The following is a 72,089-nucleotide window of genomic DNA, read 5'->3' on the forward strand; positions in this document are numbered from 1 at the left end:
ATGCATCCTGACAATCATTTATAAAGCCTGGTTTCTTTTAGGTAGTTATCCAAATATTTTTAGGACAAATGTTCAAAATGGGCATACTGTCTTACTACACAGGCACAGATATGCAGAAAGGCCCATGAGTTGAAATAGATCTTCCTTTCTGTCTTTCCAAGCCAAATAAGGAAATACCACTCACTGGGCCAGATGCAAAGGGCCACAGGCTGGTTGGGAAGCTCTCATGCCAGTGTGTCTGATCTGAGAGCCAGCATGACAGAGGAACTTTCCTGGGCCAGGCACTCTTTTGAGCATCTTACATGTATCAACTCCTCTACTCTTCACAAGCCTATGCCACCGGCAGGATTATTGTCCCATTTTAAAGATGAATAGACTGACGCACAGAGACATTATCATGCCCAGGGTCATACAGCAAAAAGTGGCAGAGCTGGGACTGGACACAGACAGTGCATATTCCTCCTTGCTGCATCATTCATGCATTCATGGTGTCACCAGATGTTCCTCTGTGCAGGCTTCAGTGACCCAACAGATCAGTACCCTCTCTTCTCCCCTGGGAAGAGGTGGCTTATGGAACTGCCATTCTTGATTTGACATCGAAAAGCTTAATCACTGAGTACTCACCCCAGTCTCCAAATACTCCACCCAGAGAATCAAGGGAGCCACATTCCAAGGTGGGAATCTATATGTCATTAGTAACAAGCCCCATCAGGCACTGGATCTGTGCAGGCTCTCCTCATCCCTTTGGGCCTTGCCCAGAAAGTAAAACTGGCTTCCATATTATGTGGAGGGCTGGATATCTCCAGGTGAGAGCAGGGTTCTCTTCCTTCAGAGGGCCCAGGGTCTGGAAACCAAGGCTGTCATTGGGAGCTGGTGGGATAATCCTACCGTAAGAAGCTTCTAAATTTCCTAATAGTGCTGGGATGCAATGTCACTGAACATGTGTGCTCAGTCATTTCAGTCATGTCCGACTCTTTGCAACCCCATGGACTATAGCCCGCCAGTCTCTTCTGTCTATGGGATTCTTTAGGCAAGAACACTGGAACGGGTAGCCATGCCCTCCTCCAGGAGATCTTCCTGACCCAGGGATTGAACCCAAGTCTTTTAAGTTTCCTGCATTGGCAGCCGGGTTCTTTACCCCTAGCACCACCTGGAAAGCCCCAACTGAACTTGAGATGATACAAAAGAAGGTTCTGGGTGTGTTAATGAGGACGGTAGGCACGGGCAACTGTTTCATGCAGGGACTTTCTCAGTGATTCTACAGACTGGGGCATTCTTCCAGCTTGGCTCTGGGCTTACACTAGATGGTCAATTAATACCTGTCGACCTACTTGTCCTAACAAGGCTTGGCTTAATGGAGGTATGTGGCCAAACCACTCACTGTTTCAAGGGCCCTGCTAGTGTTGAGTGGGAGGAGCCCAGGAGCCCGGAGCTCACCACCACAAGCCACATCAGTGATGGTTCTGCAGCAGCTCTGCCACCTGAGTGGCCTGCCCTGCTACCGGGGGTCATGCTGGCTAAATGTAGCTAGAAAAACAACCCTTCAATTTGTCACCCACAGGCCATCCCCCAGAAGAACTCCACCAGTCAATGCAACTTCAAAACACAAGAAAAAAATAAAGGAACATCGGATTCTAGTAGAAATGCTGTATTCATTTTAAAGACTGCTATGTTTTAAGGCAAGTGTCACATATTGAAAACAGAGATGAACAGCATTACGACATGTTAGAGCGGGGGACACATCATCAGACAATGAGAGGGTGGCATTTTCCCCCAGCTGGGTTACCCCCAGTCTGATTCCTCTTTCGGACAGAAAAACAGGGAGAAATCAGGGAGAGGGGAGCGATCATCAGAGGGGTTTTACATGGAAGCACCCTTCCCTAGGCCACGTGCTCCCCACACTGCACTGCCAGGTCCTGGAGAGAGTGTGTGCAGCCCCTGGGTCAGACTGTCCATGTTTTGTGAAATTCACCTTTAGAAACAGGAAAATCAGGATGCCAAAGCCACACAACTTGCAGTTAATTCACCTCTGTCCAAAAATTCTAACTTGTTTGGACTGGAGCTAAAATGCACAAACACACATGTAGATATAGATGCTAAACACACATATACCCCCCACATGCTACACATATGTGTGTACACACATAGTTACATAGATGTGGAAGAGGGAAAAATAAGATCTAGCAAAGCCTGAAAAATAATGAATGTTCACTTGCAGTCTGGAATCCAGCCATATGATTATTTCTCCTTTAAAAACAGAAGGCATCAACAATAAGCCAGAGGGTAAAGGCTTCCATGTACTGCACTCCTGGTTCACAGGAGTGACTTAGCTTGTTTTAAAGAGGGCTAGAGGGAGCAGGGCCTGCCCACTGGCTGGGTCTTCCCTGTGCCCCTTGGCTCTTCCCCACCACTTCTGCTCAGGCCCATGCCCCATAATCTTAAAATAGGGGAGCTTCACTGTCTCTGTCCCTCCCCCTATTCTAGCTGTGATGGGACATGCATCATAATGGTGTGCTCCCCTTCTGCAGGGCCTGGGTGATAGCAACAGAGAAAACAGGGGAATGAGCAAGGCTGAAAGTTTGGGAGCTTGAATAATGGCCAGCGTGTGGTGGCAGAAACGTGCCTGGGTCTGGGAGTCACTGGGAGGCCAGGGACCCACAAGTGGCCTGGGAGGTTAATTTACAAAAAGATGAAGGACAACAGGAAGAGGCTGCATTTGATGCTCACAAGAAATTGCCAAGAGGACAAGTGACGTGACAACAGTTGCTCCTCCACAAAAAACAAAGCCCTGCTCATAAAAGCTGTCCTCCCCAGGAGAAGGAGCCTTCTGGAGAACTTAGGTATCACTTAGGTAACAGTGAGGAAGGTACGGGGTTAAGTGTTAGCACTTAATAGCCACGATGCGAAATGGTCATTTTCCACAGATTCACTCAGTTTGCCTCACCAGATTCCTCTGAGGTAGGTAAAAGGCAGGTGACATCAGCCCCATTTTACTGATGGGGTAAAGTGAGGCCCCAGGACTTGCTGTAGGTCACCCCACACATACACACCAACTACAGCAAAACAGCAGTCTTGTGCCTTTTAGGTCTTCCTTCCCTGCCCCTGGCAACACTGGTTCTCTCTATAAAGCCCCCTCTCCAAGGTTCAACCTGAGTCAGTAGGTATCAGGCAGACCATTTGGCTGATAATTTTAAACTCTGATGTGCTGGAGGAAAGGGAAACCAAGTCTATCCAAATCAGCCAAAGCCAGGACATCTGGCTTCACCCCAGTGAAGGGTGGGTTTGTAGTATTTTTTAAAAAAATTTGTTTTGCTTTAAGGGAGGGTCTAGTAGGATTGAAATCTATTGCTAAACCAGTCAGGGCCCTGAATGTAATGACCATATCACACCTCCCCAGAGGCGGAGGCCCCTCTGTGGCCTGTTGCCAAATCAGAGTGGAGGTGGTTAATGCCACAGTGTTGGCAGAGGTCCAGGTCACGAAAGCAGAAAACTTCCCAGGGCTGGGGCCAGATTGGGGACATTAATATATGTGTGTGTGTGTGTGTGTGTGAGTGTGTGTCCTTACCCGTTGGGCTGCTTCCCTTTCCCCTGCAGGCTGCACTCCCCCTCCTTTCTTTGACCTCAGAATGTACTTGTTTACTTAATGCCGTTAAGCAGAGACACCAGCAGTGCTAACACCATGGAGTATTTCTAACTTGATGGGCACACAGCGCCTCCAGCCCAGTGACCCAGAAGCCAGCCATGCCTAGTCAGAGACTCTTAACACCCGAGTCCCAGCTCAGAGAATTCCAGCCAAGGATACGAATTTGGGAATTTTTCCAATTATTCTGGCTCACAAGGTGACAGATGACTGCCACCCACCCAGGTCTGTCCAGGAAGTATCCAAATGCTGAACTTTCCTGGGTGTAATGCAATAACATGTGCATCTTCCAAGCTTTAACTGCCAGGTCTCTGTGAGCCTGTAACTCCCAACCCTGGCAGTTCAAGGGTCTGTTTCCAGACAGAGCCGGGGTGCGCACACTTGACCTGGACATGGTCGAGTGTCAGATGTCCGAGTGTCTTGGTCCAGAACCCCAATGTCTGAGAAGTAACCGTCAAACCGGTGGCTGGGCCAATACATTGCTCGGGAGGCGAAAAGTCAGTGAGGGCGGTGCCAGGGCCAGGTGGCCAGACTGATGGGGTGGGCACCCCCAGTGGGTGAGCTGGAAGCCCAGCCCCATCACAGAACCGACTCCTTGGACTCTGGGGTGCTGGCTGCTGGGCCGGCGGGGTTTGGGTGTGTCACCAGGGGCGACGTCTCCTCCTCCGACTTGCAGTTAGGGATGGCCTCCACTTTGACCTCGCTCAGCTCCTGCTCCCCTCTCTTCATCGCCTTCTGATTCAGGTGGTGGAGGATGCCCGCACCCAGGGCGTCGCCCTCCACGTTCACCACGGTGGTGGTGCGGTCCCTGCAGGGGGAGAACAGGCAGGCGTTACAGTCGATGCCGCGTGGAGCCAGCAGGGGGCGGACGTCACTGCGGGCTGAGGTACCAGGAGGCTGTGACGTGACCCTGAGGGAGAGCAAGCCAAGGGCGTGCGGTGCCGCTTGACGCTAAACTGATTTTCTCCAAATATTTTTCATTCTTATGAAACTAACAGACCCACTCATTGTAGAAAAGTTGGGAAGAAGAGAAGTATAAAGGAAAAAACAAAAGTCACTCCCCCTCGTCCTCTGCACCCCTGAGTGAACCAGTAGTGACATCTGGATCTGTTTCCTTCCAGAAATCTCCCTATGTGTGCGCTTCATGTGTGAGACACCGTCGTGTAAAAGTTATAAGTAACTGCGATGACGAGGGCTTCCCTGGTGGCTCAGATGGTAAGGAATCTGCCTGCAATGCAGAAGACCTGGATTTGATCCCTGGGTTGGGAAGATCCCCTGGAGAAGGGAATGACAATCCACTCCAGTATTCTTGCCTGGAGAATCCCCATGGACAGAGGAGCCTGGCAAGCTACAGCCCATGGGGTTGCAGAGTCAGACATGACTGAGCGACTAAGTACCCACACAAAACTGGGGTGATGGTGCAGATTCGGCCCTGGGTTCAGCTTCCCTCCCACTCACCTTTATCCTGTGGGAACCTCCCTCCCGGTTTCATGTCTACACTGCATCTCTACTGAACTGCAACCTTCATGTGCTTCCCATGGCTGTTGGCAAATACTATCTCACAGAGAACAGCACTGCCCTTTCCAGAAGCTTTGTCTTCCCAGAGCCCAACAACCAGCACCCCTCCCTGGGGCTCAGAGGAAGTATCATGCTCATTCTGAAGAAGGAGGGAAAATAGGAACTTGCCTGAGGTGCTGGAGAAGCTGAGGGTTGTAGAGTCAGAGGTTGTGCGTGGTGGGGGTCTCATTTGGACAGCCCGCTTGGTGCCAGACCTCCCTCGTCCTGACCAAGCACACCCCTTAAACGCCTGACTTCCCCATGGAGGGGAGCTGGTGAGGAAGGAGGCGGGGCCTCTGACACTCTGCCCTGGTCCCTCTTACTCACCATCACAGGGACTGAGTCCCTCCGATGTGCTGTCTGAACACTGTGCATCTCCAAAAGCACTTTTCACCCCCAAGGAGCTCAAGGAATTCTGAGAAGTCCCTTCAAGTTTCCGGGGCTTAAAAATAAGGTTGGAACCCAGCACTCCTAACCATGATGGGCAGATCCACCAGCCCAGGGCCAGGCTCTAGTGGTCAGCATATCCATACCCGGCTCTGACCAGCCTGGCCGGGAGTGTCTTCCCCAGTGCTGCCTGAACATGCTTCCGTGTGATGTGCATGTGCTAACTCGCTTAGTCTCCACTACAGCTCTGCTATAGGGCTCTGTTCTTATCCCCTTTTGACAGACTGGCAGACTAAATCACAGACAGTTCATATCACACAACTAGTAAATGATATGAACCCAGGCTCCAGGGCTCGTTTCTTTTTTTTTTTTTTTCAGGGCTCATTTCTTATTCACATGCTCCACCTACTGTCCAACATCAGTTCCTCACTGACCTTCCCTATGATACAGGTATTGTTTGTATCTGAGAAAAGTGTCATGGGACTCAAGGAAGCAACAATTAGAAACTGTTCTGTGTCTTTACAGGAGCCCTGGTGATGGTTACCCAGATCACAGCTCCTTTCTAACTCCGCCCCTGAGCACAAGCCCAGGCACTTGCATTAGCAGCGCTCATCTTTTCTCCCCTCACAGAAATCACTCCTTGGACATTCCAGGCCAAGGACAATCATTCCCGAAGATTCACTGCTCCAATGGTTATGACCCCTATGCAGCCAACAATCTCCATAGACACTTGGGCCTCTGACTTTCCTGAATGTTCTAAGCAAGTTCTCAGTAATGGCATGTTTTAAGTTTCTCTGCATGCCCTGGGCCAGTGCCAAGCTCCTAGGGAGCTCAAAACAGACTTTCTTTTATTCAGTGCCCTTAGGACTTGCTACTTACACAATCCAGTCCACAGCCAGGATCAGAGAGAGGTCATGAGTGGGAAGCCCGATGGCCTCCAGGATAATGGCAATGGTGAGGACCCCTCCAGCGGGCACGCCTGCTGCTCCAACACTGGATGCCGTGGCAGTCACTCTAGGGGATGGGACAGCAGGATCAGCCATGAGCCCGGAGCACCAAGGGGACACAGAGACATGCAGAACATGGCAGCCATGGCTTGGAACTGAAAACCACACAACCCTAGTCTGTCGGCTGCACCCTTGAGAGAGGGTCCACTTTCTTCAAGTAATGAATTCATGCTGTCCTCATTTACAAATGAGACACCCAAGTCATGGTAAGATTGGATTCATGAAGTTTTTCAAAGGAAATCGCAACAAAAAAAATCTCAAACTTTAAACCAGGCCTAAACATGAAGGAAAGAATATAGAACTTACAGAATGGTGAAAATCTGTCCAGCTCTCAGCTCCACGTTGTTGAGCTGGGCAATGAACACTGCAGCCACGCACTGGAAGATGGCTGCGCCATCCATGTTCACAGTGGCCCCGATGGGGAGAATGAACCGGCTGATCCTCTTGTCTACACCATTGTTTTCTTCAATGCACTTCATCATAGAGGGAAGGGTTGCCGAGCTGGGAAATGCAAACAACCAAATAAGAGAATAGCCCTTCGTGACCAGGCTAACCTATTACTCAGCTCAGACCCAGGAACAGAACCATTAGCACCATCCTAGGTTATGGCACTCTCTCCTTGAAATAAAAGAAAAATCAGAATTGTTGCAGAGTCATACATGGGGTTTTGTCAATTGCTTTCCCAAAGTGTTAAAAACTGGGCTTTCTAGACTTATGGTATTTTTCACCTGGATACACCTGTTCCAGATTTCCCAAGAACCACACATTGTCTCACAGTGCAAAATATTCTCAAGAAAACAAAGAACTATTTACTCTCCTCTCTTGAACATGTTCCCCTCCAAAAAGTAAAAGGCAAACTATGTTTTTTCTTCTAGGCCAAGAAGCAGAAATGGCTCTGACAGGACTTCCCTGGTGGTCCAATGGTTAAGGCTCTGTGCTTCCACTGCAGGGGATGTGAGTTCAATCCCTGGTCAGGGAAGTTCCGCATGCCGTGGGAGTGTGGCCAAAAAAAGAGAAAAAAAAATGGCTCTGAAAGTTTGGAAAGAGGAACTGCATCCCAAGATAATGAAGAATAGGACCCGCTCCCTCCAGTGGATTCTGCAGACGCTGCAGCGTGTGGCTGGCATAGCTGAAATAGGCTGGTTTCTGCCAAAGCCGGAGAAACTTACCTCCTTCATTCCTCCCACACCACAACCCTGTCATAGACACTACAGGGCAGGATGGTGGGATACATGCAGTAGAGGGGCAAAAACTAAATGTGTGAATCAAACGATGTGCCACCATCCTTTGAAAGTTTTCTTTGTATTTGGAAAGCCCAGTGTTTTTCTGGAAGAATATCAGCCATGACAAGGTCCATCTTTTGTGCTAAATTAGATCCCACAATATTGTGGACTGCTAGAGAGCTGAGCACACACGCCTCACCAGGATGCCTTATGCCTTGCTCTTATTTCCTAATTCACCCATCCAAAGGGAGAACTGAGCAGGTATCATTCTAGAAACTTTCCTGCAATGCGTTTTGAGTCAAGTGGTTGTCTCCTTTCACTCAGGCTGAGGTCTAGTTAGGGTGAGGACCCCCGGGTGGGTAAAATTATGATCTAACTGACCTCTAAGAAGCAAGAAGGAGAAGGGAATGAGGCAATCTCTCATTCTGGCAATCCTAAAAATCTACTTCCCTAAGAGCTATGGGGCTGGCAGTGCAAAAAAATCAGATGAAACCAATTTAGAGTTTTCAAGAAATTAAAATTTGTCAAAATGCTAGTTGTGCATCCACCACGGGCTCCTCTGGTTCCAAGCTCAAGGGCAGCCAAGGGCACCTGAAAACCACTCACCTGGAGCAGGTGGCAAACGCTGTTGCAAACGGTGTGAGGAGGCCCAGGAGGAACCTAAATGGGTTTTTTCTCGTGAAGACAAAATAAATAAGTGGCAGAACAATTCCTCCGTGAATAAAATGGCCCAATATAGACGTGAAGATGTATTTCCCCAGGCTGGTCACCAGCATGATGATGTCCTTCATTTCGACAATCTTGCTTCCAACCAGGAACATGATGCCCACAGGTACGTACCTAGGATGTGAGCACAGGGCACAGGTAAGCAAGGGTGAGGATGTTGGGGCTGAGAGATGCAGGCCCTTCCTGACATGGGATTTGTGGACTCTCAACTAGGTGGTCTTCATCTCTCCTGGGATGACCCTGAGAAATAGAAAAGGATGGGGGTATGCTGTGCCTATTTTACAGGCCATGAAACTGAGTAAAATTAACATGATCACTCATCGTGGGTGTGCAGTTAGGACGAGGACCCAGACTTCTTTCCCCTTGGATATTGTATGTTCTTAACAGCTGGATGCTACCAACCACGTGGGCTCCCAAGTGGGAGGAATTCTTTGAGATTAAAGCCTCTGCAACTGTGGGCTTGACTTTCAGCTTTGCTCAGGCTTGCTCTGAGAACTCAGAAACACGAAAGACTAACACCTATTAAATTTTGTAGAATTATTGTGATACAGAATTGAGCCAAAGCTGGGACTTTTGTGAAGTTTCAAAATCTCTGTGGATTGGAAAACATGATTCCGTGGGAAAAAGTCACTAACAATGACCTTCTGGGAACACTCTTGGAGCGTGAAGATTTTTTTTGATGGCTGGGTGGGAGGAAGGAAGGGAGGAAATGAACTATGGGAGCTACAAAGGACAAAAGTCTGTTGTTTTGAGCTTAACTGAGGATGAATTTTAAAAGTATTAAAAAGCAGAAACATTGCTGACAAAGGTCCATCTAGTCAAAGCTATGGTTTTTCCAGTAGTCATGTATGGATGTGAGAGCTGGACCATAAAGAAGGCTGATCACCAAAGAATTGGTGCTTTTGAACTGTGGTATTGGAGAAGACTCTTGAGAGCTCCTTGGACTACAAGGAGATCCAACCAGTCAATCCTGAAGGAAATCAGTCCTGAACATTCATTGGAGGGACTGATGCTGAAGCTCCAATACTCTGACCACCTGATGTGAAGAACTGACTCATTGGACTGACTGGTTTGAACTGGCTCATTGAACTGACTCCCTGATGCTGGGAAAGACTGAAGGCAGGAGGAGAAGGGGACAACAGAGGATGAGATGGTTGGATGGCATCACTGACTTGTTGGACATGAGTTTGAGTAAGCTCTGGGAGTTAATGATGGACAGCGAATCCTGGCATGCTGCAGTCCATGGGGTCGCAGAGTTGGACATGACTGAGCGACTGGACTGAGCTGAAGATGAATTTTATAACTATTGACTTCATTTATAAATTTTAATTATATAGATAATAATGTCACACAGTTAAAATTTCAAAGGGTACAACAGGATGTGATCTACCTGCCACCTCTGTCCTCCCAAGTACCAGGTTTCCTTTCAAGGAGAGAGAGCCACTGTCACTGGTTTCTTGAGACTTCTTCCCAGAGGTATTATAAGAAGTATTATTATTTTTAAATGCTATAGTAATACACAAATACATTCTCCTTTCAAAAAATTAAAACATGATAGCTAAGACCAAAATCTTTAGGCCCTGTCCTCAAGCCAGCCCCCTCCTCCGGTAACCAGTCCCACTTCCTATTCTTTTAGATACATGTGTTTAAATCTGCATGTTTTTTTTTAAACTCCCTGTTATGTCTTTGAGAACTTTTCATATCAATACATAGACATCTACCTCATTCTGGTCTTTTTTTTTTTTATCATGGTAAAGTATGCATAACATAAAACTGACCATATTAACCATTTTAAGTGTACAGTTTGGTGACATTAAGTATATTCAAAGTATTGTGCAACTACCACCACTGTCCATCTCCAGAACTTTCTCATCATTGCAAACAGAAACTCTGTATTTAATAAACAATAACCCCATGTTCCCCTCACTGCTGCTTTCAGAGACCACTGTTCTACTTTCAGTCTCTATGATCTTGACTATTCAAGGTACCCTCATAAATGGAATAATACAATTTTAGCTTCTCTGTGTCTGGCTTATTTCACTTGCGGTTTCCCTGGTGGCTCAGACAGTAAAGAATCAGCCTGCAATGCAGGAGCCCCGGGTTTGATCCCTGGGTCAGAAAGATCCCCTGAAGGAGAGCATGGCAACCCATTCATGATTTTAAGGTTCCTCTATATTGCAGCACTTTGCAGAATGTCATTCCTTCTTAAGGCTGAATAATATTCCATTGTATGCATATCCCACATTTTCCTTATCCATTCAATTTGTCAATGGACACTTGGGTTGATTCCACCTTTATCTCATTCTTTAAAAATAGCATCCTCAGAACTACACTATAGATTATTTGCATTGCCCTGCTGATGAGCATTTGCATTATTCCCAGGTTTTCATCACCACACAGAACACTGCCAACAGGCCTCTTTGTGCCCACATGCCTATATTCTCCAGGTAGAGACACCATGAAGTGGGGCTACTGAGTCATGGGGTGTGTTTTAAAGTTTAGTAGATCCTGACAAATCGTTCTCCAATGTGGCTGTTCTAATTCATGTTCCCAATGGCTTCTAGGAGAATAATCCTTTCCCTGCACCACTGGTTCTCATCCAATGATGATTTTGTCCCCAGGGGACATTAAGTAATATTTGGAGACAGTTTTGGTTGTCACAGCTTTGGCAGGGGTGCTCCTGGAACCTAAGGGCTAGAGGCGATATGGCAAAATATACTACGGTGCACAGGACAACCGCCAGCAACAAAGAATGTCAACAGTGCTGCTAATAAAGGGTACATTGTACAGCACAATAGCCAAAACACTGGAAAGATAGCCAGTACTTTATAGTAACCATAAATGGAATATAATCTATAAAGACTTTGAATCACCATGCTGTATACCCGAAACTAATATAACATCATAAATCAACTATTAGTGATTAAGTGAAAGTCACTCAGTCGTGCCCAACTCTTTGCAACCCCATGGACTATTCTTCAGACCAGAATACTGGAGTGGGTAAGCTGTTTCCTTCTCCAGGGGATCTTCCCAACCCAGGGATCAAACCCAGGTCTCTTGCATTGCAGGCGGATTCTTTACCAGTTGAGCCACCCCGGAAGCCCTAAATCAACTAAATCAACTATATCTCAATAAAAAAGAAACAGGTTTTTATTGTTGAAAGTGGGAAATGCAGAAAAATGAAAATAAAAATTCCTGAAATTCCAAAGGAAAAAAAAATAGTGCTGCTGTTGAGAAATCTTAACTTCACTCTTATCAGTGCCTGATAGAACCAAGCTTTTCATTTCCCTGATTTCTAATAAGTTGGCCATCCCTTAAAACGTTTATTGGTCATTCAGGTTTCCTCTTCTATGCATTGCCTGCTCATTTCCTTTGTTCATTTTCTAAGAGTTTATTCAGTCTTTTTTTTCTTTTTCAGTAGTCAGGGCTCTTTATATTAGTTCTTCTCAAACTATCTTTGGTGAAAGACTGGTTCATTTCTACCTAGTTGGTCATGGACCAGTATTCTTAGAAAAGACACACACACACACACACACACAAAATAGAACAATGATCATGGCTTGGATGCTGAAGTATATGAAACTGCTATAAAAGATTTTTAACACTTACTCTCAAGTTCTCTATTAATTTCACTACAGAAAGATTAACATTTTGTGAACTTGTACCAGTCCTTTCAATCCCAATGCTTTGAGTGTGTGTGTGTGTGTGTGTGTGTGTGTGTGTGTGTGTGTGTATAGAAAATATTTGTAAATATATATCACTTTTTTTCAATAGGTATCTTGTCTTATAACTTCATCCAAGGTATCCTTTGCATGCAAACATTTTTATATTCTGGTGGAATCAAATTTAGCAGCTTTTCATGGCTTTTCCTTTCTGTATTTTGTGTCAGAGGACTTTCTCTACCCCTGTATTTTCTTCTAATACTTTCAGAGGACTCCCTTCCCTCCTTCCTCCCTGGACAGTTTAATGCATGGGTTGGCACCATGAGTTTTACTGGAATACAGCCAAGTTCATTCATTTATAAATTGTCTATGACTGTTTTTGTCCTGTGATGGCATCATTGGCAGTTATGACAGAGACCATATGGCCTGCAAGGTTTGCTGACCATCTACTGAGAAATTATTTCTATGAACAGTACAGGCTAGGCAGGTGCCTGATACTATAGTAGGTAATTAGTGAAGGAAAGAAAGAGCTACTACTGAAGATCCCTCCCACACCTGGGGGAGATCCTTTAACCAGTTGTGTGTGTGTACTTGTATGTGTTCTAGTTAATAAGTCATGTCAGACTCTTTTGGGATCCCATGGACTGTAGCCTGCCAAGCTTCTCTGTCCATGGAATTCTCCAGGCAAAAATATTGAAATGGGTTGCTATGGTCTCCTCCAGGGGACCTTCCTGACCCAGGGATTGAACCTGTGTCTCCTGCATTGCAGGCAGATTCTTTACCACTGAACCACTAGGGAAGCCCCTTTAACCAGTTAAGGCATCCTAAACCCCAGTTCTGGGTGGGATGCACTTTCTGGGCAACAGATATCCCACTGCAGTTAAGACACTCAGCCGGGTCTGCCTTTCCAAATGTCTGCTTCTGTGACTAACACGTCACACTGAAAGAATGACTGTAAATTGGTTTCAGATTGAAAACAAATGTCTTCACATAGGAACATCACTTTCCTGCACAGTTTTCTTTAATCCAATGTTTGGGAGGATTTCAGACCAAAAAAAATAAGCCAGGGAAAGAATCTGACAGGATGAAAACACTTTTTCCTTTCTGGAAATATTTTTCTCCCCAGAACAGCAGCAGTCATACGAAGTGTCATGTTTCTGATGCAGACTCAGACTCTGGAGTTTGGGGCTGAGCAAGAAAACTTGGTTAAGCAGGATAAATACTACTAGTGGAGGCTCTGAACTTGGCTTCCCAACCAATCTCAAGCTTTCCTACCAAATTCCAGGCTTCTCTCAGTCCAGCTGCCATCCCAGTGCCATCTGAGAGAGAGACATCCTAGGATATTTAAGGGTTGACAATAAGGAACAAGTTTTGTGCATGAAAAGATAAACTAGTTTCTCAACAACGAGTGGGTAGAAACTAAAACACACAGTCTGGCTTCAGTAAAACAGCAGGATAAAGCTTACTGAAGCATTGGCATTGGAATTGGTATGATTTCTGAGAAGTTACTTTGAGAGATCTTGTCAAATTTTTCCTTGTTAGCCAGAAATCAATCTGGTGGTTTTTATTAAACAAGTACACTTTCATTGCTATTATATAAACAGACGTTCATGTAAAGACCATTCCAAGTTTACCTGTACGTACGGGGTAAAGATGGATTTGTTCTCCATGTTGTAAAATACTATAGTAAGGGGCCCTTCTGAAGCTTTAATCTATTCTTTAAAGAGAAATAAGCCTTATTTTATATGGAATTCATTGCCCCACAAGATGTGGCAAGGATAATGATGAGACTCATCGATAAATCATCAGTGATAGAACCCCAGGGGTCACTGTGGGTGACGAGGAAGTGAGTATTAACCATGGTGCATGCCTATTTCTCTGAGATCCTTCAACCCTTGTGCCAAGACTGGTTGTGGTACATCATCCACAGACAGCACTGGGCCATGTGGCCCCACAGGGGTGACCTAGAACAACTAAGTGGGGTTCTTTTCTGGATAGCAGGAGAAATGAGAGAGAGAGTGGGTAGTAGGGTGACACTCACCACATAATCCATGACACCAGCACCATGGTCGCCTCATTGAAGGCATTGAAAAAACGAATGAGCTCTTCTCCTTCAGAGCCGAGTTTCTTCAGGGCCACTCCTAATACCAGGGCAAAAAGGACCAATCCTAAAATGTTCATCCCTTCAATTTCGGTGCCAATGGGGATCTGTAGGATCAGAGGGGACACAGGGTCTAAGTTTACAACAGATGAGTGAAGACTAAAGAATGCATTTGCTCAGGTCTCCGTCAGACTGCAATAGCGTGCCCAGAAAGAGGAAAGGCTCATATTTCCTTTAACACTCAGTGATTTCACAGATCAAGGGGCCGGAAACTCAAGGGGAGATGGAGTCTCAGGATTTGGAAAGTCAACAAACAGGATTTTCACCTACTTGTTAACTGTGAAAGCTTTGGAAATGGGCACAGGTTGAAACAGAAAGTACTGAACCTCTCCTCACTGGATGTGCTCAGCTAGAGGCTGGACAATCATTTCAAAGGGTTGCTTTTAAAAGACAGGGCTTCCCTTGTGGCTCAGTTGGTAAAGAATCTGCCTGCAGTGTGGGAGATCTGGGTTCAATCCCTGGGTTGGGAAGATCCTCTAGAGAAGGGAAAGGCTACCCATCCCAGTATTCTGGCCTAGAGAATCCCATGGACTGTATAGTCCACGGGGTCGCAAAGAGTCGGACACGACTGAGCGACTTTCACTTCACTTCACTTTAAAAGACAAGCAGATTGGTGAAACGGTCCTTCAGATCAAGAGTCAATGATTGTAGGGAATTCCCTGATGGTCTAGTGATTAGGATTCAGTGCTTTCACTGCTGTATGCCCCAGTTCAATCCCTGGTCAGGGAACTAAGATCCCATAAGCCTCAAGGGTGTGGCAAAAAAAAAAAAAAAAAGTCAGTGATTCTAACTTTGCCTACTAATTCTTTGTTGCTAGGTTCTTACCATAGTCTCCTCACTGACAAATTCCAAAAATGATGTTTAGAATCAACATGGATATTTTCAGGACATTCTTTCTAAATCACCGACTTAAAATGTATAAATATAATGTGTTCTTTATTTTTTTTTCATCAGTACTGAGTCTCACTACTGTAAGCATATATGTTAGACAAACATTTTATTCCATCACAACACATTATGAAATTCTGAATAGGAAACATGTCAGTGTGGCAAAAACTGAAAGAGCATTTTTACCATCATTCTAGTCTGAGCTTAGTACTGGCTAATATTAAAATAACTTCTCTGAGCTTCAGATGCTTCATCTGCAAGATGAAGTGAAAGGGACTAAACTATTAGCTTTCAACTTTTAAAAAAAAAAGGTAGAACTTTTCCCTTCAATCAAAGACAGGCTGGGAGAACTCAGAGCCACTTAGCCCTGGAGAGGTGTACGGGGGATGGGGGAAGGGCAAAGTTCCTCCTTCTTCCCGTGGTAGCTTCATGGCTGGGCTAAATAATCCTTGAGGTCCCTTGTCCCTTTGAGCTCCAGCATGAAGGCTAGGACTTAGCTCAGTGTCTGGTAAACAACAGGTACTCAAGGGACTTCCCTGGTGTTCTAGCAGTTACTCTGTGCTTCAGCTGCAAGGGACTCAAGTTCAATCCCTGGTCAGGGAACTAAGATTCCCACATGCCTTGTGGTGTGTCCAAATAAAACACACACACACACACACACACACACACACAACAACAACAACAAAAGAAAAAACAGGTACTCAAAAAAATATTTGTGAATGAATAATGGTTATAGCGAGTTAAACCCCTAAGACAAATTCTATGTGCAAGGGTAGGTTAAATCACCTGTTATTTATATTTCAGAAAAACAGAAGGGATGTTACACAATTTTTTTTTAAGAAAGGGGACATTAGTTTCAATTCAATGAAATGGACATCCTAAAGATGGTAAACGGCCCAAAGAGCAAACCTAAACTGTGCAATTCAAATCCCAGTCTTCAGTCCTGCTAAGAAAAAGATAAGCATCATGTATGCTCCTTGAGTTCAGAAGCATTATTTGTGTTATAGGATTTGTCGTAAGTGATCTCACAAAAACCCTTACTTTTTCAATGGTCATGTTTCCAGCGCTCGTGTTGTGGGTCACCTCTCTGTAGTCAGTTGCATACTGTGAGCGAGAGAAAGAGAAAACCCCGTCAGTTCATAGCTGAAGACCTTTCCCAAGAGGAATCCAGAGGACTGCTGGGCCTCTTGCTACTTGGTCGTTCTTCCCTCCAGGTCTGCTGGCATTCCTCACTGGCTTGGCCGGACAAGGGCCTCTGAGCACTGTACCAAAGTCACTTAAGCCCAGGGCAACATGCACTCTAGGAGACCGCTGATCATTTAGGAACCCAAGGGAATGGAGAGAATTTCCTCGGTCCCCAGACCCCAGTTTGGAGAAGGTCTGTACAGTTTCAAGCTGATATCTTAAACGGCTGAGAATTCATATTATTTGGAGAAACTTGGTATTCATTCCATAATAGTAAAGTTCATTTTTTCGATGTGTCATTTTATTCTCATTCATTTATTTATGTTCCATTCTGTTCCAAAACTTACTCGAGCTTGACTGCTTTTCAGCATCTGTTTCTAATACGCCTTCAGCCCTCCACTGCTCAAAACAAAGGATGGGGGGCAAGATGGTGTTTTTTTGGCTGAGTCTTCTGGGAGACCTACTCACCAGAGGGGAACTATCTTTCAAACTCTCGTCCTGTGGTTGACTTCACACACTTCTGCCTGACACACACAGGTGTCTCCCTGCAGCACTAACGTTTAGGAGACTCTGTTATATGACACCCTTCCTCACCCTTCTAAGGACACGAGGCTTTTGAACTGTTAAAAAGGGGCCCATTAGGCAGTTCAGACCCAGAGGCCTCTGCTTTGAACCTGCCTTTAAAGAGCTCTGGTCTCTCTCAGCTTTGACTTATCAAGCTTTCAGACAGGCAGAGATGATCAGCTGTCCTGTGATTAAGGGTGGCAGGGGATACAAAGCCACCCCACACCTTCCGTGGCAGGCACTGAAAGCCATGACACTTTTCACTTTTCTCTTACCTCCTATCTCACATTATGCATACAAGCCACAGTTGTATTTATACCCAGGGTTTTTTGGTTTGTTTTTTTAAAGAGCAAGACTGAGTGGAAACTGAAAAGACAGTGTGTGAAAAAGGCAATCAGTTTAGTCCAGCTAATCTAGACCTTTATATTCCTTCTCTGTGTAAAGCTTGGCTGTAGGAACATTACATTCAGGATTGCTAAAGTTAGGGGAAAACTAGAAAGAGCCATCCACACGGGACTGATTGAGTAAAATTATGACATGTTCATACCACAGCCAATAACTCATGCAGAAGGATATTTACCAACATGAGAAAATGTTCACAGTAAGAGCTCGTTACTGAACAATATGTGTATACATAATAACAATGTATGTAGTATAATTATTTTAAAATCTTGTGTGCGTGTGTGTCTGTGTGCAGGTGCACATGCACACGTATAGAAAAAACATACGAGAAAGATGTATAACAAAATGTTAATGGGTAGCTCTAGGTAGTGATTATGGGTGATTTTTATTTCCTTCTATTCTTTTGTACTTTAATATTTTTTTGGAAGGAGCATATATTATAATCAGAAAAAAAAAAGATACAAATGCATTTTTAAAAAAAATTCTAGGGAATTCCCCTGGAAGTCTAGTGGTTAGGATTTAGCACTTCCACTGCCATGGCCCAGGTTCAATCCCTGGTCTGGGAACTAAGATCCCACAGGCTGTGCAATGCGGCCAAAAAACTTGAAAAGATAAAAAAAATTAAAATTCTAAAATATTTAAGAGCTCCATAAAATGTGATTTGAGGGTACTAGGTGATGTGAAAAGATGCTGGGATATTTTGGACAATTTTTTGGTTTCTTGCTGTTTTGTTTGTTTTCACTCCAGGGGCCCATCTATAAAAATTTAGGCCAATGATACTAAGTGCATACAACCCTCCTTGTTCCACCTTACCTAACTCTATAGCAGTAACTTATATGCTACAAACATATAACACCCAAAGTTTCCTATTTTTAGCAAAGCATCAAGCTTACCGTCCGGAAAGCTGCAACCACAAGATTTGAAGGAAACAGGTTTCTGTTGGAAAAGAAAGCACTTTGTCAGTATCCTTAAAATGTGTCATTCAACATGTTCACTTTAAGATGCTCACACCTGACAGCCTAACACACAGGGTTCCCTCTCTCCCCACGTCCTGCAGTTATTGCCATCTTCTGCTTGATCCAAGCACTCAACTGTGCCTTGGCTAAAGGGTCACAATAGAGACTTTGAAGCACTGATCTCTAGCCTCATCTCCCTCGTGGTACCCTTGATATTTAGCTGTGTCCAAGCAAACCAGAATAACTGCATCACTTTCCTTTCCCCTAGTGGCTAGGTCCTAGGGCAGTGGTTCTCAGTGGGAAGTGGCGCTGCCAACTTGTGAAATCCAAGGGAATGCTTTGTTGTTATGATAACTGGGGGGCATTCCTGGAACTGGGGGAGTGTGTTTGGGCAGAAGTGCCAGGTACCCGCTATTTGTTCTGCTAAGTGTGGCAAAGTCCTGTGTAATGGTTTCAAGGCCCTCATACTTCCCAATGTCCTGTATGACACAAAACTATAGAGGAAAATCTTATTTATAAATCATTTGAGCTTAAAAACTAACTTCAAAGCAAGGTATTTTTTGTGCAGTTTGAATATACACTGAATTTTCTAGGACTGAAACTCCTGTGTAAAAGGTGGGATGATATTTTTGTTTTGCTTTGTTCAGAATATTTTCAAGAATCATTCACTTTCTGGGAAATCACATCACTAATGAAAAATAATAGGATCTGAGCCCTTAATCACACATGCTAGTAACTGAGTATCAGTCTGAATTTAAAGCTCTCTCATTAATGCTGACTCTAAACTCAGAAGCAAGCACCTACCCATTTTGTTTTAGAGCATTCACATCTTGAAATACATTATTTTTACTATGAATTACTCTCCTTCGGTATTTAACATTTAAAAACTTTACAGTATACTTTTAAATTTCTATTTTAAAAAATATGTAATAATCCCTTCTACCTATTTATCCCACCCTCCACCATCACCTCTGGCAACCACCAATCTGGTATGTTTTTTATATTACAGTTAGGTCATATTGATGTTTGAGGTTATGTGTAGGGTAAATTCTATTTATAGATTTCATTTCAAGATGAAGGAAATTATAGAATTTTGTTATAAAAGGAGAGCAATAGAACTGATCCAGTTACACTAGATTTTGAAACCAAAACCTTGGCAGGCAAATAGTTTTTATTGAGCCTCCTTTGGGTCAGATTTTGTACAGATGCTAGACTGATGTTGAAGCTGAAACTTCAATACTTTGGCCACCTGATGTGAAGAGCTGACTCATTTGAAAAGACCCTGATGCTGGGAAAGATTGAGGGCAGGAGGAGAAGGGGATGACAGAGGATGAGACGGTTGGATGGCATCACCGACTGGATGGACATGGTTTGGGTGGACTCCGGGAGTTGGTGACGGACATGAAGGCCCGGCGTGCTTCAGTTCATGGGATCGCAAAGAGTTGGACACGACTGAGCAACTGAACTGAGAACTGAGTTGTGATAGATGAAAATCCCACTGACAATCCATTTTTCTACTGACTTCCTATAGTAAGTCTGGAGAGTAAAAGCTCATCCTCTACAATCTGTGCCAAACATCCATTAATTCTTACTTCTGTGGATGAGTAATTCACAGTATTAGAATCTCTAGGCAACTATTTGCATGTATTCAGTTTCAGAGGTCAGCAGGTCTGACTGCAGCCCAGCTTGGCAAGCAGAGTCTAAGAGGCCTCCTGGTAGTCACATCTTTGTGTAATACCTTCCCCTGTGTGTGTGTGTGTGTGTGTGTGTGTGTCATGGTGGGGTGTGGGGGTGGGGGCTATGACTTGCTTCTAGTCAGTAGAATGGCACTAGTAGTAAAGACCCCGCCTGTAAATGCAGGAGATGCAAGAGTTGTGGGTTCATTCCTTGCATTGGGAAGATCCCCTGGAGGAATAGGTTGCAGTATTCTTGCCTGGAGAATCCCATGGACTGAGGAATCTGGTGGGCTACAGTCCATGGGTCGCAAAGAGTTGGACACAAATGAAGTGACTTAGCATGAATATGAGCACAAACAAAATACAGTGAGGGTAATGGGACATCACTCTTGTGATATGGTTACATAAACTTGTGGATTCTATCTTGCTAGAAGACAGTCTTTATTGCTTTCTGGGCTTGCAATTGATGAAACAAGCCGCCATGTTAGAAAGACCCATATGATAAGACACAGAGGACGGTCTCTGGCCAACAGCCATCTAGGAACAGAGGCTCCCAGTGTGAACCTCAGGGAACTGAATTCTGCCAACAACCATGTGTCCTCAGAGGGGAATCCTTCCTCAGTTTAGCCTTCAGAAGAAACCCCTGCTGTGGCCGACACTTTGATTGCAGCCTTGTAAGAGACTCTGACGCAGAAAACCAAGCTAAGCCATGCTAGGATTCCTGACACTACAGATTCTGTGGGATAATAAATGTGTGACTTTTTTAAGCTGTTAAATGGTGGTAACTTGTTATACAAGAGATAATACACCCACCAACAGGGTTAATGAGACACAAAAATGACTTTGTTAGAACACTCAGGCTTCCAAAAGACAGCCAACAGCTAGAGACGGCAACTCAGCATTTCCTCACTTGCTTGTCTATGAAACCTGAATTGCTTTCAACATACTTAAAGAATACAAAAACCATTACAATATTGTAAAGTAATTAGCCTCCAACTAATAAAAATAAATGAAAAATAAAATAGAACAAAACAAGAGGACCCCCCCTCCAAACAAAAAGAATACCCGAAAGTACATGGCTGTATTTAAACAGACAAAATGTGATCTGTTGAATTAACCATTGCAAAATGGTGATCTGAAATTTGATTCCTATTACAAGCATTATTTATTTTAAATTGGAGAAGGAAATGGCAACCCACTCCAGTGTTCTTGCCTGGAGAATCCCAGGGATGGGGGAGCCTGGTGGGCTGCCATCTCTGGGGTGGCGCAGGGTCGGACACAACTGAAGCAATTTAGCAGCAGCAGCAGAAACAGACTAGGCATTGGTATTGGTTATTTGTTAATGTATAGATGAAAAGTAACTTACTTTTGCCTATGATTTCCATTACAAAGCACCTTTCTCAGTCTTGTTTGGTATCTCATTTCCATTTGCTATACTAGTTAGAAGCAAAAACAAGCCCTGAGCCAAGGTTTCATCCATTCTACATCCACCACAGTAGTTCTCAGACTGAACTGGTCACCTGCTTCTCTCCCTAAAAGGACAGAGAAGTTAAGGAGAGAGCTGGGATAGAAGCCCTCTATCTTCTCCATGGGGGATGATTTCCCCCACAAATACTTCACATCCTTCAGAAATGAGCTGTATCCTCACTTAGGGCAAGCACAGCCTCTCCCATAGCCTTGAAACACACTATCTTCCAAGGGTCACAGACCACTTGTTCAAACACTACTATCTGGCCAGCCTGGTGTCTTTAGCAAAAGCAATAACCCAATACTGCCTGACCCAGAATGGATCCTAACCCACAACTTCTAGACCAATCTGTTTTCAGATAGTCTACAAAATCCAATGGGAATAGAGGGGTACATTCAACACTAGTGTCAAAACGGCAACTCCAGCCAAAAGAATCAAATTCCTAAGAAGAACATGATGTGTTCTGGCAGTTTCTTATGAAGTTAAACATACACTTACCATATGACCCAGCATTTCTACTCCTAGACATGAGCTATATGAATAACAGTGTTATTCATAATTGTTCGAAAGGGAAATGTCCACTGATGAATGGACAAACAGCATTACAATAAATCCATACAAAGGAATTCCACTTGAAAATAAAAAGGAATCAATCACTAATATACACAACATAGAGAATCTCAGCAACACTGTGCTGAGCAAAAGAAGCCAGACAAAGAAAAGTACATACTGAGTGATTCCATTGGCATGAAACTCTAGAAAATGCAAAACTAATCCATAGTGATAGAAAGCAAAACTTTCTATCCAAAGCTGCCCGGGGCCAGGGATGAAGTGTGGGAACTGCTGAGAAGGATCATGGGAGACAAAAATGTTCACTGTTGGGACTGTGGTAGTGATTAAGTGGGTTTATCTATCTGTCAAAACTTATTGAACTGCACCCCTGAAATGGGTGCATCTTTTGTATGTAAATCATATCTCAAAATTCCTTTAAAAATTAGGACAAAAGATATAGTGCTAACTGCAAAGGAGATCTGACAACCAAAAATCATACGCACATTCAATGGGATGACTGAACTTTTTAGATTACCCAACTCAGCTCTCAAATATTAATCCCTTGGGAGGAAACGCCTGGGGGCAATGAGTTGAACCCACTGAATCACTCTCCTTTAGTTCCCCTCGTTGCCACAGGCCAGGAGCAGGAGCACCCCTTCTCCCACCTGCCCTCCAAGGGGCAAGGGTGTGAGGCTGCAAGAGTAAGGTGCAGGGGTTAATAGTCAGCTGCCTGTTGCTCTGGCTAAATGAGAAAATCACCATGGGAAAAGAATAAAAGCAAAATACAGCAATACAGCATAACCCAAATAAAAGTACATCAGGTTGATCAGTTGGGGTTGTCATGCCCTTCTAAGCTAAGGAAAAACATAGTGTGGACTTTGGAATGCCGGGTCAGTGCAAGTTCAGAACACTGCCTGTGCACACACTAAGATGTTTTTCCAAGGCATATGCGGGTCTATGACCTCCAGCTAGGTGATAGCCCTTGTACAAGAAAATAACAAATATAGTTTAAAGTAATCAATAAAATGGGAGATGTGACTGGGGACACAGGAGGCTGACTTCATTGTAACACCACAGATACTTTCTGCTTGCCAAGACACTAAATAAAAGTGATGTGGTTCCAAGGAACAGGGCTCTTGACCCAAGAGGTCTTGAGTCCCCCAGTTCCATCTTTAAAACTTTAATTCTGTCTCTAGTTTCTTTTTCCCAAACTGTGCGTCGACCACTTTCAATCCTACCTGCTGTGCTGGCTGCAAAGTAAGACAAAACGTTTTTCTCTACTCTTCATAGATCCTGCCTTTGGTGTTGTATCTAAAAAGTCATTGCCATATCAGAGGTCATCTTATGTTATCTTCCAGGAGTTTTATACTTATGCATTGTACATTTAGATAGGTGATCCATTCTGAGCTGATTTTTGTGAATGGCACAAGGGCTGTGTTTAGATTCACTTTTTTTGCACGTGGATGTCCAGGTGTTTCAACACCATTTGCTGAAAAGATGATTCTTGTGCCATTCTACTGCCTTTACTCTTTTGTCAAAGACCAGTTGGTCATATTTAGGTGGGTTGATTTCTGGGCTCTCTACCCTGTTTCACTGATGTATTTGTCTGTTCTTTTGCCAACACCACACTGTCTTGATCACTGTAGCTTTCTTTGTAGTAAGTCTTACAATCAGGTGTGTCAGTTCTTTGATTTTGTTCTCTCTGCACTCTTCTTTCCCCTCTTTCATTGGCTTTTAGACACAGATGCTGCAGTGAACTTGGGCTTTTTCTTACTGCTGAGCTCTCCTGGATCGTCTGCTCCATCACACTAGCAGTTTTTCCCCCAGAGCTCTGTCTCCAGGCACTTTTCCCAGCTCCTCACATTGACAGAGTAACCCTGGGTGCTTTCAAAATGAGGAACAGGATCTTAGAGTGATCAATTTAACCCTTCATTTAGTGTCCAGAGATAGGAATTCACTATATCTCCCATTCACATTCCATACAGACCAGCACCGTCCAACAGGACTTTCTATATTTATGCTGTCCAATATGCTAGTTGTGTGGCTACTGAGCACTTGAACAATGGTGAGTGCTACTTAAGAGTCTGAATTTCTTATTTTATTTACATTTAAACTAGTTAACTTTAAATAGTTACTTGTGGCTGGTGAGCTGTGGACCTCACAACTCCAGTACAGGTTTGATGTTGTAAGATCCACCATCTGGAAACCAAAAGGATCAAATGCTTCTCAGGCTCACCTCTGCAGAGCGCTCAATTTCACAGGGTACTAGTACACTTCTAAACACTGACCTCTTCATTTTATTCAGATTCTCAAATAGGTCCTTTTTTCTGTTGTCCTTGATTCTGAGAAATCAAGGACAATCAGTATGTCCTTGATTCTGAGAAATGTTCTGGAATTACATAATACCAGCTGCATTTCCCAGCTCTCAGGAACACTCTATAAAAGATGTAATACTTTAGACAGAAAATAAAAGAGCAGCGTGCATCAGCACTTAAAATGTGGTTTTGTGGAACTTGTGTTTCAGGTTGTCTATGTGGAGGTGGGGGTGTCTATATGTGCATGCTATCATCTAAAAGGTATTCCTCATAGTACGTCTGAGTCAAAAACATCTGCAAAAGTGCCAAGACTGTATTACTACATCCAGAGACCCGAGTCAGATCAAACTGGGAGAGAATGAATGGACGGGTCTTGCCAGTGCTTTAGGAACATTTGGACACGTAGTTTAAAGCAAACAGAAAAACTTGTATGAGCCAAGGCTGAACTGGCGAACGCAGAACTACTGTGAGTGGTACTGAACACACTCGGGCAGCTCACACCATAAAAACTTCACAAATGTTCCTTCTTTATACATCTGGTCCTGTTTGTTCTTCTGATCCTATTGTCAAGGATTGTATGCATTTCCCTGTTCCACATGAGAAGAATGTAAAGCCATTTACTTTTGCTTAGGTATATATATTTTTTGTTCCAACAGCATTTCCTTTCATTTAACTTCAAACGGTCGTTAGTGAACTTATGAACATTTCAAAGACTCTTCAGAACAGGATATGACACTGTATGTACACCTGATAAATATTTATCATCCGTAGTGTTCATTGTTACAGAGTTAGCTAACAGGGGTATGCACCTTCAGATCTTGGTACCCCCTACAAGGTCAGGAGCAGAGGGAGAGCTGGGGGTGATGGGCCCACACTATGGAGACAGTAGGGGGTGGGGGAGTAACCTATCCTCTTTTTGAGACCCACATCCAGTTTTGAGGCCCACATCCAGATTCCTGCTGGAAAGGCTAATGCCGGGCCCCTGGGTTGGGGGGTATTGGAGGAAACAAGGCTAAGAGGACCACTCATTCTCTGTATCAAGTAGCCTTCAGCTGTCCCCAAGAGGCTGGGACATGCTAGAATATTAGAGAGACACTCATATACTAACTCTTTCAATCCCTGTAACAAGTCTGGGTAGTAGCTACACTATTATTAACCCCATTTTACAGATAAGGAAACTGAGGTACAAACAGGCTAAATGACTGTCCATACAGCTAGTAAGTGGTAGTGAAAGTGAGGGGAAAGTATCAGTTGCTCAGTCGTGTCTGACTCTTTGAGACCCCCCCTGACTATAGCCCGCTCCTCTGTCCATGGGATTCTCCAGCAAGAATACTGGAGTTGGTTGCCATGCCCTTCTCCAGGGGATCTTCCCAACCCAGGGATTGAACCCAGGCCTCCCACATTGCAGGCGGATTCTTTATCGTCTGAGCCACCAGGGAAGCCTGTGGTGGTGAAGCTGTATTCAAACTCGGGTAGCTGACCTCAGTGTCTGTAGTTCATCACTATCTGCACTGTCTCCCTGGGTTTATGTTCTTTAGGCCTGGTGTTGAGCTAAAGAAATTAGTTTTAAATTACAAGCTGCCAGTTTCAGTGACTAGGTAGGCTGAGAAATGTCCATTAATTTGGATCCACGTTCGATTTGCTAGGAGTCTTCATCTAGACTACAGAAGAGAGGGACGTAGGTCAGATAACCTGCTGTGGTCAACATTTAAATAAAAGATTCATCATTCACTCCCTTGACTGTGATCTAGGGACTCATATCAGATCTCAGTCGCTGACAGTTTTCTTCACATCTACTGAAGAAATGTGTTCTTTGCAGGCTGAGAGGCCTCATAGTCACCCTGTTCTTGGGAGAAAAACTAAGGACCTAGAGCCTCCTTCCAGCAGGGGAAAGGCTCCTAGAACTGTCCACTGTTGAGAAAATGAATGCAAGAAAAGCAATAGAGCCTAGAAAACTGGGCAACAGGCAAAATCTCAGTTGTCTTTACCAGGTACCCAGCAGCCATGGGAACACTTCTGCAAGACAGTGGCCCAGGGCCATTCTCCAGGCTGCCAGTACAGACAGTGCCTTAGACCCCTGCCTCCTTGGCACATCAGTGTCTGTTCTTCCATTTGAAAACCACAAATATTAGCACTCAGAGGAAGGTTACCTCAATCCTTTCCATTGACAAGTGAAGAAACCTGAGGTCAAATTTGGAGACCAGACACATGTCATGCAGGGGAAAAAGAAAACAGATGTTGAGCAGGACATGTGAGGATTTCTGCCCCATTTCAGAATGGAAGGCTCTTCTGTGTTTAGTTTTGATTTTCTCCGTTTCCCAAATGTTCCACATTGTTGAGTCTGTTAGTCCAAAACATAGCCACTGTTCACCAGGATTTTTCTCCATGCTCCATGTGGTTCCCAATATACCCAAAAAGCTCTATTAACTTCAAGTCATCCTGAGCTCTCCAAACATCCTTTTCTTCCCACCCACTCTTCATTTCAGAGTATGAAAAGAGAGCTGGGCTTCACAGGTGGTGCTAGTGGTAAAGAAAGTGCCTGACAATGCAGGAGACATAAGAGATACGGGTTTGATCCCAGGGTTGGGAAGATCCCCTGGAGGAGGAAATGGCAACCCACTTCAGTATGTTTGCCTGGAGAATCTCATGGACAGAGGAGCTTAGAGAGCTACAGTCCACGGAATTGCACAGAGTCAGACATGACTGAGCCACTTAGCACATACATAAAAAGAGAATCATCCCCATTAACTCATGTGAACCAGAAAAACATCATCACTCATAATCTTGCTCCATTTATAATAAGAGCAAGCCTTACTGGATCAGTCCTATTCTTAGAGCTTTACAAACATAACTCATTCAACCCTCATCACAATCCCAAGAGGCAGGTGTTCTCATGATCACCATTAGAAAGATGAGGAAGCCAAGGCACATTTACGGACATGTCCTAGGACCCACGATCAGTAAGCAGTTAGAGACCAAGAATTCCACAATGATTGGGTTCTTGAAGACCTGCTTAAAAGTCACTCTGGGTCACATCCAGTAATGAGTTCTGACGTTCTCCCAGGTTCCTAAGCATGGCGCTCAGAAGGAAACCGTAACTTTCCCACCTGCCAGCTACTGTCACTGTCCCTTCTCAGCTCTCTAAGGGCCTGCTCTAGCCTCATCCCCACGCCCCAGTCTGCTGTGCTATTTCTAATCCATTGTGTTGGGAAATCATAACACTTGGCAATGGCATTCTGAATTTTCTAAAAGGCTCAATCAGTATCTATTAACTTCATCTCTTTCTGACTTTAAGTTCCATCTTGAAAAAATAAATTAGAAATCATGGCAGAGAGATCCAGTGGGAGTTGGGGGCATCTCCACCATCCAGAAAGATCATGGACTTGAGCAAAGCCTTGGACACAGCTGCACTAAATCACCTGAGGCGTTTCCCACTCCTTCCAGGTGTGTAAGTTCTAGGCAGTTACCAGGGGGCAGGCCTGCAGGATCACTGAGGTGTTTGCCTGCAGTCTCATTTCATCAATCGCCCACAAGGCAGAAAGGACTGTGGCCTGCCTTTGCCAGGGAACATGCCCAGAGTCACATGAAATCGGCATCCCTGAGGTTTCTTTGAGGGAAGTAATTTAATTAATTAATTAATTAATTTTTAACTTTTTGGCCACACACTGCAGCGTGTGGGATCTTAGTTCCCCGACCAGGGATCAAACTCGAACCCCTGCATTAGAAGGTGGAGTCTTAACCAATGGACCACCGGGGACCAGGGAAATCCCAAGGGAAGCAATTTAAAAGCATTTATCCAGAGGGTCCCCAGACTCAGGAAGCACTTCCACATGACTCAGGATTCTGTTTCTTCTCACATGGGCTCAAAGAGAATGTCAGATTCAACCCGCATACTCGCTTTCCTTCACTGAAAGGGCTCGACTCCTCTGCTTACAAGGAGTGTCATACCCTACCTGGTTCCTGGTCAGCATCTGCATCAGGGCAAACATATCTGAGATGGGACTAGACCAGCAGCATGGCCTCATTACTACGGTGTGCTGATTTGGGGAAGGAAAGAGTGGAAGAAATAGAGCCCTGAACCAGAAGGGAGCCAGACCCATAGTTTTTCTCTCCCTCTTTTGATAAACCACTCTGTGGCCTTGAGCAAATCACTTAATCTGTCTCAGTTTTCTGAGTGGTAAAATAGGGTCTACCACCTACCCTACCTTTATCTGTGAGCTGCTGGATTAAATAAGGTCAGCCGCTGGAAGCATCCTGAAACATTACCTGCTTCCAACAAGCCATGACAAAGATCGTCTTGGTCCTTCCCTGTGTTTTCAGCCCAAGTCACTGAGAGTCTACACTTAATACTAACCACTAAGTCACGATGCTGCGTCATTCACTTCAGAAGCAGGAGTTGAAGAAACTTGGATCTAAAACTAGAAAACTATGATCAGGAAATAAGTCCCTTCTTGGGCTTGTGGTAATATGGTAATCCCTCACTTCTCCCCCTATACCCTGTTTCTTAGCCATTGCCTCTCTCTTGGAGACAAAAGAGAGCTACCAGTCTCCCTATGGGGTACCACCAACATGTCAGAACGTCTACACTCCTTGAGCCACTGATCCCTGCAAAAAAGACTCCTTTAAGCCCACAATCGTGCTCCTTCACTGATACATTGATGGTAATAAGTCAAAGGCACATGAAACACTACCTACTTCCAACAAACTGTGATGAAGCCTCACTTGGCCCTTCTGTGTTTTCAGCCTGAGCCACTGAGAGTCTGCACTTACACTGACCGCGAAGCCATGATGCTTAGGGGTCAGTGTAAGTGACCACAACTCTCAACCTCAGTAGACTTTTTCAGTACCCACCTAAAAGTTAGTCCTCAAACCGTAACAATCTCTAATGACTACAGATAACAAGCTACCAGACACTAGACAAAGGCTATATCTCATCAAAGTTCTAATAGGCCACCTCCACCTATCTTTTTGGTAAGAACTTTTTGGTCCCCCTTATCAGAGAGGTTATGGGTTGTTGTTTTTTATTTTTTGTTTTTCCCCCAAAGTAAATGCCTTTGCCTTTTTTTGTTGTTATAACTTTAAATGAACACTCTCTCTTAAGTGGCAGACAGTCATCACATTTTCCAGAAGGAGAAATGGAAACAGCAGAAGTCAAGTCACTCTGCCCAGTGTTTGCAGAGTTTCAAGGCTGCAGTTTCACAGCCTCAGCAATGAGGAGCTTTGCTTCAGTGACTCAAGACAAAACATATGTCCAAGGCTCTGATTCCAGAATTATTGAAAACCTGGAGAGGGAGCCAGCCAAGCTCTCCCCACTCAACTGAACCTGGCCACGTCAGTAAATGCCTCTAGGTTGCAGTTTTCCCATCTGTGAACTCTGGGCTAACGGAGAAACCAAAAGAAGCTGAGGCTTTGGCGAATCCACAAAAACTATACCTCACTTCTAGGGATGAAATGCAACTTTAGAGTCCCCCAAAGCAGGCAAAGTTAACTGAAACCGCTTCTTTCTCCTCCCTCTCTAGAATTCACATCTTCCCACAGATAAAGCCCCTTGAAACTCAAAATACTTTACAGTGGTCCTGACTATGCAGGTGGAGAGTAACCTGTCCCAAGCCCCATCGAGAGGCATGTTTCTGGGCAATGAGCCCTGCACAGCTAACTCCAGCCTTGTTATTCTTGGGTCCACTGACACCCTTCAAAAAAACTACCAGCTTCCTCCCAGTCAAAGGGCTGAAACAGACACCATAGATTACAGGGGAGAATGGCCCAACAGGCAAAATTTAACCAATGCTCTCAGAAGCTTCTTTGCACCAGTGGGGGAGAAAATTCGGTGAGAATATAGGGGCGTGGTTGGAATGTTTTTCCCTACAGAGGGCAGCCAAAGAGTATAAGCGAAGTACAGGTGAGACCTCTGCCTCTCTCCAGCACACTCCCACCTAACGGTAGGACCGGTCTTGCTAAAAGATGGAGCCTTTGGTCCTTGAAAATGTCCGGTGCGACCCGGCTGACGTTTGCACAGGTGTGGTCATCATGCAAAATCTGTAGACGTTATTTTGACATTTAAAACTGTTAAAGGCCACCAGCAGCCAGTTAAGAATGAATATAGGGGCATATGAACTAGAGTGCATTAAAGAGCTGGCGTCTCCCACTGAGGCTCAGAGAGGTGGGGTGGAGGTCGCGGGGACATTACCTGGTCAGGTCAAGGAAGGAGTCCACTGTCTCTTTGGGGACCGGTGGGGGCCCCGAATCCTCCAGACCCAGGTCGCTGGACTGAAGTGTCTGTGCGCCAGATCCAGGTTTGATGATGAACGCCAAAGCGACCGCGAGAGCCGAGGCTCCTAGCGTGGTGAGGCCGAAGTAGGCGATGGCGATGCCGCCCAGGCGCCCGAGAGAGCTGGCGTCGAGGGAGGCGGCGCCCGACACCAGGCTGCAGACCACCAGCGGCAGGATGATCATACGCAGCATGCGGAGCAGCATCTCGCCCGGAAAGGCCAGGTAGGTGACCTGTGTGCGATTCAGCTTGAGTCCACGCAACGCCGCGCCCAGGCCGGCACCCGCCACCACCCCGGACACCGTGAGCAGCACGAGCCCGTGGCGCCGCAGGAAGCCGGCGCAGCGCCCCGCGCGTCCAGCAGTGGTCCCGGGCTCGCCAGGCCCCGCTGCAGGCCCCTCCTGGGCGCTGTCTAGGTAGCCGTTGGTCTCGCTGCTTTTCTCCATGGCGCTGTCCGCGGCTTCGAGCTGGAGGAAGCGGGGGACTCGCGCTCCAGGAAAAGACTCGGCTCTCAATGAATGGATCCCGTGGAGCAGGCGAGGTCCGCTAGCTGTGCCTAGCAGGTTCTCGGAGTCGGCCCGCTGGGGTCCCCTGGCCTTGGCGCTGGAGCAGGTGCGGGAAGGGCCAGGACAGACGCGGGAGACCGAACTAGAGCCCCGGCCTGAGTGGATCGCGCCGCGCCCAGCCTCTCACTGCGGCCACTGACAAGATGATGCAATGAGGGAGCTCGCAGAAGCGGAGAAAAACGCGAGTGCAGAGCCGTCTGGGCCCGCCCCTTCACACCCACCGCCCCGCCCCCTACGGCTCCGTCCAATCAGCATCCGAGAGGCGCCGCCGCGCGCCTCTCGCCGGGCTCCAGGCCACCGGCGCGGGGGGAGGGGCGGCCGCGCCGGGGCCGCCGCCTGAAGCGGCTGGGGCGCGGGGCGAGCCGGCCAGTCCCGGCCCCCACAGCCTCCGAGGCCGGCTCCCGGCGACCGCGGGGCGGACGGCGGCCTGAGGGACGGCCCGGGCTCGTTGGCACCTGCCGGGGCCTCTCGGGCCGGCCGGGGTCTGGGCCCTCGCGGCCAGAGGGTCGGGGAGAACGTGGAACGCGGCTGCGTTCCTTGTCCTGGGGATTCGGGGAGGGGCTGCCGGCACCGTGGTACTGTCGCTCCAGTGCCGCCCGCCCCTCTTGCGAAGGGGCCTCGCGCGGTGGGGGGGATCCTGGGCGGTCCTCCCACCACATCTTACTCCTGCGTCAAGTCCCTCCTCTAGTCCTGTGTAGTTGGCGTGCGATAAAGCCTTGACCCGGCGCAGGCCTTGACGTTGAGACAAAGGATGGATGGATGGGTAGGCAAATGCAAAAGCCTTATCACCCTCCCAATAAGGGGTCTGACAAAGCTTTACTCGTAAGTGAAACGGGGTCCTTAATCTAGCCCCTACACCCTGCCACTTCGCGCACTCGTGTGCTCCTAGGCCCTTGGCCTGAGGCCACCGGGATAGGCCCTGGGTCGCCCAGCAGCTGTCTTCCGTTCTGTGAGCTGAGGACCGAAACTTGGAAAAGAAACAGAGCTCTCACCACCACTTCCAGTTGCGTTTTTTTCTACCTTGTACCTTCAGCTGAAACAAACAAGCCACTGGCTTTTAACCTTTTCCATCCCCTGATCCCCAGCCATCCCATGAAAGAAAGTGCACACACAGATTCAGCCAGCCTGCTGAGATGTTTCCCTAAGGTTCACATTAGGTTCGTTTCCTTTTTATTTCAAGTTTTATTTAACAACTGCTCTGGTCGTGGCAGATATGAGAGAAGGCTCTGAAGAGGCATCTTACTGTCACATTTATTAATTAGATTTTCATATTCTCTCTCTCTGCTTTTGAAAGGAATTGTTCTTTTAAGACATCTGTGGAAGGGAGGTCTTCTTATGTGTGGCTAACCTGAGTTAAGGAGGAAGACAGTTTACTATAGATCTCTTGGTGAAAAGGAGTCATCTTTGAACATGTGAGCACAGCTATCTGTGCAAATCATAATGCCCTAGTAAAGAACTCTAAGGAGCTGTCCACATTTTGAGACAGCAAGGATTTCATTGTTTGAAGCCAGACAGCTTGTAGGGTTTTTTGAAGGAGGGGGTATAAATCAAATGAAGAGCTTACATATTTTTATCTGGTTTTGCAGAGCAAAGTTTATTTCTCTGTGTGCACTGAAGAAAGACACACTATAGACACACTCTCTATTTTGCCAAGCAGCCCCTCCCTTCATTTTCACCACCACTTTTATGCAAAGGGCTCTCAAATCAAGCTGCAGAAATGAATTTCCAATGGCCTGCTTTACTTCTCCACCTGGATATCTTGCAGGCATCTCAACTCAATATGCTCAGGACTGAACTCCTACTTGCCTTCCTCAAGGATGCCTCCTTATCCTGCTGATCCCCCTATTTCTGTTACCAGTATCTTTGACTTCCCAGTCACCTCTACTTGAAACCTCAGAATGACCTTTGATTCTTCCTGGTGTCTCCTCTCACCTGACCTATTGCCAAGTCCCACAGCCTCTCCTTTCGCAATATTTAGCCTATCCACCTTTCCCATCTATTCTCAAAGCTGCCATTCTGGCTCAGTTCTTATTTCCACACTTCTTATCTTCACCGTTGAGGTGTTCTCCTAATTAGTCTTCCCACCTCCAATGCTACTGTGTTCCAGCCATCAGGTGTTTTGTCTTGCCCCAGGCCAATCTTCCTAATAAATAATATGCATATTAGGATCTGGTTGGGCTTCCATCCAGAGGGAAAAAATAAGAAGAAGCAAGGCCTTCTCCTTCTGAGAACACTTCCTAAAAGTTGCACACACTATTTCATTTCTATTTCATTCACCAGAATCTAGTTACATGACAACACCTAGTTTCAAGAGAAGTTAGGGAAGCAGTCTTAATTTGCACAGGCATTGCTACTGCTAAGTCACTTCAGTCGTGTCCAACTCTGTGCGACCCCATCCCTGGGATTCTCCAGGCAAGAACACTGGAGTGGGTTGCCATTTCCTTCTCCAATGCATAAAAGTGAAAAGTGAAAGTGAAGTCGCTCAGTCATGTCTGACTCTTCGAGACCCCACAGACTGCAGTCTACCAGGCTCCTCCGTCCATGGGATTTTCCATGCAAGAGTACTGCAGGCATAAACCCAATTAAAAACTGGGGTTTCTATTACCAAAGAAGTAGGCAAGAATGATCTTGGAGGGCAACTCCTTCAGATCACTTCTTGTCCAAAAGCTGTCAGGGCTCCCACTGAAATAAGAAGATGCTTTCCATCCTGTATTCAAAACTTACCATGATCAGGCCTCAGCTCACTCTCCAGCCTTGTGCTCTCTCTGAGTGCGTCCTCAGTTGCTCAGTCATGTCCGACTCTTTGCAACCCCATGAATTGTAGCCTGCCAGGTTCCTCTGTGCATGAGATTTCCCAGGCAAGAACACTGGAGTGGTTAGCCATTTCCTTCTCCAGTGGGTATTCCCAACCCAGGGACTGAACCCGCATCTCCTACATTGGCAAGCAGATTCTTTACTGCTGTGCTCTCTGTACATGCAACAAAATCAGACGGTGCTGCTTCCACATATTCTGGCTTCTGTACCCAGTCCCAGTTCAGATACCACTTCTCTCCCAAAGCCTTTCCTAATGCCTGTTGCTCTAAGTCTGCCTGCTGCCCGTAGCTTTGGGGGCTGTTCCCATGCGCTTCACAGCTGTGTTAATAGTTAACCCTCCATTGGGAATGGGAAGCTCCCTGCACTGTTAGCACTCATAGTGGGTATAACTGTGGTGCTGAGTGGGAGAGCAGTGTTTGTGGGTGCCTTATGCTGTGCCACATGCATCTGTCATTTAACTAGCAAAAGCTCCCTTTAAAGAGGAACTGGTCTGTTGGGACTTCTTACAAAGACTGGTTGCCTAGCAGTAGTACTGCCTACAAATGAAGTAAACCGAGAAACAGGTGTCCACTCATGTCCCCCAACAGCTGACAAAGGGTTTCACTTTCTGCCTTCTTTTTCTCTCCTTATTTTTTTTTTAATCCCCTCCATTTGTTCACCTATTACATTTATTTTGTCTCTTCATAATTTGTTAAAATTTATTTTATATTTTATTTTATTTATTCATGTGGCTGTGCTGGGTCTTAGTTGCAGCATGCTGAATCCTTAGTTATGGCATATGGGATCTAGTTCCCCGACCAGGGCTCGAACTTGGTTTCCCTGCATTGGGAGTGTGAAGTCTTAGCCACTGGACCAACAGGGAAGCCCCTCTTCATAATTTTTCATTCCTCCTCTTTGTAGGGATTTAGTATCAATAAATCAATAGAGGGATTTCCCTGGTAGTCCACTGACTAAGACTCCACACTCCCAATGCAGGGGGCCTGGGTTTGATCCCTGGTCAGAGAACTAGATTCCATATAACTGCAACTAAGAGTTCACATGCCGCAACTAAAGACCCCAAATTGCACGATGAAGATTGTGCATGCCGCAGCTAAGACTTGATGCAGCCAAATAAAAATAACTAATAATAAATATTTTTTAAAATAAATGAATACATATTATAAATCAATAGAAATTGATAAATAGAAATTTTTATCTAACTTCATATCTGATGACAGCATCATATTTTCCACATTGTTTCACTAAAATTGCTAGTGACATCACTAGAATCACATCATCTGGCAGGAATTATTTTCTACCAAATGGAGTGAAAAAGGAAAGTTGTATCCTTCATCACAGGCAAATTTGGATTCTAGAGGGCTCCTTTTCATTTACTAAGAGACACCAGATATTTTAACAACCATATTGAAAAGGTTAAATTTCTGTGTAATTCTTTCTACGGTAGCAAAACACAGCTTTGCGGAAAATCTAATGTAATTTTCAAAAATAGAATATTTGCTATTCAAATAGATCAGATTACCTAGCAAACAGAGCAGGCAAGTTGAAAAAAACAAAATAATAAATAAGTTCTTTTTCTCCCATGATGAACAACTTCGTTCAAAGTGGCATACTGGAATCAAGGTGTGGGTCACTTCTCAACCTGTAATCATTCCTCTGGGCTCCCCTCTACATCATCTGTACCCACCAAAAAGGAAAAAAAAAAGGAGGGGTGAGGGGAAGGGGACCATAAAGATGTCCCCAGAACCAAAAGGTCAGGCACAGACTCAGATAAACAATTTGAGTCAACACTAAAAGGGAATTTGGTCAGAGAGAGAGTAAAAGGCAGGGAGAGCAGAAATAAGATGCCTGTTTCTATGGTTTTAGAGAAAAGCTAAGACTCTGTGAATGGACATTTTCTTCTGAGAGAACTGGTGAAATAGGAACATTGAAAGAGATGAGTTAAAAGATGGGAAGGTAAATTCGTTTGGTGTCTGTGTTTTGTGGACAAGGGTTCTAAGAATGGAGGTTTAATTCAGCGACACAAGCAGAGGTTTACAGAGTTGCTTACCAAGAGTAAATCACTCTGAAAGGCCCATACAGTGAAACACAAAAAAGGGAATATGAACTATCTAAGGAGATGCTTAAAATGCATACTCCTGTGCCCAGAGGAAGACCTAGGAATCTGCCTTGCAAAAAGCCAGTCCTTCCCTTCCACACCCCTCTACTCCCATGCTAGATTATTCAATTAAAAAGTACTTACAAGGGCAATGAATTAACAGAATTTGGAATTAAAGAGAAGTCTAAGATAAAGTCTAGGGCTAGGCTTTCAAAACCTGCCACTCAAGTTGTGAGTATAATGTTAAGAGGTGAGAAACAGGTGGAATTTGAGGGGAGTGGCAATGGTTAGGGAAGAGAAGAGATGGATATCAATAATAATGAGGTATAATTCTTCCAACAGTTTATTACTCCTTGAACAAGAATTCACTGAAGTCTGTTTGGGAAAACAGCCACGGACAGCTGAAAAGATAATTAACCTTCCAAATAGAACTCAGTGATTCCCAAGCTTGACCCTCATCAGAGTCATCCAGAGAGAACTGTCTTTTTTTTTCCTTCAGAAAGAGTTTTTTTAAAAGATTCCTGGGATCTAACCCTGGAAATTTTGTTTCTGTAGCCCTAGGGTATGACCCAGACATCTATTTTTTATTCTTCCTGTTAACAGATTAATGAGATATAACAACTAACTGCAAAAAATAAAAAATAAAACAACTAAATGCAATGGGATCTGGATTAAAAGAAAACTAAAGCATAATTTTGATACAATTAGGCAAAATTTATGTGAATGGAATGTTGGACTTAATGTTGAGTTTCCCAGGTGTGACAATGGCGTCCTCAGTAACAGGAAAATGACCTCATTCTTCGGGAAAGATGGAGAATTATTTAGGGGTGAGGTGTCATGGTGCCTGCACACCACGCTTGAATGGCTTGATAAAGGAGAAATGTGTAAATATAAAGAGAGCACTGTAGTGTAGGAGGTAATTTTTTCAAAATTACAAAACATCTAATTGCTTATTTTTACAAGAGAGAATAAATGATGGAAAGGGAAGGCTCCATTCTTGATTTTCTTGCACACAGACTGAGCAACCTTAGTAGGAAGGTATGGGTTACAGGAGCTCAGAGAAGAGAAGTCACTCTGGTTCTCCACTCATTCTCTGCTACAACACACATGACAAATGATGCTTATACACAATGCCCACAGCCACAGGTGCACCTAGGCTTAGAGGTAATTCCTGGCTACTGACCTGTAACCCAACAGGTTTTCCTACTTAAGAAAAAATACAAGTAAGTGATATCACCATAGATATAACTTTGAATTATTCAAATTTATTTTTAAAATAATAATGTCTAACTATGTCTACTTTTGTGTGGAAGAGGTTTGAAAATTTAATAAATCAGTCTGAATTACAAAAAAATGTCAGTTATTTGCTATCTATATCTGATCTAATCTTTGTCATGGGCAATCACAGCCCTGGGTCATTGCAGGGAGGAGAAAATGATTTAACTTGACAATGAATGTACAAGAACTATTTTCTAGTTTAAATAACCTTGTGTGGATAATTCAAAGTCTTTTGGTAAATACTCACACTTCCTCTCTATCAGTAAGTGGTTCTACAATGATGCGGTTATAATTTTTTAAAAACTTGAGTGATAGTTCACTAATAACAAAAATGCATGGACATTGTGGTAGAGTATAAAAATTGTCCCATTCTTCACCTCTCCTTGAATCCCGACCCTTTGTCATGCTGCTTTTCAGGGTCCTCTGATTCCATCTGGGCTCAACTATATGATTTTCCTTAGCCAGTGGGTATAACTTATCCTTTGCTTTTGTTTTTTGTTAAGTTGACTAAGTTATATCCAACTCTTTGCAACCCTGTGGACTGTAGGCCACCAGGTTCCTCTGTCCATGGAATTTTCCGGGCAAGAATATTGGAGTGGGTTGCTATTTCCTGGTTCAGGGGCTCTTCCTGACCCAGGGGTCAAACCCAAGTCTCCTGCATTGGGCAGTGGATTCTTTACTACTGAGCCACCTGGGAAACCCTTAGCTGACCCTAGGCAAGCACAAATTTGAAATAGGTTTATACGCTGGGCTTTTCCCTTGTGCCTGCGCCATTGCCATCAGAACACTCTGGGCCTAGCCTGCTGGAGGATGAGAGATACGTGGAGTCCAGCTGAGTCCCCAGTCATCATAGAGAAGGTGATCCTAGATCAGCTACCGGCCAGTCAACCCTGATACAGGAACAAACCCAGCCAAAGTCAGTGAGCTGTCTAGTTAGTAGCCCCCAGAAACAGGAGCCATAAACACGAGTGTTGTGTGTCATGGAGGCTTGTGGGGTTTTGTTACTATGTGACTCCAAGTCCTCTAAGAAGCACATGCCAAGATAGGACAAAATGTACAAAGATTTTACTAGGGAGACACTTAGGAGAGAAAATAGAGAAGGAGCAGAACTAGCACAGTTGTCATAGAGTGATCAGAGTCTGACCCCAAGTGAAGGAAAGAGGGAAGCAGGTTGGATGGAAACATCCTAGCCTGTTGTGCAGCCAAGAAAAGTCAGCGAGGCTACTGGGGAACCTCAAGGCGAAGTCATCAGTCAGAGGCATCTCAAGCCTTCTAGGAACAAGTTGGCCTTCATATCCCACTGTACTCAGCCATTGGCTGGAGCAACCTGTGGGATGCATGGCCTTGGCATAAATTTGGCAGTGGGTTTCAGAGCACACTAATTAGCCAATTAGATTAGTAAGTCTGCAGGGTTTTTTCCTCATGCTTGCCACGGTTACACAGCTTTATTGGTTAGGACTTAAGCGACAGAGGCAGTGAGTGTACTGACTTACAGAACAGCAGTTCTTAATGTGGGAGGCACTGCGGCCTAGAGGGCATTTTGGAAGAGTCCGGGGGCATCACTGACTGGTGTCACGGCTGAGGGGGCACTACTGGCATTTACTGGGCATGGCCAAAGATGCTAGATGTCTTGCAGATCCCTGGACCATCCTGCATGACAAAGCATCCCACATGTGCACTAATTTTCGATGCCCTATAGGGGAATAATCTGTTTAAAATGATCTGAGCCCAGAACCTAATTCTGTTTTACACAGAAACATCGAGTATTGGGGGACTTCCCTGGTGGTCCAGTGGCTAAGATGCCACACTCCTGATGCAGGGGGCTTGGATTCAATCCCTGGTCAGGGAACTGGATCTCACATGCTGCAACCAAAAATTCACATGCCACAGCTAAAGATGCTGCATGCTGCAATGAAAATGGAAGATCCCACGTGCCACAACTAAGACTGAGAGCAGCCAAAAAAAAAATTTTTTTTAAAGTATATTTTGCCCAGCATAAATATGCACTGTATTTCTAAGGTTACAATTGCCATGACATTGAAAACTGACTGCTTTGCTTCAAACTTTACTGTGTTGGTTACCCACATTAGGAAGTCATGCCACAAAGCAACACTATTTCTGCTATTCAAATCACCAATACAACGCTCCTGACACATTGTACATTTGTGACTGTGGTCACCATGAGCAACGTGCAAAAACATTTGATGATTTTGTTATGTGCCCTGTATGATTGTTCTCAGGTATTTACTCAGTGAAATATTTTATTGTACTGATTTTCCTGAAACTGACAGGCTAAATTGCTTATGAACTTCATTTTAGAATGACAGAAGGTGCTAGGTCAGACATGGTTAAGAATCACTCCTATGGCAGGAAAGTGTACAGAAGGGTTATGAGAGAGAAGGGAAACATACAACTGTGTTCGTAGCACGGTTGCACACAATAGCCAAAGAGGAAGTGACCCATGTCCACTGACAAAGGTATGGATAAACAAAATGTGGTGCGTGTGTATGTATACATACATATGTAACAGAATATTTAAAAGCCTTAAAAAGGAAGGACAATCTGATCTGTGCTACAACATGGATGAACACTGAAGACATTATGCTACGTGAAATAAACTAGTCACGAAAGGACAAATATTGTATGCTTCCACTTACATGAAGCAGCTCAAGTATGCCGTTTTGGAAAGACAGAAAGCAGGAGGCTGGCTGCCGGGGGCTGGGGCCAGGGGAGGATTGTGAATTATTGTTTGGTGAGTATAGAGTTTCGGTTTTGCAAGATGAAAAGATTTCTGGAGGTTGGTTGCACAACAATGGGAATATACCTAACACTGTTGAAGTGTACAATTAAAAATGGTTACGATAGTAAATTTTATATGATGTATATTTTACCACAATAAAAGAGAGAGAGAGTGGAAGAGAATGTAATTCCAGCCTAGGTCAGACTCTGAGTAAAATATATATGGATACCAGTACGTAAGAGTGTCCATTAATGTTATATTGATATTTAAGTACATAGGTTTATATGAATGTGGGTACATACTTGTTTAATATATAAAATTGATAAGAAATGATATGACATTTGGAGAAACTAATAACTCAGTAATTTGTTTATACCAAAACAAAATTTTTTTTTTTAAGAGGATTTAAAGAAGTTGGAGTTTATACAGACACAGAAAACAAACTTATGGTTACCGAAGGGGAAAGGAGTGAAGGGGACAGATAAATTAGGAGCTTGAAATTAACAGATACAGATTATTACTTATAAAGCTGATAAATAATAAGTTCTTACTGTATAGCACAGGGAACTATATTCAGTATCTTGGATAAGCCATAATGGAAAGGAACATGAAGAAGAATATATCTGAACTGCTTTGCTGTATGCCAGAAACGAACACAACATTGTAGATCAACTACAATTCAATTAAGAAAAAGAAGTTGGAGTTTCATTGGAAGGTCTGGGTGACCTCGTGAACTCTGTGCTGGTTATCCTCTATTACCACCCCCTCCAGGCCACCCTTTCTGTGATCTTGGGGCTGAGCCGTACTTCCTACTTGCCCTTGCCAGCTGGCTTCCTGTGGGTCTGGAGGCACTGGTGGGAACTGAGAGGGAGGAAGTAGGGAACAGAAAGCTGTTTTCTTGTTCCTCTCTCCTGTCGGGAGCCCTGGACAGCTCTAACTCAGCTTCTAACTTCTTTCTGCAGCCCCAAAGCTAGCCTCCAGCAGCCCCTTGGAGGTGCCCCCATCAGTGGAGCCACAGACTTCCTCATTATCCAGAGTCCCACCCGCTTGAGCTTTCATCCAGGATCAGTGCACACGGGTGAGGACAGGTCTGGGTGTGAGACCTGTCCTGGAATTCTGGTTTCTAGTAATACCTCCTCTTCCCTTCTGCTCCTCAGACCAGGGGCAGCTGGGCCCTCAGCTAGTAATCTCTGGTTTACCTCAGCATTCCTTATTTGCTTTTCCCCCAACTACCTAACACTTTTGTTATCAATTGTCTATTTTATATCTCTCTTATTGGAAATTCCTAGTGCTGGTGTGATTTCTATTTTCTTGACTGGATCTTGACTAATGAAATCTTTTAAAGACGCACATCTACTTGTCAATAGTGTCTAGTAGTGATGCTATCTCCACCTGTGTTCCTAGGGAACAATCTGGTATCCCTCCCTAAAGCAGCCAGCTTTTGATCTCTATTATTTCTTTCTACTAAAAGGAACCAGGGCTCCATGGAGAGTGACTATTATTCTATGTTCAGAGCAGAGAAAGCAGAAATGTTAGAAAATCTTACTAATTTGAAAAAGCAAAAATGCTTGCAAGGATCTCTGGGACTCCCACTGGCCAGATTGTGACAACCTGAGCACTGAAAAGGAAAAAAAATTCAGTGTAAAACATGAGTAAATAATGATACTCAAAAGGAATAACAAGAGACTTCCCTAACGGTTCAGCGGCTAAGACTCTATGCTCCCAATACAGGGGCCCAGATTCAACCCCTGGTCAGGGACTTAAATCCCACATGCCACAACCAAGAGTTCGCATGCCACAACTAGAAAGATCCTACATGCAGCAGCTAAGACCGGATGTAGCCAAATAAATAAATAAAAGTTAAAACAATGAAAAGACTTTGGCTTTTGTCAGGGGTAAAATGGGGGGCTGCTGCAGGATTTGGGATGGAATTTGAATGTTTTAAAGTGATCTGTTGCATTAAGAATAAGACTCTAAGGAGGTTCTTGAATAGAAGAGGTGAGACCTGCTGGGAGGCTGTTGTATTTATCCCAGTGAGACATGATGGTGACTTAGGTCAAGGGGGTGGCACAGTAAGTGGTGAGAAATGGTTCAATTCTGAATATACTTTGAAAGTAGGGCAAAGGTATTTGCTCATAGATTGCACATAGGATGTGAGAGAAAGAGAAGAGACAGGATGGCTCTGAGGTTTCTGGCCTAAGTAATTAGCATAGAATTGACATCTCACTCAGGTAGGGAAGGCTGAATGCACAGTTTTTAGGGGGGAATTAAGAAATTCAACTGTGGGCCTCTTGGGTTGGAAATCTCCGTCTTGACATCCTAATGCTGTTGAGTCAGTATCTGGAATCTGCATCTGGTGTTCAGGAGAAAGATGTAGGCTGATAAATATTAGGATGGGCAAAGCTAGGCTGCAGTAACAAAAAATACAAAATCTCACTGGGTCAACTCAACAAAAGTTGGTATCTTCTGTGAAGGGCCCCTGTTGCTCCACCTCTGCAGATTTCTCAAGGCTAATGATGTCCAGCCCATTCCAGGTCCTCCACAACTGACACTATTCTGACTGGCCTATCCTCCATCATGATGGATGGATGTCTTTTCTGATGGGCTGGAACTGAACTAGTTTTCAACATTTTGAACACTGTTAGCTATTTGAGATTATGGTCATATTCCATGCCTTTTTTTTTTTTTTTTCCCATCTCAAACTCATCACATGCTGAAATTCTATATCCTGAATCGAGATCTCCTCTAGACAGCCAACTCTCTTGTACCACTGAATCCGGACATGGACATGTGGGAATTTCTGGATTCCCCAGCACTTCTGGGGATAAGTTAACCAACATTGAGATCCTTTTGGCCAGGACTCCGTTTTATTCATCTTTCTACTCTTGGCACCTCGCAAGTTGCTGGGAGTATTGAAGACACTATTGTATGCCATATGGGCTTGCTGAGTGGGGTAGCTGTATGGTGGGAGGTTAGCTGAACACTGAAGGAGTGGTGTAGTTGTTTTTGAATAGTATAGAAATGTGGTGTAGTGATCTGATCAACTGTGTAGCAGTATGGAGTGAGAAGTCAGACTGTGTTTATAGCCTTCTTGGCCAGTTATTAGCTATGTGATCTTGGGCAAGTTACTTAACTTTTCTATGGCTCACTTTATCCTCTAGAATATGAGGCTAACAAACTCATCAAGTTGTTGAGAATTAAATGAGGTATGTACATAAATTAATTAGCACAATTCCAGATGCATTGTACAATGTGAATAAATATTAACTGAAATAATGTTATATAACATACTTTTATTATTATTTTGTGTGATTTAATTCAGTTACTTAAACTAGTCAATGTGTCAGAATAAAGAGAGGGAAGAAAAACAATGTTCCAAACCCTAATTGTACCCAATGAAAAAGAATTTGATGATATTATATATAGAAAACACTAGACTCCACACAAGAACTACTAGAACTGAGGAAGGAATTCAGCAAGGTAGCAGTGAACAAGATTAACATATAGAAATTGGCTGCATTTCTTTACACTAATAATGAAATATCAGAAAGGGAATGTAAGCAAACCATTCCTTTTAAAATCACATAAAAAAATACTTAGAAATAAATGTCACCAAGGAGGTGAAAGAATTATATGCTGAGAACTACAAGACATTAGGGCTTCCCTGGTGGCTCAGATGGTAAAGAATCTGCCTGCAGTGCAGGAGACACAAGTTCGGTCTCTGGGAACAGAAGATCCCCTGGAGAAGGTAATGACTACCCACCCCAGGATTCTTGCCTGGAGAATTCCATGGGCAGAGGAGTCTGGCAGGGGGTCACAAAGAGTCAGACATAACTGAGGGGCTACACTTTCACTTTTCACAAAACATTAACAAAGGAAATCGTAGATGATTCAAAGAAGTAGAAAGATATCTCATGCTCCTGGATTGGAAGAAATAATATAGTTAAAATGGCCATGCTACCCAAAGCAATCTACATTTAATGTGATTTATTTAATGTGATTCCTATGAAATTACCCGACATTTTTCACAGAACTAGAACAAATAATCCTAAAATTTATATGGAAATGTAAAAGACCTAGAATCGCCAAAGTAATCCTGAGGAAAAAGAACAAGGCAGGAGATATAACCGTCCCAGACTTCAGACAATACCACAAAGCTACAGTAATCAAAATAGTATAGTATTGGCACAAAAACAGACATATGGATCAATGGAACAGAATAGAGAGCTCAAAAGTAAACCCATATTCTTATGGCCAGTTAGTCTTCAACAAAAGAGGCAAGAATATACAATGGAGGAAAAACAGTTTCTTCAGCAAGTAGTGTTGGAAAAGTTAGACAGAAACATGTAAATCAAGTTAGAACACACCCTCTCCCTAAACACAAAAATAAACTCAAAACGGCTTAAAGACTTAAATATAAGACATGACACAGTAAAACTCCTAGAAGAGAATGCAGGCAAATAATTCTCTGATATAAATCACACCAATGTTTTCTTAGGTCAGTCTCCTAAGGCAACATTGTAGAAATAAAAGCAAAGATATACAAATGGGACCCAACTGGACTTACAACTTTTGCACAGCAAAGGAAACCATAAACAAAACAAAAACACAGCCTATGGGCTGAAAGAAAATATTTGCAAAGGATGTGAATGACAAGGGATTAATTTCCAAAATATACAGCTCATACAACTCAATAACAAAACCCAAACAACCCAATCGAAAAATGGGTGGAATACCTAAACAGACATTTCTCCAAACAAGACATACAAATGGCCAACAGGCAAGTGAAAAGATTCTCAACATTGCTAATTATCAGAGAAATGCAAATCAAACCTGCAATGAGGTACCACCTCACACTGGTCAGAATAGCGGTCATTAAAAAATATACAAATAACAAATACTGGAGAGGGTGTGGAGAAAAGGGAATCATCCTACTTTGTTGATGGGAATGTAAACTGATACAGCCACTAGGGAAAAAGATATGGAGTTTCCTCAAAACAACTAAAAATTTTAAGAGTTGTTATGTGATCCAGCAATCCCACTCCTAGACATATATCCAGACAAAATTATTATTTGAAAAAATCCATACACCCCTATGTTCATGCAATGTTCATAGCAGTATTATTCACAATAGCCAAGACATGGAGACAGCCTACATGTTCATTGACAGATGTGTGGATGAAGAAGATATGGTATCTATATACAATGGAATATTACTCAGTCATAAAAAATAACAAAAGAATACCATTTGCAGCCACATGGATGGACCTAGATGTTCTCATACTAAGCAAAGCAAGTAAGAAAGAGAAAGAGAAATGTCATATAATACCACTTAAATGTGGCATCTAAAATACAACACAAATGAATGTATCTGAAGTAGAAACTGTCTCATGGACATAGAGGACAGACTTCTGGTTGCCAGGGTGGAGAGAGAGGGAAGAGTTGGGAGTCTGGGATTAGCAGATGCACACTAATACAAAAAGAATAGATAAGCAAGGAGATCCTACTGTGTAACACAGGGAACTATATGCAATATTCTGTGATAGACCATAATGGGAAATAATATGAAAAAGAATGTGTGTGTGTGTGCATGTGTGCTCAGTTGTGTCCAACTCTTTACACCCCCACGGACTGTAGCCCACCAGGCTTCTCTGTCCATGGAGCTTTCCAGGCAAGAGTGCTGGAGTGGGTTGCCATTTCCTACTCCAGGGGATCTTTCTGATCCAAGGATTGAACCCACAACTCTTGTACTTCCTGCATTGGCAGGTGGATTCTTTACCACTGTGCCACCTGGGAAGCCCCCCAAAAGAATACATGTATGACTAAGTCACTTTGCAGTGCAGCAGAAATTGACACATTGTAAATCAACTATACTTCCATAAAAAAATTTTAAAGAATATATAAAGTGACTGTAAAAGAATCTGAATACTTGTTCATGATATGTTTGAATAAAGTAAGGAAGAGTCCAGCAAAAACCACATAGTGCAACAGAGGGGCAGGTTAGACTGGTAAACTTGTCAGATCTATTTTGTTCTATTCTTTCCTCTTCCCTTCGTATTCTCGCCCAGCTTTTCTGGACTCTTGCTGCCTCCGAGAGTACTGGGGACTGAGTCACCACCCACAGAAGGCATTTGCAGAAGAGATTGGGTTGAAAATTCCAAGCTGCACCATGAAAGGTCAGCACCCGTGGATGGGAAGAAGACTGGGCACTTGGCCCTACTTGGCTGCTGACCTTGGCCCTTGGCAAGCCTCCCAGGTGGGTTTGGCATGTTGTCAAAATGGGCAGGTCAACCTGACTCTTCTCTACCCGCCTCCCATGCTCAGGGCCAGTGTGAAGGTCACACATTTGTCTTATGAATCATTTCAGTGTTTAGGCTGCCCAAGTCCAAGCTAACTGGGGATACTGACTCTTATGAATTGGAATCAGATCCCCGTCTGGACATGAAAGGCAGTGGGATTCCATTTAGTGGTATGTGAGGGATGGTTAAGTCTAACTAGGAGTCAAGGTTAATATCAACAGTGATAAGTAATACTGATAATTCATCCCTGGTGGCTTCAACGATAAAGAATCCATGTGCCAATGCAAGAGACGCAGGATTCTTGGGTTCCAACCCTGGGTCCGGAAGTTCCACTGGAGAACAGAACAGCTACCCACTCTAGTATTCTTGCCTGGAGAATTCCATGGACAGAGGATCCTGGCAGGCTACAGTCCATGGGGTCACAGAGTTGGACACAACTGAGCAACTAACACTTTCACTCTTTTTTCACCCTTAACATGATGTAAAGAGGGTGGCACTTTACTTCTATGGTTTTCCATTCAAAAACTCACTACCCTCTCTAGTCATGAAAAGAATGCCAGACAAATTCCAATAGAGGGGTGTTCTACAAAATACCTGATCTGTATTCCTCAAAACTGCTAAGGTCATCAAAAAACAAGGAGAGTCTGAGAAATCGTCACAGCTGAGAGGGGCTTAAAGAGACATGATGACAAAATGTTGTATGGTGTCCTGGATGGGATCCTGACCAGAGAAGGATGTTAGGTAATAACTAAGGAAATCTGAATAAAGTGTCAGTATCTGTTCATTCATTGTGACAAATGTACCATTCTATAGTAAGTTGTTAAAAACAGGGGAGATTGGGTATGTGTATATAGAAACTCTCTGTGTTATCTTCATGATTTTTCTGTAAATCTGAGACTATTTTAAAACGAAAATTTATTTTTAAAACTTGGTGTAGGAGAGGTCTACAGAACACCACCTTAGCCTGTTAACCATAGAAAGGGATGCTGAAGCCCTGCTGTGTGCAAGATTAGGGATTGGAGAGATAGAGGTCGATGAAACAGGCACGGCTCATCTTCCAAAGTCTACAGTCCAGCAGGGAAGGACTTTGTGCATTTCCCCACTGTTGGAATTTCTCTCGATGGATGTGACATACTTTTGTAATCTGATTTCTTATGAATTAAAACAATACAACAGGATGCTGAATAAAAGTAGTAATTAGTAGGCTCTCCTTAAGAATGTTAACCTGGATTTCCAAGGCCAGGCCAACTCCTGTTCTTGGACTATGATTTTCAAAGTTTTTTTTGGTGAGATTAGAGATCGATCAGTTTAGCATGGTATTTCCCAAAGTTACTTAACCTTGACCGTGGTATACATTAAAAATGATAGTGTACTGACAGAACACTAGCAGACATGTATTCACTACAATGAAAACTGGTTTGAAAGAAGGCAAAGGTAAAGGATCTCACAGATGTATTTCCTTAGGAAAAATGTGAAAGCAAAACAGCTTTTTATTTTACATGTTCTTATAAAACTTTTAAAGTAGTTTGTATATATTCCATGTCTTTTGTATATCTGTGATTTTAAATGTTTGTGTATTTTTTGTCTTTCAGATATTTGTGTTTTGAATATTTTTGTCTTTTTTAAATCCCCTCTCTCTCTATTGGAAACAGTCTTGTGGCTGAGAGGTATTAGCATGATTCATCAGATGCAGCACTGCGTTTTCATACAGTGCTGTGTGTAGTGAAAAGTCTCACTTCCCATATACCCTGGAGCAAAGAGGCAAACGATGTGAGTTATATGTTGTGTGATACTCGTGTCCTCTTAGTTTAGGCTACTCCATATAGTGGTCATTGTTTCTTCTTGGGCAACACACATCTAGGGTTCTTGTTTTTTTGGCCATGCCACGAGGAAGCATGCAGGATCTTAGTTCCCCACCAGGAACCAAACTCGTGACCCCCTCAGTGGAAGCATGGAGTCTTAAACACTGGATTGCTGGGAAAGTTCCCAAGATTTTTTTTTTTTCTTTTTGAAAGTTAAAGCTCAGATTACTCATCTTCACTTTAAAGTATTCTAAATTTGTGTTGGTTCAGATATCATTTAGAACCCCAAGAACTTCTTATCATTTAAATCCTTATCACTTTAGCCATAGATCTGGAGGGAACATGTTAGTATTGGATAATTATTTAATATTGAATGTTGTTGTGGTTCAGTCGCTCAGTCATGCCAACTGTTTGTGGTTGCATGGACTGCAGCATGCCAGGCTTCCCTGTCCTTCACTATCTCCTGGAGTTTGCTCAAATTTGTGTCCATTGAGTTGATGATGCCATCCAACCCTCTCATCCTCTGTTGCCCCCTTCTTTTCTTGCCCTCAATCTTTCTTTTCTAATGGGTCTTTTCTAATGAGTCAGCTCTTCACATCAGGTGGCCGAAGTATTCGAGCTTCAGCTTTAGCGTCAGTCCTTCCAAGAAATATTCAGGGTTGATTTCCTTTAGGATGGACTGGTTTTATCTCCTTGCAGTCCAAGGGATTCTCAAGAGTCTTCTCCAGCACCACAGTCAAAAGCATCAGTTCTTCAGTGCTCAGCTTCCTTTATGGTCGAACTCTCACATCCATACATGACTACTGGAAAAACCATAGCTTTGACAATCCAGACTTTTGTCAGCAAAGTGGTGTCTCTGCTTTTTAATATGCTGTCTAGGTTTGTCATAGCTTTTCTTCCAAGGAACAAGCATCTTTTAATTTCATGGCTGCAGTCACAGTCTGCAGTGATTTTGGAGCCCAAGAAAATAAAGTCTGTCACTATTTCCATTTTCCCCCCATCTATCTGTCATGAAGTGATGGGACTGAATGCCATGATCTTAATTTTTTTGAATGTTGAGTTTTAAGCCAGTTTTTCACTCTCCTGTTTCACCAAATATTGCTTAACATCATGGACATCTGCTGAAATTATGTGACTAGGTTTGGGACATTATGGCAATCAATTAAAAGATGATGCACATGGGTGTAAAAACCCAGGTGCATTTGGGTGCATGTAATAGGACTTATATTTGGCTATGTGTAGTAGGAATCTGAGGAGAAGGCAATGGCACCCCACTCCAGTACTCTTGCCTGAAAATCCCATGGACAGAGGAGCCTGGTAGGCTGCAGTCCATGGGGTTGCTAAGAGTCAGACACGACCAAGTGACTTCACTTTCACTTTTCACTTCCATGCATTGGAGAAGGAAATGGCAACCCACTCCAGTGTTCTTGCCTGGAGAATCCCAGGAATGGGGGAGCCTCATGGGCTGCCGTTTATGGGGTCGCACAGAGTTGGACACGACTGAAGCGACTTAGCAGCAGCAGCAGCAGTAGGAATCTGACAACGATGACTTAACTAAATAGCTTTCCCCCCTTATATCAGGGAATTTAGAGGTGAGCAATACACCTCTAAACTGGTACAGTAATTCTGTGATGTCATCAAGGACCCCAAGTTTGACTAGCTCCTTGGGTCACTACCTTTAGCTTGTGACTTTGGTCCTCTAGGTCACAAGTTGGCTGCTGCAGCTCCAGATGTCAAATCTGTATCTCATGCAGGAGAAAGGAGGACAAAAGCAAACAGCAAAAGGTACAAGGCAGCTGAGTCTTTCCCTTTGGCAAGGTAAACATCTTTCTGGAAGTCAGTTGAGCAGACATCCCCTTACATCTCATGGTCACTACTAGCTGTGAAGAAGCTGAGAAAAATCAAGTCTGTACCTGGCCTTGAGCACTCTGAACAGAATCAGGTTTCTACAGGTAAGGAAGGTGAGGAGAGTGGATATTGTGTAGGCAGTTTCGGGGCTGGCCACCAGGAGCTTGAAAGCCAGTTGGTGGTAACTGCTGCCCATACATCAAAGCACAGAGCAAATGTCCTCCAGGGACTACTCCAGCTGTTTCTGCTAAAGATAGCTTACTACAGAATTAAAATAATATTTATTTAGTTGATTTTTTACATATATACTTTCATATTTTTCTTTCTTTAAAAAAATATTTATTTTTATTTATTTATTTGGCTGCGCTGGGTCTTAGTTGCAGTACACGGGATCTTTGATCTTCAATGCAGCACACGAACTCTTACTTTCCCTTAGCAGGATCTAATTCAGGATCAAACCCGGGCACCCTGCATTGGGAGCATGGAGTCTTAGCCACTGGACCACCAGGGAAGTCCCCACACATGTTTTTCTAGAAGAAATTTTTGTAGAAAAAAAAAAACATCAGCATCACTTATTTTCATGGAATACATATTCTATTTCTTCAGAGCACAGTTTAGGAAATTCTGGCCTAAGTCATAGAAATAATCCATTCTAAATGACAGATACATTTTACATTAAAAAAAACCAAAACTAAGATTTCTTTAAATCATATCCTCTCTTAGTTAAAAAAAAATTCTTAATGTAATTAAGATTTAAAAATTGATGTATATATCTCAGCATAAAACATCATATACTACCTAGGTCTACAAATTTTCATTTCCAAATTCCAAATGGATAATTAGGAACACACTGTACACTTCCTGGTTAACACTTCTAGAAACAATAATGCTCACTTGTTAATCTGAATCTGTTTAGTACCTGCTTCATTGATTTGGTCTCTACTCCCTGCCACTGTTAGAAGGTCTTGTTTTGCTCTTTTTACTGACACTGGTTCACTTCCTGAGTGAAATGAATCCTTTCCTGCACTCAATTCTGAATGACTTCATTTAAAACATTTCTTTTCTTGATTGAAGTATAGTTGATTTACAATGGCATGACTTCATTTTTAAATGCAAAAAATAATGCCTGTTACTATTTTTAAACAATACAAGCTCATTGCAAAAAAAATCACAAATATGTATGTATGTCTTAGCTGGCACAAAGTTCCCTCTCATAGATAGCTGTTAACATTATTTATATTCTTGCAGAGTTTTTGTATGCATGTTAATTTTTAATATGTAAACATATACAGATAGAAGATACTGTTGACTGTTTACACCACATTCACTCTTGTTCTTTGCTAAACAACTCTATTTTGTTGAAAAAATTCAAGGTATTATTCAAGTCCTTCAATCAAGATGCATTGCTCAAAGCCTTGGTTCCTTTGTCTGTGAAATGGGCCAAACAAACCTATCCTCCAAAGGTGTCGGGAGGACTGGAAATGATGCCTAAAAGCACTTAGAATAACTCCTGGCACTTGTGAGCATTGTATAAATATTTGTTATTCCATTTTGATACAATTCCAAAATAAATTATCTGGTTTCCAAAACTGCACAAAATCATATAAAAATAGAAAATTAGAAAGTATGCAAGCGCTTACAGGCATATTATTGTTTCCAAGTTCCTTCTGAAAGATGGTGGGCAAATGGGCCTCATGGAAATCAAATTTATTTCACAGATGGCACAAAGAATGAGTGCTTCTGGAGTGTGATATGGGTTGTATCATTGTTTCCCTCCACTTGGCCACCACTATATTTTCTCGTTTTTTTTAAAAAATAAGAGATTCACCTTAGGATGTTTACCATAAAATATAGAGACTGTAGTAGGCTGAATAATGGCCCCCAAATATGTCTGAATCCAAATCGTCAGAACCTGTGAATATGTTATATTACAATACAAAGGGAAATTGTAGCAGATGGAATGAGGCAGCTAATCAGATCACCTTAAAATAGAGAGATTAGCCTGGATTATCCAGGTGAAAGTGTTAGTTGCTCAGTCATATCTGACTCTGCGATCCCAGGGACTGTAGCCCACCAGGTTCCTCTTTCCATGGGATTCTCCAGGCAAGAATACTGGAGTGCATAGCCCATTCCCTCATCCAGGGGATCGTCCCAACCCAGGGATTGAACCCAGGTTTCTCGAGCTGCAGGCAGATTCTTTACTGTCGGAGCCACCAGAGAAGCCCTTATCCAGGTGTGCCAATGTGATCACAACGTCCTCCCGTGGGGAAGAGGGAGGCAGAGACAGTGTCAGAGTGACGTCCTGTGAGGACTTGACTGGTCATTGCTGGCTGTGAAGTTGGACGGGGGTCATTAGGCAAGAAATGCAGGTGCCTCTTAGAAGCCGCAAAAGACAAACGGATTCTCCCCTTCATCTTCTGGAAAGGATAATGGCCCTGCCAAAACCTTGATTTTAGTCCATAGAGATTCATTTTGGATTTCTGACCTCCGGAACTGTTGAACAACATATTTGTGCTTTTCAAGTCACTAACTTTCTGGTAATTTGTTACATCAGCAACAGGAAACATACAGGGAAAGAATGTCATTTCAACTCAGGCAAAAAAGGACATTTGGGAGCCTCAGATACTCTTTCAAGTCAAACCTTGACAAACAAAAAGGCAAACACTAGACAAGGCAAACACTAAACAGCTAACACGTGTCACAGAGTTGTTATCATGAGATGGCATTCAAAATCAAATCTCACTTCTACATCAGGGTCCAGGAGCCATGTTGTGATCCCAACAATTCATCTTCAGTGAAGAAGAATAAAACAAGACATTGCCATTTTATTGAAATGTGAGAAAAAGATGGAGTGAAAGCCAGGGTATTGGTTAAATTAGAAAATAATAACTGGTGGGTGGCAACAAAGGAGGACACAGTAAAACGGCAAGAAGCAGAAACAAAGGAAAAGGATGTCAGAACCAAGAGTGCTCTGGGGCCATTTCATGCATGGGAGATAGCTGAATAATCTCACTTCTGGTATTGATGGCATGGGCATTCGAGGTAATGCAGCATGCGCGTCAGTGAGAAACTGCATGAGATTTTTGTGGTGTGTTTAAGATGGCAAAGAAATAGGCAAGATAGTCAAGGGGGAAAAATTCATCCAAAATGATTATATTTTCTTTTCAAGCTTTGCAGGGAGTAAACTTGATCACCCAAATTACATCTTACATCATATCCCCTCCCTAGATGAGAGGCAAATTAGGAATGGTGGTGTTGGCAGGAGGGTTGGCTCAGCACAACAATGAGTTCAGTCTCATTTGGGGTTCAAGGCTTATTAAGTTTCTGCTTCAGCCCCAGTGCTCTGTACTTTGTGAGCCTTCTAGATGCTTGTGTGGCTTCCTAGTTCAGGCAAATGAAGACTGCCCAGTGACGGGGGCTTTGTGCAGGAATAGAAAGAAACCTTCCTATTTTGTTTCAGATAAAGCGCTATCATATCAGACTCTCTGATGAGGGGATGGGATTCCAAGTGGAGTGTTATGTTGACCAGGCCTTTACTTATACTTCCTTCCACTTTTGACATTTTGATTGTTGGTCCCTGAGGAACCTCTACTGAACCATTTCTTAAATATTTTCCAACTATTATCCAGTTATTACCCATCATAATTTAAGATTTTATTAAAGGTCCGTATTAATCTATTTTTCTTACCACCTTCATTATTTCATATTGACACGGTGTTGCCTAAAATAGCAAATCCTTGAACCCGTAACCATTTTTTCAATATGGCCCATATATCAAAGCTATGAAGAATGATAACTAGTTTTCACCAGGTCCTTACATTGTACAAAGGACCAAGGTTTATATGACTTAATTTTCCCAGAATTCTGTATGATAAACACCTTTATGATCATCATATCACATCTGAGAAAACTATGGATTTGTTCAACTCACAGCAAACAAAGTGATTGTCAATTTTATTAAACAATGAATTTTTATAATGAACACTGGGTTAGTTGGAAGTTTCAAGTAAACATGATTGTCTTAACTCTAAAATTATGGGGGAAAAGCAAGTCATCTGATAGTAAACTCAATTAGGAGTATAACTAAAATGAATGAACCCCAAAACCAACTCATAGTACTGGCACAGGTCACCACTTCAGCCCATGCTCATCAACTACGCTTATATCATATTGATGATCTAAATTTACATCATGAGGACACCAATTAAGAAAATGGCAAGAAGTTCTAGAGATGGATGGTGGTTATGACTGCAGAACAGTGGGGATCACTTAATGTCATAGAATTGTACACTTAAAATGGCTGAAGTGATAAGTTTTATGTTACGGATGTTTGACCACAATAAAAAAAGAACATGGTGAGTCACTGACTTTCTTGGCTTGGTATGTATTATTCCTGATGGTTAGTTAAGACTCTTTGGTTGCTATAGAACCAATAGTAGCTAGCTTGAGCCAAAAAAGGGGAATTGCAATGATGCAATGGCATATCTCAGAAATCAAAGGCAGGAATACTAAGAGATCTCAGAGGACTAGAGTCAGGAACCGTAAGGCCACTGGGACTCTTCCTTGTCTCTCCTTTTCTCTGTGATTCTTCTTCATCCTCATTCTCTCAACTACCTGATTTCTCTGTCTCTCTGGCTCACAGGGTGGAATGTACTCACTGCCTTCCTCTCTTCATGACTCCCAACTTTACTTGGCCTGTTGTATTCTTGTGTTGAGAATAAGTGGCAGTCTCTCACTCCTAATTCCACATACCCATAAGAGGGAAACTTCCCTGGTGGCTCAGATGGTAAAGAGTCTGCCTGAAATGCAGGAGACCCAGGTTCGAATCCTGGGTCAGAAAGATACCCTGGAGAAGGAAATGGCAATCCACTCCAGTATTTTTGCCTGGAGAATCCCACGGACAGAAGAGCCTAGTGAGCCCCAGTCCATTGGGTTGCAAAGAGTTGGACACAACTGAGCAACTAACATTTTTAACATGAAAGGGTAGCTGATTGGCACATCCTGGGTCAGGTGACCTTCTCTGGTCCAGTCAGCCCTGGTCATGGAGTAATACAAACATGGCCAATTCTGAGAGACCCGTGACTGAGCACATATCTCAAATAGTGTCTTAATATTTGGAAATATCCACCCCACTAGCCCAAGTAATGTTCTTCCCTCCAGTTCTTGGCACAGTTGCATTCAGTTTAGTTAAACTGGAAGAATATACAGTGGTATGAATTATGTGGTTAGTAGATGAGTCAGGTCACTTCCTCCTCCTCTGGAGCCAAATTCTTCATCTTGGGAGAGCCTTGAAGCCATGGGTGGGTTTTTTTTTGAGGGGGGGAGTGTTTTGTTTCCAGCTGTTGTGCTCAAGCCCTGAGGGGGCACAGTAGATGCTCCAGATTTGACCCTCACATGCTAAGTCATAAGTCCACAGTCCTGACCAGTTGCCCTACTTTCTATGAACTCACAGACCCCACACAGTACTGACAGACTTTCTTCTGGTAAAGGGCAACCTTTCCATTTTGCCTATTTCCTGGGTGTGTTTCTCTTTGTTTCTGGCCAAGGCATGAGTCTCTTCACCTCTTCAGAGGGCTTTGTTCTTTGAGCCTCTGTGGGTCCCTTTCCTGCAATGCCTCTGAGTTGCCAGGAAGTTACAGGGTCACTTTTGTCCATAGTCAAGTCTCATAGGTATAAATTTTCTTAACAACACTCAGGTGTAAAAATATTGTATTTCTTCTTTTTAAAAAAATTCAATTACTTCATCCAGCTGTGAGACCTACTTGCCAGCTGATGAGAAGTCTGATGTGGCTATTACTGGAGCTGGCCTGCATCTCCATGGGACCAGCTGGGATCCTGGAGGTTATGTGATGCCAGGAAGCTGTGAGGACCCTGATCCTTGGTCCAGGGGAGTGGTTGGCGGGGTAGTTACCCACTTTGCTGCAGGGGGTAGTGCTGAGCGGGTCCCAACCCTGCTGTCCTGAGTGGTTTCAGAGAAATCCTTCCTGACTTGTGGGGTCACAAGGACTCCCACAGATCTCAAGGCTCCCAGGGCTTTGTAGGGGGTGTATGCCAGCCTCAAGACTGTGGTGTCTCTCCATCTCCTGGGTCCTCAAACTCCAGAGCACACGTGTCTCCTCTGTTCAGGTCAAATCCACCCTTTAAGCTTTATGGCCTCACCTCACACCCCTATGACCAGAACTTGAGCTTTAGAAAGACAAGAAAAGCTTCTGCTTCCAGGATATAGGCATGGGGTGGCAGATGGACAGGCAGAAATGTGGGTACCATTTATTTTGGACAGGCAGAAAGGTGGGTACCATTTATTCTTTTATGAGTCTTAGAAACTGGACACTGATGATTTCTTCATCAAGAGAAGCTTCAAAGAAATATGCCCACCCATTTGCACAGCCCCTCACAGTTTCCCTACCCTAGAAAGGAGAGCAGAGTGTCCACCCAGATCACAAACCACAGAAGGGAATGGGGAGATCCCTGAAGGGTACCTCACTTGCTGCAGTCGCCAGACAACAGCACTGTCAGAGTGAGGAACCCCTGAACCACGCAGCTTCCTACCAGAAGTGGTGAACACGGGAGGTTTTTTTTTTTTTGACAAAGTATAAGTGTCCTAAAAATGCAATGCTTTCTTTATAATGAGTATCTATGATGATTAAGTATTAAATCATAGCATTTGCTCTAACTCATAATAAATGAGAGGCATTACATGATGCTTATAGCCTTCCCCAGAAGATGAAAGACTTGAGTTTTCAAATTTTCTATTCCAACTCCTCTAAATTGTAAGCCCACAAAAGTCACTGACTCCAGTCTTAATCGCCTCCGTCCTCCCATGCTCAGACACTATAGGACTCCATAATGGCTCAGTGAGTTGACTTCTTTCATTTAAGTGCCCAAGGGGAGACAAAAGAATGAAAACCTTCCCCTCCACTTCTCTGTGGACCTGTGGGGAGGAAGGACTTGTAATGTTGGTGTCTGAATTGAGGATGGGGGAAACAACTGCCAGGGGAATTCCATGAACAAATGGGTGGGGAGAGTCTGTAATCCTTCCAGGAAGTATGGAGTTAGCTCCTGAAATCAGCCCACTGGACACAGGCAGGTCCAGAACTGAGGCCAGTATCCATCCAGCTGATGGAGAGGGTTGAGTGAACTCTCACTCTCCAAGTGTTTGCTGTAAAGACTTTGCAACATTTTTACTCAAAATTCACTATGTGAGGCAAAAATCATCCCATTATAGAAAAGAATCTGATAAAGGATTTAACTGAGATACAAAATATAGACACTTGCTACCTTTAAATATCCAGGGTATTTTTAGGGGCAGAATATGTTCAGATCATCCATCACACCTGTGCTGCCAACTTGCAGCTTCTAGGGGAGTTTGTTGGGAGCCACCTTCTCACCCAGCAGGCCCACATTTGGGGCTGAACACCTTCTTCTGGGTGATCCTTGCTGGGAGAGAACAGCCTGAAAGGGACTTCACAGCCCTGCAAGGAAAAGAGAGAAAAGCCCAGCATTCTGCTGCAAGGCTGAGAAGGCCTTTCATTGCTAATGAAAACAATTTGGAGAACTTGGCCAGGAGCCTGGAGCTGGGGGAACTAGAGCCATGGGTAAGTTACTAAGTACCTTATAAAGACTGGGCAATTGAGAGAGTCCCTGGCTTGGCTATCAGATGCAACCATGGGGCCTGAGGAGGTATCAGTGTTCCAGCCTGGATGCAAGTTGTTGTCATTGGGGCCAACACCAGATAAGGGAAAAGGAGAGAAAAAAAGATAAAGAGAGAGACTGTCATTTTCAGCTTGTAGGATGTCAAATGCAGATTCAAACATGTTGGAGAATGGAGCAGGGTAGGGAGCATTTATTTGCTCAAGGAGTTTCAGGGATTCTTGCCTCTCTTACCCAAGTATCATTTTCCAGAATTCATCACCTGCTTCTTGCATCATGTCTGGAAACTGAGGTTTCTTCTTGGTATTAATTCAGAAGATGTGCATGTTCAAGTTTTCCCAGCCTGTGAGAGGAGCTAGATAGAGATTCTGGGAAATAAGATGGGGGCGTTTCCACCTCTGTGTTTCCTTAAAGGCCACAGTATTCATACTGATGTTTCTGAATTCTATTTATTCGTGTTGGGTCTGCCCACTTGGAAAATGAGACTAGAAAGACCTGTCCTACCGACTGGCAGGAGGGTGTTGTGGGAATCGATTCACTCTGAAGAATAAATGAGTGATTTGAATATTGATATAGAATGGGAGTCTTCACGTGTTGAGACCCTCTGAGTTCTTAGCTCCCTGAGGGCAGAGGTTTGTCTAGTCTATAATGACACCACCAGCTCTTAGAACAATGGCTGAACACAGCAAGAACTCAAAAAATTGTGTTGAATAAATAAATGGGGAAAAGTGGAAAACACGGAACTCTAGAGTTTAACAGCTGGAGGGATCCCTTGGGTCAATCTCAAATCTTGGTTTACAAGCCCCAGTGAGGTTTATGCTTCTTTTCAGACTATTGCAATCTCAAGGGTGGAAAAGTCGAGCAGGCCTTCACAATGAGAATGATTAAGTCTCACATTCAGGTTCTCTGTCTGCTTTGCTGTAACATGAAACTCACTTTGAAAAATAAAACAAAAATAACTTAAGCTCTAATTATGAGCTTTCTTTTTGGCAAGAGAAAAAAATTCCAATCCAGCACTAAGCATGACATGTCTGGTCCTATTCACTCTTAAGTTAAAGAAAAAAAAAAAATTGGAAATTTTCTTGGCATTCTATGTCCTCACCCCAGGTTCATGGAGAGGTCACAGGAACCGAAAACACATATCTGTGAATCCCTTCTGGGTCACAGCTAAAGCCAACTTGGCCTCCCAAAGGTTTCTCCAACATCTGGGACTCACGGCATGTCAGTTTTTCACTAAAACAATCTGAGTGATAATGATCAATCAGAAAGGGATGCAGAGGTCTTATGGTCCCTTCATCACATGGCTCACCATAGTCACCCAGTCTGATAAGAGGAGCCCCTCCCCATGTTGCAGCTCAAGACACTGCTTGTTAATTAACTGACCCTGGATGCCCTGCAGACCACAGGGCCTGTCAGGAGAGGGTGTGGGTGGCGAAACCAGCAGGCTGTGGGCTAACGGGCAGGGAAGTTGCACATCTCCCTCCACAGCCTCCGACTGCATTCCCCTCACCCAACAGCACCAGGATCTGTTTGTGTGGCACCCCTGACTACTCCAGCCTGTCCCAGACTCCCCCGGCTCTTCCCTCAGCATCAGAGCCGTATGTGTGTTGTGAGCAGAAGCAAAGATGCAGAAAGATGGTTGTCACCTGTTAACAGTGGTCCTCTTGGGCAGTGCAATTGAAGGGGGCAGGTGGAAATGATTAAACTTTTCCTTTATTCATGCCTGTGTGGCTCAACTTGTTACAACCAGCATCTATTAAACATACAATTTTTTAAAAAATCCAATAAAATTAAAAAGCAAGTTGCAAAAGGCTGCATGTCATAATGATATCATCTATGGAAAATCCCAATGAAAACTATGCATTGTTTATGGAGCTATACCTTGGTAGTAAAAACCCCAAACCTGCCCAAACAGTTCAGCAGGATCTGTGACAGCTTGTTTCCTTAAAAAAATGAAAAAGACCTCAAAGCAAATATTTGTTGTTATTGAGTCTCTCAGTCTTGTCTGACTCTTTGCAACCCATGGACTGTAGCCTGTTAGGCTTTTCTGGTCCATGGAATCCTGGCATGGGTTGTCATTCCCTTCTCCAGAGGATCTTCCCAACCCAGGGACTGAATCCATGTCTCCTGCATTGGCAGGCAGATTCTTTACCTCTGAACCACCAGGGAAGCCCTCAAAGGGAATATAGCCGAAGGTTAATGTTCATTGGGGTAGGGAATGGGTACTTGGGAAACTGTTATAGTATTCTTCATAATTTTCCATATGTTTGAAATGCTTCATGAGCTAAAATTTTAACCACAATAAAGGTTAAAATTTATTTTTACTGTCTTTCTCTATAACTTACCATCTTAGCAACTTGCTATGCATTCTCCAGATATAAAAAGAGCCAAAAGAAGGAGGAAGGAAGGATCATGAGTCTGGGAGAGCTAGATTGCTTTTCTGATTTTCCTTATTCTTTGTCTTAGTTCAAGCTGCTGTAATGAAGTACTATAGACTGGGAGGGTTTTGGTGGGGCATAAACAACAAATATTTATTTCTCACAGTTCTGGGAAGTCCAAGAAGAATCTATGTCTGGTACGGGTCCTCCTCCTGATTTGCAGATGGCCACCAACTTACTGTAAGCTCTTCTTATAAGGGCACTAATCCCATCAGAGGGGCTTCACCCTCATGACCCCATCTAAACCTAATTACTTCCCTTAAGGCCCACCTCTGATATCATCACACTGAGGACTGGGGCTTCAACATCTGACTTTGGGGGACACAAATATTCAGCCCATACTGTTCTTGTACAGTGCTTTATTTGGCAGCAAACGAGGGAGAAAGGCAAATTTAATGTCCTCTGGCTAAATGGATGGACGAACGGATGGATGGATGGACAACCTGATAAACCTATAGCTGCCAGGTTCTCTGTACAAGTTGGAATCTGCCTTCCTCATGAAGGCTCACAGAGGCGGTCCCCTGAGGCTGTGGAACTGCTCACTACTCACCTCTGGCTCTAATACAATGCATTCATGAAATTGGTACCCTTATGCTTTTGCCTGTCAGACCACAAGAACTTACATGTGTAATAAGTAGTTAGAAGACAAAGAGCTCTTGCTACTGATTTTCCCCCTTGTGCCAGAAGGGCAGGGGTGACAGGGGGTGAACATTGCTCCTGTCTTTCCCCTGTCCTGAATAGAGACCTGCAGCTGTGGCTGTAGGGACCCAAGGGGACAGTGGCTCCCCTGCTCTCAGAGACAGGAAATAATAATGAACTGTGTGGACATCCAAATGTACTACCTTGGTTTTTTCCCCTCCCCACCCCCCCAAAAAAATAGTCTCTGAGAAATAGTAGGGCAGGTGCTTTTCATTTTACCCTTTTCTTAGATGGTGTAACCTGGATCTAGGGAGTTGAGGGCCTGACTGGGGTCACAGTTAAGAGCATGTCCCCTGGCTCAGAGACCAGAGCATCACCAGCCTCTAGCAGCCATCCTGGAGAGGAAGTGCCCAGCCCACCAGGACAGTCAAAGTTTGCTGAGCAGTTCCTACATTCCAGGTGCCATGCACATCAGCTGATGTTTACTGTTTGCAGCAGCTTTGAGTTGGGTGAGCTCTGTGGCTGGCAGGTCAGGTGTGCACAAGAGACCCATTGGGAATGATCCTGCTGAGGGAGGTGGGGACTGGGCCAGAGAGGACCAGACATCTTGCTAAGGATCCATCCTCCAGGTGAGCGGGAGCTATCCAGGGCTTTCAATAGGACAGTGGCCAAACCTGACTTGGTTTTAGGAAAAGTCCTGTGACTTCAGGCTAGAGGATGAATTGGAAGGACAGGAGTGGAGTCCAAGAGGCAACTGTGAGGTTGCCGCTTTGACTGGGAATGAGCAAAGGTGGGGAGGACTAGTGTGGAAATCTTGGAAAAGGGGGATGGCTCCAGGTCTGGAGTAGAGGGGCAGCGTGGAGGATTGCAGGAAAAAGGAGCTGGTAGGAGGAGTCAGACAAGGAGGAGGATATCACAGACAGGGGGTCTTGCTTGAATCAGCCACCAACTAGCCTTAGGACTTTGCTCAAGTCACAGCATCCCTTTGGGACTCAGTTTCCACTTCTGTAAAATGATGGGGAGAGGCAGCCTCTCCCACTGCAGTGCTTCTGGGTCCTAGTGCCTGGCATCAACAGGAGTGCCAGAGAAACTGCCAAGGCAGCAGGGAGTGGTGGGTTCCCAGGAGCCACTTGGCACCTGGCAAGCAGAATGGCAATGCTGAGGCAACGGGTGAACAAGTACTGCCAGGCTGGCCCATGTTACCAGGACACCGAAGTCATCACGGCAGGGCTCCGCCAGGCATGGGCAGGGCTGGGCCTTGAACCGCATCCTCTCTTTACATAACTGCCTTCACAACAACTTGTTTTCTCAGTCGGGTGGTGCCAGGCGTCTGATCGAATGGCTTTTGCAATTTCTGACTGCCTGAGTCTGGTCTAGGGAGAAGGAAAGAGCACACAGCACGGTGGCCTCAAATTCTTCCCAGCCCTGTGGCTCAGTCTCTCTGCGTGAGTCAAGGGTGGAGTGGATGTTCTCAAAGTCCCTCTTGACCCTGCAGTTCTAGGAGTCTGCTTAGGACCCTGACTTGGAAATCACTCTGAGCTGAGGATGGGGGTGGGGAGCAGGGCGCTCCCGTCCTCTGAGCTGAGAGTCTTGTGCTGCCTCACGTCAGAAATGGGAGAGGCTATCTGGGCTGATGGCTAAACACTCTGCCTGACAACACATGTTTTACCGATTTCCAGCTGTGTGGCCATGGGAGGTGCCTTAAACTCTCTGTGCCTCAGTTTCCCCGTGCCTGCAGAGAAAACGTGATGGGGCCCACAGTAGTCTTCTCCACTGGGGATGGTAATGCTGCCTACTTTGCTCTTAGGAATATTAATATTAGTGAACCTTTAACCCAGAGCCAGGCACACTCTGTTTGCAGTTACTAATAGCTATGACCATAAGTACGCTTGGACTCTCAGTCCCTACTGAGCACTCAACACCATACCAGGCTTGGGGGACATGAAGAAAGTGAAAGTGTTAGTCGCTCAGTAGTTTAAAACTCGTTGCGACCCCATGGACTGTAGCCCACCAGGCTCCTCTGTCCATGGGGATTCTCCAAGCAAGAATACTGGAGTGGGTTGCCATTCCCTTCTCCAGGGGATCTTCCTGACCCCTGGATCGAACCCGGGTCTCTTGCATTGCAGACAGATTCTTTACCAACTGAGCCACCAGGGAAGCCCCAGGGGACATCAGTTCATTTCAGTTCAGTTGCTCAGTCGTGTCTGACTCTTTGCAACCCCATGGACTGCCAGGGGACATAGCGCTAACATAGCCTGGCAAGCTGGGCCCCATCCTCAGAGTTGCTGTCTGGACGGGAGGCAGACAGGCTAACCTGCGTGCGTTAACTATTAGGGTGCACTCTGCTAGGAATGCAGGGGAGTGCTTCAGGAGCTCATACGAGCGGCACCAGCCCCAGAGTTGGGATTCCCAGTCCCCAGCAGCCTCCCTCCTGTGCCTGGAATGCTCTCCCCTGGCTGAAAGATCCACCACCCCCTCCATGTCACAGGGCTCACTCTGTCCACTAGTTAGTTCATGCATGCCAAGTCACTTCAGTTGTGTCTGTCTCTGCGACTCTATGGACTGGAGCCCACCAGTCTCCTCTATCCGTGGGATTCTCCAGGCAAGAATACTGGAGTGGGCTGACATACCCTCCCCCAGGGGATCTTCCCGACCAGGGATTGAACCCATGACTCTTACGTCTGCCTGTGTTGGCAGGTGGGTTCTTTACCACTAGTGGCACCTGGGAAGCCCCCGCTAGTCATTACTCTGCTCAAATGTCACCTCCCCCCACCAAGGAGCCTTCCCTGACCTTTCTGTCTAAAATAAGCCAGTGCACTTTGCCCTTTCATTATCCTATACCCTTATCTTGCTTTCTTTATAATACACTCTCCACCATTATACCCTGGATCTGTTTCAAAAAATGTGTTTATTGACCATTTACTTATTATAAAGTGAGCTTGATGAGAGCAGAGACTTGGCCTGCCCTCTCCTTCCTAACTATATCCCCAGTGTGTGGAACAATGCCTGGGCCACAGTGAACCGTTCGTAAATGTCTCTGATGGATGAGAGGATCTCTAAGCTCGATCCTGAAGGGTGAATAGGAGTTGGCCAAAAAAGGATCAAGGAGGAAAGAGAAGATCCTTCAGATGGAGGGAACAACACGTGCAAAGGCTGGGGAGGAGAGCAGGACAATGTGGCAAGTAATTAAAAATGGAAGGTGTGTTACTTCAGGTCCTCTGAGAAGCAGAGGCCAAGACGGGATTAGGCACGCATGAGGTTTATTGGGAGAAAATTCCTGTGAAAGATAAAGGGGAAGGAACAGGAGGAGACAGGGTGAGTTTTCAAACCACGATGCAGGCCTGCACCTGTAAAAGGATCTGGGAAAAGAAGGAGGGTTGGAAGGGAGAGTCTCAGACTGCAGTTCAGTTGAGTAAATTTGTAGCCGGTGGCTCGGTGGTAAAGAACCCGCTCGCCAATGCAGTAGATTCAGGAGACATGGGTTCGATCCCTGGGTCAGGAAGGTCCCATGGAGAAGGAAATGGTAACTCACCCCAGTATTCTTGCCTGGAGAAGCCCATGGACAGAGGAACCTGGTGGGCTACAGCCCATGGGGTTGCAGAGAATCAGACATGACTGAGCACGCACACACTGCACACGGCCACAACAGGTCTGTGGTACAACTACATGACTGCCCAACAAGCAGAGAGGGCAGGGGAGGAGGGGGGAGAGGTGAGTCTAGAGAATCAAGCAGGGGCCACATCCTAAAGGGAACTCCAGAATCTCTCAGAAGGTTGGGCTTCATCCCCAGGGCAGCAGGACATCATAGCATGGTTTTTCACAGGCAGGGAGTATAGAATGACTAGATTTGCATATCAGAAGGATCACCTTGGTCATAGTGAAGAAGACGGAAACTACGACCTGTTACTTGTCTAGAGCAGTAGTCCAAGCTGTTGGGCTTTAGGGGATCAAAGCACGGTGACTTTTTCCCCCTCCATCCTTGTTGTGAAGTACTTTGAGAAACAGACACTGGAGGCCAGCTAGCAGAGGTCAGACAACACCTCGATTCCTGGTGAAGCTGTTGGTAAATGTGCCTTGGTGATATGGGTCAAACAGTTTTCCTAGCACTTGCTGCCCAGTTGTCCTCCAGTGTTAACCTTAAGACAGCCCACTCAGGCATCCATTTGGGCTTCCTCTACTGGATCACTGTGGTCCATGGTGTGGAGGGAAAGAAGAAGCTGAACCCCCAGCACTTACTGTGGTCTTTTCACTGTTTAGCCTCACCCAATGGAGAAACAGATAGCTGGCACCCAAGGGTGGGGGTAGGACCATGGATTTTAGTCTTAGAAGCATGAGGATGGGAAATCAGTTTTCCCCATGGTCACAAGTAGTGGCCTGGGCCAGGGTAGTAGTGTTGGAGTTGGAGACAGGAGGACAGAGAGAACAGTCGGGGCTTAGTAGCTGGTGTGGACTACGGGGGTGGTGTGTGTGTGTGCTGATTCTGGGTATTCACAGAGAGGTCAAGGATGAGGCCCAGGTTTTTGCTGGGTGGGACAATGGTGGGGCTATTGAGTTCCACTTCCAGTTCTCTTCCAGCCCATAACTTATTGTGATGATTAATTTCATGTGTCAACTTGACTGTGCTCAGATGGGCTATGGTGTGCCCAGATGTTTGATCAGACATTATTCTGGGTGTGTTTGTGAGGGTGTTTTTGGCTGAGACTGACATTTGAACCAGTTGACTGAGTAGGGCAGATTGCCCTACCTAGTATGAGTGGGCCTCGCCCCATCAACTGAAGACCTGAGTAAACAAAAAGCCTGACCTGCCCCTGAGTAAGAGGGAACTCCTCCTGCCTGACTGGTTGAGCTGAGACATGGATCTTCTCCTGCCTTTGGACTCCAGCTGAAACATCAGCTCTTCGGTCTCCAGTCTTCTGACTTTGAGACTAGAACTTACACCATCAGCTCTCCTGGGTCTCCAGCTTGTTAACTGCACCTCTTGAGATTTCCCACCCTCCACAACTGTGTGAACCAATTCCTTATGATAAATTTCTTTCTGTGTATACATATACATCCTATTGGTTCTGTTTCTCTGGAGACACTGACTAAAACAAGTATCTTTGAGAACTGGAAAAAGAGTCCTCTGGGCAGATGCAGTCATTGTTAAGGTGAAGGCCTGTGAGTGGAACATCTGGGTCCATCTCCCACATTCCCTCCTGGCTGGGGGCACAGCAAAACCGTACAGCCACACAGTCATCTGGGTACCATTGACTGAAATAGGGGACACAGAGGCCAGTGGATGTGATGAGTTTTAAACATGTTGCTTTTGAAATGTCTGAAGGTAAAGTGAGATTGAGAGTCTTTTTTCTTTTTTTTTTTTTTAATTGGGGTTAAAAAAACAACTCACATATCATAAAATTAACCCTTTTAAAGTGTATAATTCAGTGACATTGAGTACATTCACATTGTTGTTCTAACAATGATGTGACTGACAAGGACTTAATTTCCAAAATACATAAGCAACTCATACAACCCAATAACAACCAAAAAACTCAATCAAAAAATGGGCAGAAGATCTAAATAGACATTTCTCCAAAGAAGACATACAGACAGCCAAAAAGCACATGAAAAGATGCTCAACATCATTAATGCAAATCAAAATGACAATAGGGTATCACCTCACTCCAGTCAGAGTGGCCATCATTAAAAAGTCCACAAACCATAAATGCTGGAGAGGGCGTGGAGAAAAGTGAACCCTCCAACCCTCCTCATGGGAATGTAAATTGAAACAGCCACTGTGGAAAACAATATGGAAGGTCCTTAAAAAAACTAAAAATAGAGTTACCACATGATCCAGCAATCCCATTCCTGGGCATGTATCTGGAGAAAATTCTAATTTGAAGAGATACATATACCCCAATGTTTGTAGCAGCACTATTCACAATAAACCACGGCATGAAAGCAGTGTAAGTATTCATCAATAGATGAATGGATAAAGAAGATATAGTATCAATATACAATGGAATATTACTCAGCCATAAAAATGAAATAATGACATTTTAGCAACACAGATGGACCTAGAGATTATCATACTAAGTGAAGTCGGACAAAGACAAATACAATATCACTTTTATGTGGAATCTAAAATATAATACAAAGGGACTTATTTGCAAAACAGAAACAGACTCACAGATATAGAAAATGAACTTACGGTTACCAAAGAGGAAAGGAGGAATAAATAGGAGCTTGAAATTAACAGATATACACTATTATATATAAAATAAACAATAAGAACATACTATATAGCATAGGAACTATATTCAATATCTTGCAATAACAAACAATGAAAAAGAATATAAACACACACACACACATATACATATGTAAAACTGAATCACTGCTGTACTTCAGAAACTAACATGACATTGTAAATTAACTATACTTCAATTTAAAAGGATAACATAAAAAAAACAATATTGTGCAACCATCACCACTATCTAGTTCCAAACATTTTCATCACCCACAGAAGTAGTCACTTCCTATTCCCCCCTCCCAACAGGTCCTGGCATCCATTAACCAACTTTCTGCTTCTGTGGATTCACCTATCTTGAATATTTCATATATAAGGAATCATACTTTATGCGACCTTTTGTGTTTGGTTTCTTTTGCTTAATATCTGTCTGTTTCTTTTTAAGACTGAGGAGATGAGGCAAAGGGGCCAGCTAAGATAGGAGATGTAGATAACACAGGAGAGAAAGAGGACATAACCGATAGAAAGTGACCCTGAGAATGTGCTGGAAGGGAAGGGATGAGAAGAACCCACGGTGAACTACCTTCTACATTAGTGGGGGCACAACTCTCTCACGGGAGAAGGAGAAGGGTGTGGGAAAGATGCACACATGATTGTAATTGTAGGTTTGGTGGCTGTGAAGGGGATTCCCATCTGATGGTTTCTATCCTCTCTGTGAGGTCGGATGTTGGCCAGCTACTGAGAGGCAGAGGAGAAATTGTAAGGTTTAAAGAGAATAAAGATGATTGAAAATAGCTGCTATGGAGAAATGGGGAAAATCTTTCTAGGGAAAAAGAGGGGGTTTTCCAGGCAATCTTGAGGGACCAGGTGAGGTTGGGGTCAGTGAATTCATAGTGACGTTAATCTACAGTGTTACCTAGTTTTATCTGCACATCTCAGCAACCTGGACTTGTGTGGTGTTTGAGTGTAACACCTGGATCTATGGCAGCCAGACTGTGACCAGGAGAACACAAATCTAAGTGCTAAGTCCACACACTGAGGATTGCAGAGCAAAGGTTGACTGTATCCTCTAGTGTATTTGGCACACAGTAATTGGGATGATTCTGTTCATAAGTCAGCTCTCATTGCCCCTCTACTTAAAGTCCTTTATGATTTTCTGCTTCTCCAAGAAAAGTTCCAAGGTTTTACCTTAGTTCATAAAGCCCCACATGATCTGGCTTCCTGCTGCTTCTCTGACTTTATCCTTCCACTAGCTCCCTCCCTCCCTCCAGGCCATCCTTTTGCATCCTTGCTGATTTTTTAATCTTTCCAGCACATTCCAGTCTGAGCCTTTGCCCTGGCTGATCTGGTTTTCCTGGGAAGCTCTTAGCTCAGATGCCTGGCTTGTTCCTTCACTTCCTTCAGCTCTCTTTAGATGTTATCTCATCAGAGAGATAGTCTCTGGCCACCTTCTTTCTAAATCTACCCACCTTCATTACTCTATTCTCTTTTCCTGCTTTATTGTTCTTTGGAGTGCATGTTGGCACTCCATACTTTATGGACTTGTTTGTTCAATTTTATTCCCTCACGCACACACACACCAATGTGAGTTTTCTGAGACCAGGGCCCTGTTCAATTCCCCAGCACCTAGAACAGTGCCTGACTCCTGGTAGTTGTTCCCTCAATCTTTATTGAATGAATTAAAAGAAAAAGCTAAGGTCCTTGGTGGTTATTATTGAGCTACTGCACTGATCCTGAAGCCACCCATGCCCACACTTCTCATTACACAAGAGAGTTGCCAACTGCCAGGATGCAGAAGAAAGTAGCCAAGACCGAGGCAGAAGGGACAGGGCACTGAGCACCAAGGCAAAGCCTGACCACTTCACCATGACCTGGCATGGCCAGCCAGCCCCAGCCCCCAGAGAATGTAAGAGAATGTAAGAGAGAATGTAAGAATGTAAGAGAATGTAAGAATGTAAGAGAATGTAACTCTTCACCCTGGTACCTAACCTCTATAATGACCCTTATGCTTGGTTTAAGTAAAAGAAACACTCCTTCAGCCAGGGCAAACCATAGTCCCTAGGTACCCCAGTTAGAGCTTGGATTCAGTTGCAAACATGGACAAAAGTGACTTACACAAATTAAAGGCTAAAGTTTCCAACTATCACAAGTCTAGGCTAGAGAGAGGTATGCAGGTCAGGGCAGGTGCTGCAACCCTCATGTTCTCAGTGACCCTGGCTCCTCCGTCTTTCTGTTCTCCTGCCCTGAGTGTGTGGCCCTGTCTCCCAAGATGGCTGCATGCCCTCCGGCATTTGTCCATGGTCCAGGGAGGAAGGGGGGAAGGGTAATGGATCAAAGCCACCGGCCAGCTGAGGTTTCCCAGAAACCCCACTCAGTGGCTTGAGTTTGCATCTCACTAGACAGAACTGTGTCACGTGGTCACCCCAGGTGCAAGGGAGTCCATGCACCTGTCACTCCAGACAAAACCAGGATCTGTCAAGAGGAAGATGAGAACAGATGGTGTGTGAGCTGGTGATTTTCAAACTTGAGTGTGTCTCAGGGTCACCTGGAGGGCTGGTTAAAATCCAGACTTTTGTCCTTCCCCTCCTCCCGCACCAGCTCCCCAGCTGATGCTGGTGACCAGGGAACATCCTTTGAGAACTTCTGTTACCTCGGGGCATAGCACTGTGAAATCCACAGAGCGAGTGAGTTCACACTGAACAATGACTGGCTTAGCCTTGGAGTGGTAAAGCCATTGATCTTCCCCGGACAACCTCACTGTGGCTAGCTTGTCAGCTGGTTTGACTTTGAGCTTCCTGCCACCCTCCCGTTTCTAGCAACCCCCCGCCTTCCTCTTCAGCCCACATAAGAAAATGCCTTCAGAGCCTTCTGGCCAAGCCTGAGTGTGTTTGCAAAGACTTTCAGGTGAAAAGCCTCTGAATCCAACTCCCGGGTGCCTGGAGAGGCCAGGACTGGGCTGCTCCCTTCAGACCTTCCCAAAGGCTCCAAGGGACCCTTTGGATGGGGGTGGGGTGGAGGGGGGGGGGGGTAGGAGGATGGGTGAGGGGGCAGTTCTTCTGGAGAAGGGCTATGTTCCCTATCACTCATGTCTGCAGAATTCATTGCTTCCTTTCATTGTCAGCTTCTAGTGATACATGACACATGAATACCTAAAGGTCCTGCAGCTAGAAAAGCCTCGCACATGGACATGCTCACCTGTGCTTTTGAGGATGAGGATATTTTTAAAATTGAGATAAAATTCATATATCACAGTTCACCCTTTTAAAGTATACTGTCTAGTAGCTTTTAATATATTTATAGAGTTCTGTAACCATCACCACTAATTCACAGAACATTTTCATCACCTCATAAAGAAATCCCATTTATCCCCCAGCCTCTGGCGATTGACTTTCTGTCTCCATGGACCTGCCTGTTCTGGACATCTCTTTTCAATGAAATCATATAATATGTAGTCTTTTGTGCCTGGCTTCTTTCACTTAGCATAATGTTCCAAAGTTAATCCATGTTGTAGCATGTATTGGAACATTTTTTTTTTTCTTTTTTTTTTTTTATTTATTTTTTTTTTCCAGTGGGTTTTGTCATACATTGATATGAATCAGCCATAGATTTACACTTATTCCCCATCCCGATCCCCCCTCCCATCTCCCTCTCCACCCGATTCCTCTGGGTCTTCCCAGTGCACCAGGCCGGAGAACTTGGCTCATGCATCCCACCTGGGCTGGTGATCTGTTTCACCATAGATAGTATACATGCTGTTCTTTTGAAACATCCCACCCTCACCTTCTCCCACAGAGTTCAAAAGTCTGTTCTGTATTTCTGTGTCTCTTTTTCTGTTTTGCATATAGGGTTATCGTTACCATCTTTCTAAATTCCATATATATGTGTTAGTATGCTGTAATGTTCTTTATCTTTCTGGCTTACTTCACTCTGTATAAGGGGCTCCAGTTTCATCCATCTCATTAGGACTGGTTCAAATGAATTCTTTTTGACGGCTGAGTAAAATTCCATGGTGTATATGTACCACAGCTTCCTTATCCATTCATCTGCTGATGGGCATCTAGGTTGCTTCCATGTCCTGGCTATTATAAACAGTGCTGCGATGAACATTGGGGTGCATGTGTCTCTTTCAGATCTGGTTTGTATTGGAACATTTTATGGCCAAATAATGACCCATTGTATGGATAAATATGACATTTAATTTATCCATTCATCAGGTGATGGGTATTTCAGTTGCTTCTGCTTTTTGGCTATTATGACTAATTCTGCTATGTACATACCTATGAGTGGAATTGCTGAGTCTCATGGTAACCCTATGTTTAACTTATTGAGAAACTGTCCAACTGTTTGCCAAAATTACAGCACAATTTTATATTTGCTTAGCAATATAGGAGAGGTCCAATTTTTCCACATCCTGAAAACACCTGTTTGTACCTGTCTTTTTTATTATGGCCAGTCTAGCAGGTCTGAAACCAAGGCCAGATTAAAGTCTCTATTTTAACACAGAAAAATCTCGGCCCACAAATCAATCGTCTGTGAACCAGCCACTTGAGTTGGAATACAAGAACCCTATTCATGATTTTATCACCAACCAAGTGATGCTATCCCACTCAGGGGACGTGGACTCACTTGCTTCCTCTTTGCCACGGAAACGGTTCCTTCATTAACGTGTTACTTTCAGGTGAAAAAGCTCCTGTTTCCTACAGCGATCAGGGGCAGATCTCTGATTACTTTTGTGTGCTTCCTGTCACATCAGGGTTGAATAAACACACAGAAAGCCAGGCTGGGAGAAGAGGCTGCCTGCATCACAGCCCACGTACGGCCCCCTCTGGAGGCCGGGCTCCCCTGTCGTCTCCTGCTGGCTCTCCTGCTTGACCAGGCTTCTCTGTGAAAGGTTAATAGAGCACACAGAGCCCTGGGCAGCATTTGGAGACTAAAGAGAAATACATACAGTGACAGAAATAAAACCTGGCAATAATTGTATAGATCTGTGTTGCCTACATTTTAAAAAACTATGTCTTCTTTAGATCAACATGAAAATCTCAAGGCCACTCCCC

The 72,089-nt window shown here is 44.2% G+C and overlaps 1 protein-coding gene across 1 annotated transcript; it reads right to left on the reverse strand.

Annotated features, from left to right (window-relative positions):
- Positions 1-1,632: 1,632 nt before the first annotated feature.
- On the reverse strand, positions 1,633-31,383 carry SLC1A4 (solute carrier family 1 member 4). Its single transcript, XM_043917653.1, has 8 exons — positions 30,557-31,383; positions 18,296-18,338; positions 16,293-16,355; positions 14,244-14,410; positions 8,421-8,654; positions 6,898-7,092; positions 6,464-6,598; positions 1,633-4,448 (listed from the first exon to the last, which is right to left on the reverse strand). The coding sequence occupies exons 1-8, from the start codon at positions 31,081-31,083 to the stop codon at positions 4,220-4,222; spliced, it is 1,593 nt and encodes a 530-aa protein (XP_043773588.1). The 5' UTR covers positions 31,084-31,383; the 3' UTR covers positions 1,633-4,219.
- Between the last annotated feature and the right edge of the window lie 40,706 nt (positions 31,384-72,089).

Source organism: Cervus elaphus, chromosome 11 (genome assembly GCF_910594005.1).
Source record: "Cervus elaphus chromosome 11, mCerEla1.1, whole genome shotgun sequence".
In the NCBI taxonomy this organism is placed as follows: domain Eukaryota; kingdom Metazoa; phylum Chordata; class Mammalia; order Artiodactyla; family Cervidae; genus Cervus; species Cervus elaphus.

Bases quoted from the DNA above. Each gene is read 5' to 3' on its own strand.
- SLC1A4 (XM_043917653.1), bottom strand. From the start codon at position 31,083: ATGGAGAAAAGCAGCGAGACCAACGGCTACCTAGACAGCGCCCAGGAG. The intron at 7,093-8,420 runs GTGAGTGGTTTT...TGCATTTCCCAG, and splicing joins GCGTTTGCCACCTGCTCCAG to CTCGGCAACCCTTCCCTCTA. The intron at 6,599-6,897 runs GTAAGTTCTATA...CCCATCCCCTAG, and splicing joins GGACAGATTTTCACCATTCT to AGTGACTGCCACGGCATCCA.